Source organism: Lycium barbarum, chromosome 10, assembly GCF_019175385.1.
Source record: "Lycium barbarum isolate Lr01 chromosome 10, ASM1917538v2, whole genome shotgun sequence".
Classification (NCBI taxonomy): Eukaryota; Viridiplantae; Streptophyta; class Magnoliopsida; order Solanales; family Solanaceae; genus Lycium; species Lycium barbarum.
The window spans coordinates 2,052,418-2,116,390 of record NC_083346.1 but is presented as its reverse complement, the minus strand read 5'-3'; the positions used below and the strand labels follow the sequence as shown (position 1 = coordinate 2,116,390).

The following is a 63,973-nucleotide window of genomic DNA, read 5'->3' as shown; positions in this document are numbered from 1 at the left end:
AATTCTTGCATTTAGAGTAAGTGTGTTTCGGAAAGAGTAAACGGTTGCACTAACGAAGAAAACAACAACTATCATGAATCACGAACTTCCAAGGATAAAATAACCCATTCTTCGGGTATTCACAGAAGATATTGTTGATTCCTCCACCCTCTGGAGCTCCATGGCAACATGAAGACATACAAAGACATCCCTACTGGCAACCAAAACTATTACCCATGACCAGATTTTACCACGAGCAAGTAACCCAAGTGACCAAACTGAGTAACCCTATAGCTATGGAAGCAGTTGGGGGATCAGATCTATCCATTTTTTCACTAAAGCCTCACTCTAAATGTGTTTTTGCCGGATTTAAGCCTTACTTGAAAGTGCCTTCGGAGATTTAATAATGAGAAAGGAGACTATGGGCAAAGAAACTATTACTCCCTCCGTCCCAATTTATGTGATGTAGTTTTACTGGGCACGGAGTTTAAAAAACAAAGGAAGACTTTTGAATCTTGTGGTTTAAAACATGTCAAAGATAATTGTGTGGTTTTAAATCATCTCGTTAAGCATAAAAGGTAAAGTTTAAAGTTAAATTGTTGCCAAATAAAGAAATGTGTCATTCTTTTTGGGACTGACTAAAAAGGAAAGTGTTTCATATAAATTGGGACAGAGGGAGTAGCAAATATGGGCAGTTTAGTGGAGGATGGATTACAGATACTGAGAATAGACCATATGGATGCTCTTCGTGGAAACTGATTTAACTGGGACGGGATACCACTCAAAATGCTCTGTTTTGGGAGGTAGATGGAAGCAAAATCAGATTTTGGGAAGACAGACCGCCTGAGGACCATGAAGAAAGCTAGCCAACCATCTTTACTCCCTCCCTCCCCCCAGATTGGAGTACGTGTACTAGTATTGAGATATGGCTAATAAATGTATAAATAATATACACACATGTATTTAATACTAATATTTTGTTCTAGAAGTATATCTCATAGAATAGCAAAGTTCTCAGTATCTTGTATGACCTATAAATCCATTTGATAAGTATAGCAACAACTATGCCTCAGTCACAAACAAGTTCGGGTCGGCTATATGGATCCTTACTGACCATGTTTCTCCATTTATGCTCTCAACCCAGAATATTTAAGTTAAATTATTTCGAAATATAGAAATGTATCATTCTTTTTGGGACAACAATACTTTTTATAAACCAGAGAATAGAAGCTACAAATCAACCAATATATGCTTCTTGGCCAAAATTGTATAAGCAGTTTTATATATCAATGCACAAAGGTAGTTGTAGATAGCATATCTTAGGTGAATAACTAAATCCAATGCGTACTCACACCCAAACAATTGTGCCAGATCGACAACTCTGGCAGTTGGATTCGTATAGACGGATTGACTTTTGTAGACTGACTTATGGTCCTTTTGAATTCATCTTGGACAGTCTTCGTGCACCATCATTAATAAAAAGACTTTTCATCCTTTTTTTTTTTTTTTTTGGGAAACTGGTAAAGTATTGTATATTAATAACAGCAATCTGGTAGACTGTTACTAAGTTGGTACAGGATAAGTACAACATGGACCTCTTGATCCTTATCAAAAGAAAAAGAAAAAGAAAAAGGGAACCGAAGGAATACCAAAAATCTTACGTGGTACTACTTTCTTCATATAAGATCTTCCTTTTACTATTAGTTCCCAACTTTATTGAGAACTCTGATATCAATCTCATTTCTACCGTTGTTCCATGGATCTGGACTTGAGAAAAAGAGAGATATGGCACTATAAGAGGATCTATCATGTTTTAAGAACCGATGACAATCATGAAATAAACACAATTACGATTTTGCTTAGGTGATCAAGGAAATAGAAAAGAATGATATAGAAATGTTAGGTAAAACAACAAACATATTTTAATGCTAAGAATGTGCAAAACAAATTTTGTACCACTATAAAACTAACCTGGCGGGGAATTTGCTGTCTGCCCGTGCTTCAACACGTAGCCACCACAGCATAACTTTGCGCCCACAACTTCCGAGAGGCTCCACCATTGAAGGATCCTTCAGCAAAGACAAAGGGTTCTCAACATCCTCCCTCCCCCCAATTACATCATTCAAATCCTTAACCCATTCAGGCTTATCTTCAGCATCTTTCCATACTAACCTAGAATTCAACACAAAGCCAGCCCACTCAAGCTTCCTTGGCAACACAACTGCCCTGTCACCAATGTATCTGGCACTCTTTTCCGCGAATGGAGACGAATCAAAGGTGTGCCAACCAACAAAATGATCTGATGAATTACAAGCTGGACCTTGAACTGGCATTTGCAAATTCCTATCTTCCTCTTTCTGAACTGTTGATATCTCCTCCTCCGCACCACCCGAATGAGCAAGAATGCCCACCGACAGAGCGCCAATCCATCTCACTTTTTGGATCTCATCAAAAATCTCTAAACTATGCATATTACTATCATCACCAAATATCACCACCCCATCCAACTTCTCTTCTCTCACATATCTGTTCCATCACACAAACACAAACGACACTATCATGTTCAATTTCTAAAATCATTAAAATTCTTCTCTACCAACAACAACATCTATGCCTCAGCCCCAAACAAGTTGGGCTCGGCTATATGAATCCTCATCTCTTCATTTAAGCTCAAATCATATCATCATAATATTTAAAATAAAATAAAATAAAAGTGAAAAATACGTATATATATATATAATAATAATAATAATAATATAATGGTTCCATAAATCTTTTTCTTCCATTCTGCCCTATCTTTACCCAAGTCTGTATTGATACCAAGCACTATTCTTATCTACCACATACATAAAAAATATAATACAGGTGTCAAAGTAAATAGCTATTAGAAACAAACTTCGGTACCTCAAAGCTCGAAGTCTCATTTTTGCCTCCAGTTTATGACGATCTTCCCACAGAATAGGCATCCTCTCACGTAATCCAATGTGAATTGTTTTCAGACCCGATTTCTCTATCAGCGATGCGGTCTCATTAGTGGCTCCTCCAGCTTCCACCACAATCCACACGACATCGTAAGGCACGTTCATTAAAGAATGCATCACACCAGTAAGATGCAAAGTCTGAAAAGTTCTCACATATGTTGGAGTTACAGCAATTACAGTCCTTGGACTCTTAACACCATATTGTAATCTCTGTTCCCTTTGAACTATCTCCATTATCTTATGAGCCTGCATTACTTCACTCGCGTTCGGGTGGGGCCAGGGTCGGATTAATATCCCGTGCCGCCCTACCACCACCCGGCTACTCGACACCGTAGCCGCCGTGTTATTCCCCTGACCACCTGTTATGATTTTTGGAGAGATGCAAACACCAAGTTAGAAAAATGAATGAAAAACTGTCTCATATGAATTTTATTAATCATAAGCCTTTATATAGGCACATAAACGAAGTAGTAGACTCTCCTACAGCTAAAGTACCGTTTGGTATGAGAAGTATTCACTTTTTTCTGGAAATTTTTTCACTTTATTTGAAAATCAGCAGTTGGCCAAGAAAATTCCAAACCCAACTTGTTGTTGTATTTGGAATATGGAAAACAACTAAAACCTTGTTCACTGTTTTTTACTTTTGTTCACTTTCAGTACATTCAAACAACCAAATATTCTTTGCAAAAACTATAATCCATCCATACTAAATAACTATTAGCTCCTCCTATAACTTAACAACTGAATTATTCTAGAAAACTGTAGCAATAACAGATGCAACATCCGACATATCCACACTAAATGAACTATTAGGCGCATCCTATAACTAAACAACTAAATTATTCTACAAAAGTGTAAGCAGATGCAACATCCGACATATCCACACTAAATGAACTATTAGGCTCATCCTTTAACTAAACAACTAAATTATTCTAGAAAACTGTAAGCAGTAACAGATGCAACATCCGACATATCCACACTAAATGAACTATTAGGCTCGTCTTGTAACTAAACAACTAAATTATTCTAGAAAACTGTAAGCAGATGCAACATCCAACATATCCATACTAAATGAACTTAGCTCCTCGTATGACTTAACAACTAAATTATTCTACAAAACTATAGCAGTAACAGATGCAACATCCAACATATCTATACTAAATGGACTTAGCTACTCCTATAACTTAACAACTAAATTATTCTAGAAAACTGTAGCGGTAACAGATGCAACATCCAACATATCCACACTAAATGAACTATTACGCTCCTCCTATAGCTAAACAACTAAATTATTCTAGAAAACAGTAGCAGTAACAGATGCAACATCTAACATATCCACACTAAATGAACTATTAGGCTCGTCCTATAACTAAACAACTAAATTATTCTAGAAAACTGTAGCAGTAACAAATGCAACATTCAACACATCCATACTAAATGAACTATTAGACTATTCCTATAACTAAAGAACTAAATTATTCTAGAAAACTATAGCAACAACAAATGCAACATTCAATACATCCATACTAAATGAACTATTAGGCTCATCCTATAACTAAACAACTAAAATTATTCTAGAAAACTGTAGCAGTAACAACAGATGCAACATCCAACACATTAATCATACCCGAAAACGACATCATTTTCGTCTGAACACCTACATCAGCACCGGGATCATGAAACAACGACGACGCGGAGTAAACACCGCCATTGGGACTAAAAGTAGAGTTTGTGAACAAAAGGAAGAAAACCAATCTTGAAAATCTAAAACCAAGTACCAAACTTATCAAACAACAAACCCCATGTAACACAAGCCAGAAAATAGTCGCTGGTGACTTTACTGACCCTTCTGATGGTGAATCTAACCCTCTAAAACTATTACTCCTTCTACCTTGTTGTAAAGCCGTTAATTGCTTCATTTTACAGTATAATAATCAAAAGGGTTTCAAGATCTTCAAGTTACTAAATAATGGGGTTTCAAGATTCTTGAAAAAAAAAAAAAGATTAAAGAAAATGCTATTTTGAAGATCTTAGTATATAATCAAAAGGGTTTGAAGATCTTCAAGTTTTAAAGAGTTGGTTTCAAGAATCTTGAAAAAAAAAAAGATTGAAGAAAGAAAGAAAATGGGGTGTTACTATTAAGTATAAGAAACCAAAAGGGTATCAAGATCTTGAAGTTTTAGAGTAAATCAATTGAAAAAAAAAAAAGTGGATTGTTTGCTCATTTGTTAGTATAATTGAAAGGGTTTGAAGAGTTTTAAAGAGTGGGTTTGAAGAATCTTGAAGAAATAGTGTTAGTTGGGAAGTGTTTGGTGAGGAAGTTAGAAAGGTTTAATCAAGAAAGAAAGAAAAGGGTGTTACTTTAAGCTTAAGGAATCCAAATGGGTTGTTTACTAACTCTATATATAACTCTATGTGTATTATATATATATATTTAGAAAGAGACACCATGAAAGAACAGTGGAAGCTTCATAGAGCAAGAAGAAAACTGACTAAAATGGATTCGGGTCAGAAATAGGTCCGAATAGGGTGGGATTTTTCAGACAGTGTGGAGAAAGAAAAGGGAGAAAATCTAGGGAAAATGAGTGGGAGATTATTACTACTCCTAATTAAATTAAATTAGGAAAGTTGTTAAGATGTTTTTATTTTTACTTTTTTATTATTAATTTCTATAGTATGTCTTGTGATATTTTTTGAAAGTTAAAAGAATTTTTTTTATCGCGATTTATTTATATAGTCTTTAAATGTTTTAAATTATTAATTATTGTGATGTATAATACTTTTATGTGATTTTTAAATATGTACTCCCTCTGTCCAATTTATGTGATACAAGTTTCATTTTAGTTTGTCCCAAAAAAAAGATAAATTTATATATTTAGAAATAATATAACTTAAAATTTTCCTTTTACCCTTCATGCAATGATTTACAGCCCATAAATATATATGACTTATTTTAGACAACAAGTTGCAAAAAATTTTTTTTCTTAAACTCCGTGTCTAGTCAAATTATATCACATACATAGGGACAGAGGGAGTAGCAATTATTTTTCAAAAACTTTAAAGACTGTATGCCCGAATTCACGGTTAAAGTAAAGAAGTTTGATTCTCAAAATTCCAACGGTATCATATAAATTGGGACACATGGAGTAGATAACAAAACTAATAGTGGAATTAATGGGTGATTAAGTAAGGAATTATAAGGTTGGTACTTGGTACTAATTATGCTCAATAAAATAAGTTAGTATACTTGCTATTATGTTTAATATTAGCATAATTGGGAGTAGACACATTGCTTCTTGTTACTGCTGATTTTCTCTCTTACAGGTAACAGTCGATGATCTTACTTTATAAACTATTTCATAGTTTAGTCGATGATCTTACTTTATAAACTATTTATATAACAGTTTATTTTATTTTATATTTAAGTTGAATCCTGAAAATATATTAATTTAGTCAATTGAGATAGAAAGAGGAGATAAATTCAGGGGAAGGAGAAAGGATACTTCAGAAAAATAATTATCGAATTATTGTAAATTTTGGAGAATTGTTAAGGTAGTTCTTTTTTATTTTATTTTATAAAAATCTAATAATGGAATCAATGGGGATCTTTTTTCTCCAAATTAATGGGGTGATTAAGTAGACAAATAATGATGCTACTAATTATGCTCAACTATATAAGTTAGTGCACTTGCTACCATGTATTAATAATATGTTAATTGGGGTAGACAATGTCGATATATTAATTGAAAAACTATGCATTTTTAACGCATTACGTACGACTTGTTTTTACTTGTAAGTGTCACCATGGACGATTTTTAAAAACTATTTAAAATTTTATTTTATTTTATAACTTAAAAATTTGAATCACTATAATATATTAATTCAATCAATGAGATAGAAAGAAGAAGGGGTATTTTTTAAATTCAATATTGGATTATTGTAAATTTGGGAAGTTGTTAAGGTGATTTTCTTGTAACCAAACTAATAATGGAACTTATGGGGGATTAACAAGTAAACAATTGTGCTCCTAAATATTCTTAACAAAATAAGTAAGTACACTTGCTACTACTATAAATTAGTGTCCAGATCCATTGACTATGAGAAAGAAAATTTAACTCCTTTCCAAATTTGATAGTGACATTCATTTGTTTATTTGCGTACATCTTAATTAAAGTTTTTTCCTTAATATATCCTATTAAATAAAACACACGTTCTTTTTTTTTTTTTTTTGAAGTTAAATTTGTTCAATAATAGACATATATATAAGAATTAAGAAATTGATGGACCTATTCTATGAAAAAAGAAGGCAGTGTCTGAAATGTATTGTATCGGAAATTAATTTGATTGAACCCTATAGGTTATCATTAATATTCAGTACTAAACTATGATGTTTTATAATTTTTAATAATTTTGTTAGTCAGAATGTGCTTTACTCGTAGTCATAGTGAATAATAATGTTATGGCTACTTTATTTCAAAAAGGTAAAGCTTTGTCTTTTTTTTTTGTTTAATTGTTCCATATTCAAAATTTACTGATAATTTGAATTTGCACTGGCAAGCCATCTTTTATTATTTTTTCTATTTAATTGATCGATATTCAAAATTTACTGATAATTTGAATCGGCGTTGGCAAGGCACTTAAGGAAGCAAAACACTCTTTATCATAAAATGTTGTGGTTCAGTTAACTCGAATTCGAGACTTCTGGTTAAAATTAAAGACCTTAAGATGATAATCATCCCATCAAATTCCTCGGTGGTAGCACCCTTTTTCTTCCTACGGAGCCGAAAATAGCTTTGGTGGTAACACTTTGGTTCTTATTCACCCAACTTTTTGTTTTTGTTTTTGCATAATACTTTGGGACCCCTCTAAATTTGACACTTTTTATTCGTTGCACCTAAATTATTTTTGGTCCTAATTGTCTCCCTAAACTTGATAGTTTGATAGCCTCCACGAGCTTAACCTAAGGAAATGTGATGTACGGGGCCAAATTCAAGGGAAGCCCTGGGTATTGTACTTTTTTTTTTTTTTTTTTTTAGATGTGATTAAAATGAACTATAGAATATTTTGTAGCTAGCAACCTGGCTCACACCAACAATTTGAGGATGCAAATCATGCAATGCTTGCAAAATTGGAAGCATTTAATCATTTATGTAATAAAATCAATATGAAAATTATTAATGACATATATATAATTAGCATCAAATTGTTGTGATATGTTTGGTGTGGCCGTGTGGGCACAACAAAATAGGAAAGACAATGATATTTGAGTGATTAAGTCCATGAGAAGGACTGGTTAATCGCTAAAGAATTCGTCAGCTTTGATTCTATTAGTATTAGAGGTTGTTGGCTAGTGCTTTTTGAATAATCTGATGCCTAAAAATGGCGATTATAGTAATTTCATTTTCAAAGAAATGACATAATATCTCCACAAAATTATTTTGATTGTATTCAATAATTTATAGATAGACTTTTTTTTGTCTCCCATTCGGTATTCCGTACTCGCATAGTGGCCCGACTAAATTCGGATTCGCGCCGGGATGTCCCACATTGGGAATAAACCTCTCCCTAATAAAAGCAATTATGGGCCTATGACTTGAACCAGAGACTTCTAGTTAAGGATGAAAGAATACTTGCTCTACCGCAACTCTTATGTAAAATATTGAGATTGATAGTAGATATAAGAATATTAATCTCTTTTTTTTTTTTCATTCTTAGAGTAATTTTTAAGTGAACTCTTTGTTTCTAGATGTACTTTAAGTTCGTTTGGTCAATTTTCACTCATACTTAATTAGCAATTCAACATTATGATATAGTTATTGTTTTAAACTTAAATTCCAAGTTGTTAGCACACTAAAGGCCCCATTTCAGTTCGGTGTAAATACTTTTTTTTTTAAAAAAAAATCAATAACCACCATTATGGTGTAGCGATATGATCTTTATAATTTTAACCCAAAAGTAAAAATTTGGAGGAGGGGTACATAATTGCCTGACCTCTCTATTTACAACATGAGAGTTGAAACTTTCCGTTGACTTTTTTGTCCAGATGACACATAATTTACACAAACCAGTTTTTAGAGTAGACAGAAGAATCCAAGAATGAACGTCTTCTTAAGCACAACTTGCTAGGTTACGTTTGTGATATGACAAAGATAATCATTTTTTTGCGCGGATTGCCCTTCTTTTGGGGTGGTCTTTAAATTTTGTTCCTCATATTTGTGATCTTTAAATTTTGCCCTTCATAGTTGTGGTCTTTAAGTTTTGCCCTTCGCTTGGAAAGGTGGGCGAATACCTGAGGTCCTGAATTTGAACCCCCACTCAGGCATAAAATAAAAAAATAATTTCGCAAGGTAGGGCTGGAGGGTGTGTATGCCGGATCCGGCATACAATCCTTAAGGAAAAACTAAGATTATGCCGGAGGGGGCATAACTAATTCGCAAAGCAAGGCTGGAGGGTGTGTATGCTGAATCCAGCATATAATCCTTAAGAAAAAACTAAGATTATGCCGGAGAGGGCATAACTAAAAGTCTGCCCCATAAGACAAACTTTTCCTTAAGGCATAGTTTAGTTATGCCTTATGGGGCAGACTTTTAGTTAAGGTATAACCAAAAGTATGCCCCATAAGACAGAACTTTTCCTTAAGGCATAGACTTTGCCTTATAAGACAAACTTTTAATTATGCCTTAACGAAAAGTTCCGCCTTATGGGGCTTACTTTTAGTTATGTCTTATGGGGCACACTTTTAGTTAAGGCATAACTAAAAGTATGCTCCATAAGACTGAACTTTTTCTTAAGGCATAACTAAAAGTTTGCCTTGAAAAGTAAAAAGAATAAAATATATGCCTCAAGGCAAAGTCTGCCCCCACCGGCATAATCTTAGTTTTTCCTTAAGGACTGTATGCCGGATCCGGCATACACGCCCCCAGCCCTGCCTTGCGATTTTTTTATTTTTTATTTTATGCCTTAGCGGGGGGTCGAACCCAGAACCTCTCCTTTCCAAGCGAAGGGCAAAATTTAAAGACCACCCCAAAAGAAGTGCAATTCTGTGAATTGCCCAAAGATAATCAATAAAGTTCTAGACCATTATGAACCAATTCCAGCCCAATATCACACAACCAGTTATTGGGTCGAGAAGAAGCAATATAACTGGAAGGCCTTCACAAAGGTTGATTGGGACCGGACCCATTAATGACTGGTTAAAAGGACTACGGTTTAATAGAACGTTTTATGTGAATCATGAAGAAACTGGTTGTTCCCCCTTTTCCCTTTCTCGGAGTCTTAAACTTTTCACCCCTATTGTCTATCCTTACTTACTTGTTATTTCGGTATTCTCCATTGTAATTCAGGTGTTGCATGCAGTTGTAATTTGACCATCAATGAATATATATATTTGTATTGAGAATCTAGTTTGTTTCATAGACATTGTGATCATCATCTAAAACCTTCTAACTTGTCTTATTCTGAAATTGGGAAGTTGTGCATTCTCAGTTCTAAAATTTTCTATGGCTTCAAGAGGTAAATCTTTAGCATGTACGTATTCTTCAACATTGTATAGATTCCACCTTTTAGCCCCAGATTTTGCCAAAGCATTAGCAGTGCTATTACCTTCTATATCAATATTGCTCTATGAAGTTTATTGACTATGAATAGTTTGTCTCATCAGTTGATATCATCTTCAAGTTCTTAAGGTGGTTTATATACCTTTGAGCATATTTACCACAAAAAATGAGTCCATTTCTAATATCACATTAGAATGGGTTCAAAACTTCAAATGGACCGATATATTTATTTATTGAGAATTAAAATTAAAGTATAATTACTGCTGTTATTATTGTTCTTCTCCAGAGTTGGACGAGCCTTTTGCATAGCAAAGTTGCCACTGTTATACTACACTTGTTTTCTTACTGCATAAGCAAACTAGTTCGAGAATTTCTTTAACAAATCATGTTATAGAAGCTGACATCAGGCTATTGGCCTTTTATATGCATCTTCCCTAGTAAAATAGCATCTTCACCTTTTCTATGAGTTTCACTATTTATGTAAAAGGAGGTAGACTTGTTCAGCCCCTAGATAACATAGAAGTGTTGTTGTCTCTATAGGGAGCAAGCAAATCTATCACTAGACGAGGAAGAAAGGGCAAGAAAAATATACAAGATAAAAAGTAGATTAAAAAGCGTTGATGGGCTTATCATACCAAGAACAAAAATGCCGGAGGAATATAATAACTAAGAACATTAGAGTTTGTTTCTCATTTAATATTGTTCCAAATAATCCTCCTTTTTTCTCCGGGAAAGGGAAAAAAATAGAACAAATGATAGACCTGACACAGGTGTGATTATCTTTTTTTTCCTTCCACCAAAATGAAAAAATAACTCCCCTCACTTTTGAACAAAAATTGTTTTCCTGTATAAATATTTAATAAATATTTAATCTAATGCATACTTAGAGGACTATATTCATATTTTATGATCTTGTCTCTCATTTGATTACTACTTAGACCTCTCTATAATATAATATAATGTTATCATAGGTTTTCTTTGGAACCAATTTTTAATCATATATTATATCATATGTTCTCTATAACAATATTTTACTACGACAGTCAAAAAATGTCTCATAAGAAGTTCGATTATATATCACTAATTTTTATATCAATCAACTAAAATAAAACATTTTATCTTTTCAAGAAGAAGGCCCCAAAAAGAAGAATTATTCCATATAACAAAGTTCTCTACCATTAGAATAAACGAAACTATTCATGCACAACAACAAAAATGGCTATTCCCGCCATTTCTCTACCAATGAACATAACTGTCACAACCACCATAACAGCCACTTCAAACTTCAAAAACCTTAAGAAAAAAACACCTACGAAATCCGGAAAACACGACGAAGCTCTTCTCTTATTAGAATCAAACAAATCATCTCAACCCAATATCAAATCTTATTTGTCTCTCCTCCACGCTTTTATTATGGAGCGCTTTATCCTAATGTGAAACTTTCTGTTGTGATTCTATATTTAGTCAGGCAGGCACCAATGCTGGTGGAAACACACACACAAAAAAAAACAAAAAAAACTACCTTTTGATAGAGAGTGTTTTACCCCAAGTGTAGAACTTTCTGTGCGAATCCAACTTTAGTTGGGCCCCATATGTACCAGACAACAATAACAACATAACTAGTGTAATCCCGTAAGTGAGGTTTGGAGATGATAGAGTATGCAGACCTTACCCGTACCTTAAAAGATAAAAAGGTCGTTTTTAATAGACCCTCGGCTCAGAAAAAGTACAGACATCATGTGCAAAATAAAAACTACAGACATCATGTGCAAAATAAAAATAAAAACTACAATATAAGATTTTAGCATTTCAAGAAAAAAGACCCCAAAAAGAAGTTTATCCCATATAACAAACTTCTCTACCATTAGCATAAACTCTCTCTTCACACAACACCAAAAAAATGTCCATTCCCGCCATTTCTCTACCAACTAACATAACTGTCACAACTACCATAACCGCCACTTCAATCTTCAAAAACCTTAACAAGAAAACACCCACAAAACCCTTCAATTCAACTCTCAAATCACTCACAAAATCCGGAAAACTCGACGAAGCTCTTCTCTTTTTAGAATCCAACAAATCATCTCAATTCGATATCGAATCTTATTCTTCTCTCCTCCATACATGTATCTCAAAAAAATCAGTAGAACATGGTCATAGAATATATATTCACCTTCTTTTAAATCCAAACAAAACTTATCTGAACAACCCTTTTATATTGTCTAAGTTAATTACCCTTTTCTCTGTTTGTAACCAACTAGATGAAGCTCGAAGGATTTTCGAGCACGGGGTTGGAAATGAGGATCGACCTGAATCAGTTTGGGTCGCAATGGGAATTGGGTATTTAAAAAAAAGGTGTTTTAAGGAAGCATTATTGGTTTATTGTAGAATGTTGTTGGGGTTTATTGAACCGGGGAATTTCGCGTTTTCGATGGCTTTAAAAGCTTGTTCGGGGATATCGGATTTGAGGGTAGGTAGAGGTGTTCATGGACAAATTGTTAAAGGTAAGAAAGAACCTGATCAAGTTGTGTATAATGCTCTTATGGGTATGTATAATGAGTGTGGGAGTTTTCGCGATGTTTTGAAGGTGTTTGAGGAAATGCCTGAGAGAAATGTTGCAAGTTGGAATTCGTTTATCGGGGGGTTTGTTAAGAAAGGACAGGTTTTTGAGGCGTTTGAGATGTTTAGGAGAATGCAAAGAGAGGGTGTGGGGTATAGTTGGGTAACTTTTACGACGATTTTAGCTGTATGTTCTCAGGTTACGTATCTTTATTATGGGAGAGAGGTACATGCACAAATTGTTAAAGCAAATAAAATTCCTGATGTTGTTTTGCTTAACTCGCTTTTGGATATGTATGCGAAATGTGGAGCAATGGAGTATTGCAGAAGAGTGTTTGAGAGAATGAAGTACAAAGACATAACATCGTGGAATACTGTTATTAACGGGTATGCAATCAATGGGTTAATGGAAGAAACAATGAAGTTGTTTGATGAAATGGTCGGTAGTGGAGTTAGACCGGATGGGGTGACGTTTATCTCTTTGTTGTCTGGCTGTAGCCACGCAGGGCTTGCGGACTTAGGTGAGGAATTGTTTGATAGCATGATGGCAGATTTTGGAATTCGGCCTTCGTTGGAGCATTATGCTTGTCTTATTGATATATTAGGTAGAGCTGGGAAAATTAAAGAGGCACTGCAAGTAGTGGAGAAAATGCCTGTTAAGCCTAGTGGAAGCATTTGGGGCTCACTGCTCAATTCATGCAGACTTCACGGAAATGTTTCTCTTGCAGAACTCGTGGCAGAGCAGTTATTCGAGATGGAACCTAACAACTGCGGGAATTATGTGATGCTGTCAAATATTTATGCAAATGCAGGTAGGGGTGTCAAATGGGCAGGTTGGGCTGAATTTGGGCGGGTCAAAGTGGGCTAAGTTAATAAATGGTTGGGTTATTGGCCCATCCAAATGTTACTTGGGTTGATATTGGTTGGGCTAAAATGAGCTAAAAGGCGGATCATAGCCCAATCCGCCCAATTCTTACTAAGTTTTAATTTATTTTTTGTTCTTTTATAATTATTTAATACCTAACAACACCAATTTTTTTTCCTTATTATGGCTATAAAAAACATATCGAATATAAAAAATGACTTTCTAAAAATATTTTGACAAAATTTCTCATGGGTCAATTTGAGCTGTATATCAGCCCAATCTTTTGATGGCTGAAACGGGCTGAGCTAATAAATGGGCGGGTCAATTACCAGCCCAAACTTGGGCGGGTTTGGCAATTAATTTTTTCAAGAGCTGATTTTACCACCTCTAAATGCAGGGATGTGGGAGGGAGTTAAAAAAGTGAGGCAGATGATGGAGAATAAGGGAGTAAAAAAGGAGGCTGGATGCAGCTGGATACAGGTTAGAAATAAAGTACACACTTTTATAGCTGGTGGTGGTTTTGAATTTCGTAATTCGGATGAATACAAGGAAGTTTGGGATGAATTATCAGAAGCTATTGAGAAAATGGGGTATAAGCCTGATACAAGAGTTGTGCTTCATGATGTAAACGAGGGAACGAAAGTAGAATGGATATGTGGACACAGTGAACGGCTTGCTACAGTATTTGGTTTGATTCAAACTGGTTCCGGTATTCCAATTAGAGTGACGAAAAATATTCGTATTTGTGCGGATTGTCACTCTTGGATGAAGTTTGTGTCCAAAATAACAAGAAGAAAGATTATAGTGAGAGACACAAATCGGTTCCACCATTTTGATGAAGGGAAATGCTCTTGCAATGATTACTGGTGATTCTCATAGTTTAATTTTGTAAGTACTCCCATTAAGATTTTTTTCTGGGCTATGTACTGAACCAGAAAAATAATTGTTCTTTCAAAACACATTCTTATGAAGATTTCTGGCTGAAACGATGTAATTCTTTGTTTACTTTTTTATAAGTTGAAAGAATTGTGTGAACCTGGCATATAGCTCCATGGAAAAAGTACACAATCCACATTCAAGAGCTTCAGATGAGATTCTCAGGTCCTTCAAAAACATTTATTTTCCCTAGGAAATTAATACGAAAAAACTCTCTGATTATTTGGTCAAAGAAGGTTTTTTTTTTAATTTCACTGAGAAACTGGATAATTGTAGTGTGACCATCTCATCTAAAAGATGTTAGAGAGCAGTGCATTTACTTAATTCTGTCTACAATACGCACCCTTTACGTTAAGCCAACATATGAAATTCTTTTTGATAATGGATGGCAGATCTCTGCTTGCTCTAATATTACATTTAATTTGTGTGATCATCTCATGTAAAAGCTTAAATTGTTAGAGATGATACACTTTTTATGTTTTCAACAAATAGATCTTTTTTGTTCTCCTCTAATAGCCACAATAACTTAAGGAAATACCAAAATTCTTCAAAACAATAAAGGAGTAAATCAAATATAGATTATATATTTCAAGATGATAGATTAAAAATGGCGAGTATTCTCGGCTTAACTTTCAGCTTAGTCTTTCTGCTTCACTTTGGATGCTTTTCCAATCTATACATGAAGAGTGAATCATTTTTCTTCCAACTGATAAACATGAAGGTGCCTGCTCCAGACCAGCACAGAGTCATCATACTGCATTATTATTTGTTGTCATGTGGAAGATTGTCATATGGCTGGAATTTGAGTATTACTGTACTCAAAAGTTTTATAAGATTGCATGTTGTACATGAAGAAGGATAAGTTTTTTAATATCGTATATATTACAACCAAGAAAAACAAAAAAAGAAGAAAAAAGAAAATGAAGGGAAGAAATTGGATGCTGCGGTGCCAACATAATTTTCATATCTACAGTAAACTCTTATGTAGCTAGCAGCCAGTGATATCAGTAAAAGTGTTGGTTGCATTAGAAGCTGATGATCCAGTAGTCATGGACGAGTCCACCATTGTAATCTTATCCATGCTAACGAAAGCAGGCCTGCTAGGAGTTCTCCTGTGTGTGCTATGATCACTTAGTAGCATGACAACAACTTCGGACATGCTTGGCCTGAGATTTGGAGGTGATTGCGTACAAATTAATGCAATCTCTATGATTTTCTTCACTTCTTGCTCGTTGTATTCATTCGGGTCTAATGTCTCATCCACCAGTTTTACAGGTATGCCAGTTTCATGAAGTTTCCAGGCCTAATTTCGCCAACCCACAGGTGCATTTAGAATGGAAAAGCTTAGTTGGAAGAAAGAACTTAGTGAACATATGAATATAGGATTTGAAAATGAGAACAGACCTGTTCAAGGAGATATTCAGTCTCGATTTGCATATCATTGCTCCTCCGGCCACTGATTATTTCGAGAACAACAACACCAAAGATATAGATGTCAACCTTCTCTGTTAGATGTCCATGAATTGCATATTCTGGTGCAGCATATCCCCTGTTTCAATTAGACTCCTTGAATTGTGCATTGTTTGCATAATGCTTTTACTGATTTCAGGAAAGAAAACTCAAGCAGTTTGACTTACAATGTACCAGCAAACTTAGTGCTGAGATGACTCTGATCCCCAGGTAAAAGTCTTACAAGCCCAAAATCAGCAATTTTTGGCTGGAATTCGTCATCTAGTAAAATGTTGCTGGATTTTATATCTCTATGGATGATGCAGACATGGAATTGCTCGTGCAGGTAGGCAAGGCCACGAACTGTGCCAAAGATTATATTGAGTCATTGCTTCCAGTTGAGCATCCCTTTTTTGTCACCTGCAAAATCATGAGAGGTAGGATGTGCTTAAATTCTAATGGAACATTAAGATTTGACTTGGAGAAAATTATTAGCCGGATAGACAAAAAAATCAACCATATAAGTATCTTTCAAGGCTGCCGTTTCCCATGTATTCATAAACAAGTAGTAGCTCTACTCCTTTATTAGAACATCCCAAGAGACGAATGAGATTGCGATGATGTACATTACTGATAAGCAGAACTTCAGTCTCAAAATCCGCCTTTGCTCTACTAGAAACCATCGCTAGTTTTTTAACAGCAACTACATGTCCGTTTTTCAAAGTGCCCTGTTCAATAACATTAGAATCATCATATGTATTACATTTAGAGAATAAATGAATAGAAGTTAGTCCAGGATTATCTGGTCAATTTGATGGAGAAAAGGATCCACAACTGTTTTAGTGTTAACATACCTTGTATACATCACCAAAACCACCTTCGCCGAGTTTATTACTTTCATTGAAATCTTTGGTAACTATTTTTAGGTCCTTGAATCTGTAGTTCACAGGACCTCTCAGCTCAGTTGCTCCCAGTATATTACCTGAACATGAGCCATTATATCAGTCACTACATAAATAAACAAAAGGACAAAATAAAGACGAAAAGGAAAACCCCAGTTCTTGTCCTAAAGTTCAGAAAAAGAGAATGGAAAACATATTTAAGACTTTGAACTAAATAAGATTTTGAAGATGGGTTCAGGAAAAACAAGGTTAATTGTGATGTAACCCATGCTTGTTCTCACTTGCAGAAGTTGACTCTATTGGGTTTTCAATATAATTGTGGTCTACTTTTTTGAATTTCTGTGTCTAGCTTTCTTTATTGCTTTCAATTCTATCTTTATCTTTTGATGTATTTGGATCATATCAAATTGAGAAGGTGATCTTCCAAGTTTTACCTCTTTCTGCTGCCTGTGGTTTTCTTGATGGTCGATACAATAGGAATGCAGCCAGTACAATCAAAAGAAGTCCTACACCTCCAACTACACCCCCGATAATGGCTTTCTTCTTGTTTGAACTTCCTGCATAAAGAACCACGACCAATTTTAAGTTCATGAAAAAATGAATTGAGGTTTGGAAAAACGAGAGCTTCATGTCCTACCTTCTCCACCAAGGAATGGTGTGATATCAGTAATCTGGTCATCTGAAAAAAAGGCTCTATTTGAGTACCTCATAAAACAGGCTGCATCTACAGCCCTTCCTTCTGCATTTTTAGGCAAACAGCCTTTTATGTTTGTACATGCCACTGTCAAGCAATCTTGGCAGCCACTTTCCGTTATGGTTTCAGCACATTATGCTACTCCATAGACAGTAATGCCAGCTGCTTTCATCTTCGTGGCTGCAAAGAAGCCACTAATTCTTGGAGTTGCCATTCTAAGATCAGTCAAGAGCTCTAGTGCCACATGGTTCAGACCATGCGGCTGAGAAGCTGTTCGATTCCCACAGACCTCAGAATTTCCTTGATTTGTAATTTCTTGGTAGAAGTTGTTGCTCTCATACCTTTAAAAAAATGCATCATTTAGAGCAATGAGTTCGTGTATGTTTTTAGAAGTGTTTGACTCACCTTTTTACATTCTAACATAAGCAACCATTTTTATGAGTATGAATCTTCTTTACTATTGAAAACGTATTATTCACTGCTATATGGGCTTCAACCTTTAACAATTAGAAAATAGGCTTCTTCAGAAAGTGGTATACATATTGCACACGGTTTGGGGTAGTTACACATTATTAAGTTTCAGTGACAATTTTTCCTGTGAATCAAAGATTACCACAACTGAATATACAGGATTTCATGCCAAACGAGGATGTTTAATTGGAATAACGATTCGAAATACTGAAACTAATAGGCTAGGCCACCTTTCAGACATGCTGATTGCTTTTTCAACAAAAGTGAGTCTGTTTATAGGTTAGTTCTTAGTTGTATTCAGTGCCAATAATGACTTAAACATTGCTGTTATGATTCTCGACTGTTACCAAACTACAGCTTATGATAATCGTGATCAAGCTCAAGTCTGCTGCATATTGTTTAGTACTTAAACTTCCGTTCTTTCTTTAAATTTTGAAGAAGAGACATAATAATCTTGAAAATCTGTTGTGAACTAAGTGCAAGTCGTAAGAGATATCTAGGTAGGAAACTTATATTGGTGACTCCAACTAGTTTCAAGCCGCATAAATGACAGATTTAAAGAAGAAACTCACCTGAGGAAGCAACCATCATAGATAACATGAGCACCATTAGCACTAGCACAAGTTCTTATGTGAAAAGCAGCAGCATCGAAGCAGGAGACACAATCAGCTCTTGACATATACTTTCGACATCCAACCATAGCATACACCAACTGCTGTGTGATGGCAAATCGTTTATTATGTTTAGACAACTGGTTCCTTAAATCATCAATACTAGCATTAAGCCTTTTGAAGAAATCAGGTAAATTTGTTACATTATATTGACTACAGCCTTCGTTTAACAGGTGGGTTTGTGGGTTGGAAACAACCGGCTTCTGCATCAATAAACACCCGATAAACGCCACCGTGAACCACCAAACGTAGTTAGCCATTTCTGAGAATTTGGTCCGCAGAAATTCAGGTAATAATGCAAAGGAAAGATCATGATGTTTGAAGGTGAGATATTTATTCTATATACACAGAGATTATGACAGCATTGATGTATGTTTAGCTTTATATTATCTGCTGGAAATGGAACAAGAAATTATAATATATTTTCGGCATAATTTCAGAGACCTGCCTTGGTTTAATAAATGTAAGCACTCAAGAGTGCTGATGGAAATGAACAGTGTAGGTTGAATATTCCAACTCTAAAGTTGTATTTGTCTACTTGAAGGGGGGGATTTTGTTAAAAACTTAGTATTTTGTAAGTAAGAAAGGGCAATTTTGGAATGGTATATAAACTTTATTAGTTAAACCAATCTTGTTAGGTATAAATCCTAATGGAGGTAAGTGTAATATATCAAACCCCAAAGGAGATTAGTGTTACAAAAGTAAACCCGAGGGGAGGTATATCCGAAATTATTTCTATTTTCTTTTGTTTTTTTTCCTTTTCCTATGGAAGAAAAAGAAAACAGCCCATTGAGGCAGGGGATGATGGAAAAACCACTGAGAAAATAACATAAAGTTCTCTATATTTAGGGTAGGTCTAAAATAATCTCTTAAATATACCTCTGAGTAGTTTTGGTTCTATAGGTTTGTCAAAAGTGAGCACTTTTGGTATCCGTTAAATATTTAACAAACTCTAGTTAGATTTAACAGGAAAAATTCATCCACTCAGAGGTCTCGGGTTCAAGCTTGGCAAATGAAAAAACTTCTGCTAGGAAGATCGTCTACCCAAAATAACCCTTATGCGATGCAAATCTAGATTAATCGGATAATGTAAGTTCCTAATACCAGATAAGAAAGAGGTCAATGGTGGGGTTGGTTGCTTTAGTCTCAATAATTTTTGTTTTTGAGACTTCTTGGTAAAACTATGAAATTATATTATGCAGTTCTCATGATCATATGATGTATTTCTTACTTGAGTGTTAGTATGACGCACGTGCATGAGCAGATAGTGGTAACATTCTAACAAAGGATGACAAAATACTCTCTCTATTCAATCTTAGAATGCTAAGAAATGACATATTTCTATATTTAAAAATAGTGTAATCCTCAATAATATTATTTTATAGCCATACAAATACCATGACATGTTTAATACATAAATAATAATTGTGTCATATAGGTCGAGAAAGTTTTTTTTCTTTCTCATTGAGACTTTCTTTAAGGCTTTAATTCAAAAACTAAAAGTAGGAAATGACATTTCCAAGAAATAGGAGAATTATTCAAATTGGACAAAGAGGTCATGTTGCTTCCTTATTGCTCAAATTGGACCCATTGCCCTGTCTTCTTCTTCTGGCTGGCTAATGTAAAATCAACTCATCGTAGATACCGAACATCGAGTGGGAAGCCAATTGAATTATTGTATTGACGTGGCCCTAGTATGCTTTCCCTACAATGGAGGGTTAAATCATGTGAAAGCTTCTCTTCTGTTTGTTGTTAGAATCACTAGTATCCATGGAATATTTAGCATAAAAAAGGGCCTACACCTTAATTTGCATTTCGAACTTGTGCAAGAACCTCTTAGGAATAGGAATCTTTCATAATTACCTAAAATAATAGAAATTTCTCAACTAGTAAAAGAACCTTGATAGGATCTTCCATAATTGTGAGTTCATGTTGTACAAGGAGTTCTACTCTTGCTTGTACTTTCCATCTTTTTACTATTGTACACATGAGTATTCAAGAACCATTCTGTAAAGCCTTTTAATGGTTGTAGCTTTCTGGCAAACCATCTATCTTACAATGAGGACAAAAGGGGGTTGTTGGGGGGTGGGGGTGGGTTGTTAAAGAGATTTTAAAAAAAAAAAAAAAAAAAAAAAAAAGGAAGAAAGCGGCTTGTTAGATGCTATGGTGCCAATATAATCTTTAGACCCCAACTTATTTGGGACTGAAGCGCAGTTGTTGTTTGTTACAATAGACTCTTATGTAGCTAGCGGCCAGTGAAATCACTAAAAGTGTTGGTTGCATTAGAAGCTGATGATCCAGTAGTAATCGATGAGTCCACTGGTGTACTCTTATCCATGGTAATGATAGTAGGCCTGCTAGGAGTTCTCGTGCTTGTGCTACGATCACTTAATAGCATGACAACAACTTCCGACATGCTTGGCCTAAGATTAGCTGGTGATTGCGTACACATTAACGCGATCTCTATGATTTTCTTCACTTCTTGTTCATTGAATTCATTGGGGTCCAATGTCTCATCCACCAGTTTTTCAGTCATGCCAGTTTCGTGAAGTTTCCACGCCTATTTCACCATGCCACAGGTAAATGCATTAGAATGGTAAAGATAAGTTGGAAGAAAGTACTTAGTAAGAATGTGAAGAAAAAAAGGTATATTTGGAAATGAGAATTGACCTGTTCAAGGAGATATTCAGTGACAGGTTCAATTTTGATATCGTTGCTCCTCCGGCCACTGATTATTTCAAGAACAACGATGCCAAAGCTATAGACGTCAACCTTCTCCGTTAGATGTCCATGAATTGCATATTCTGGTGCGGTATATCCCCTGTTTCAATTGGATGTTTTTCAGTTGTTTATTTTCTCATAATGCTATTACTATAAACTCGAGCCGTTTGACTTACAAGGTACCAGCAAACTTAGTGCTAACATGACTCTGATCCTCAGGTAAAAGTCTTACAAGCCCAAAGTCAGCAATTTTTGTCTGGAATTCATCGTCTAGTAGAATGTTGCTGGATTTTATATCTCTATGGATGATGCAGACATGGAATTGCTCGTGCAGGTAGGCAAGGCCACGAGCTGTGCCACAGATTATATTGAATCGCTGCTTCCAGTTGAGCATCCCCCGTTTATCTCCTGCAAAACCATGAGAGGTAGGATGAGTTTAGATTTTTATTGAACATAAAGATCTGACTCGGAGAAAATAGTAAGCTGGATAGACAAAAAAATCAACCATATAAGTATCTTTCAAGGCTTCCATTTGCCATGTATTCATAAACAAGTAGTAGCTCTGCTCCTTTTATAGAACATCCCAAGAGACGGATGAGATTACGATGATGGACATTACTGATAAGCCGAACTTCAGTCTCAAAATCTGCCTTTGCTCTGCTCGAAAACATTGCTAGTTTTTTAACAGCAACTACATTTCCATTTTTCAAGGTGCCCTGTTCAATAACATTAGAATCATCATAATGAATTAAATTTAGCATATAAATGAAATACCAGTCATCGAAAATCCAAGATAATATAGTCCATTTTACTAATATAAGGATCTTCAACTGCTTTAGTGTTACATACCTTGTATACATCACCAAAACCACCTTCACCAAGTTTATTATTTTCACTGAAATCTTTGGTAGCAATTTTTAGGTCCTTGAATCTGTAGCTCACTGGGCCTCTCAGCTCAGTTGCTCCCAGTAAATTACCTGAACGTGAGATACTATATCAGTTACAAGATAATACACACGTAAGGACGAAAAGGAACCCCCCATTTCCCATTCTAAAGTTAAGAGAGACAGAGAAAATATATCTAGGGCTTTGAACTAAAGAAGATTTGGAAATGATCATCTAAAATTTACCTCTTTCGACTGCCTTTGGTTTTCTTGATAGTCGATACCATAGGAACGCAGCCAATATAATCAAAAGAAGTCCTACACCTCCAACCACACCTCCAATAATGGCGGCTTTCTTCTTGTTTGAACTTCCTGCATAAAGCACCGCCACCAATTATAAACTCGTCTTAAAACGAATTAATGCCTATGTTGCTCGGACTCTTTAAATCCTTGCCGTACCTATGTCGACACGACATGGGTGTGGGATCCACACCCATATTTGGTCTACTTACCTTGGGTGTTTTGACTTCATCCATGACCGAAAAGTAAAATGATGGGGTATTTGGTTTGATTTCTGGGTTTATGTATGGGAAATGTTTTGCTATTACATGAGATATCTCATGAATAAAATACATTAGGTGTTTATAAAGAATTAAATTTATTAGTTTTAGTTCAATAGCTTTAATTTCGAGATATATTCTTTATATGTAGTAATATACGTTTATTGGCCATATCCCAACACCCATATCTGCACTCGGATCCACTCCCCCGAATCCTAAAATTTATGTGATGAAGAATCCGACCTTTATATATGCACCCGTATTGGATACCTGCACTTGAGTCCGAGCAACTTAGACTAATACCAGCAAGAGTTGATAAAAAGAGAGGTTCATTTCCTACCTCCTCCACCAAGAAACTTTGTGATATCAGTTGTCATGTTATCAGCAAAAAAGGCTCTATCTGAGTACCTCATAAAACACGCTGCATCTACAGCCCTCCCTTCTGCATTTTTAGGCAAACAGCCTTCTATGTTCGTGTATGCAACTGTCAAGCAATCTTGGCAGCCCCTTTCCGTTATGGTTTCAGCACATTGAGCAACTCCATAGACAGTAACACCAGATGCTTCACTCTTCGTGGCTGCGAAGAAGCCACTAATTCTTGGAGTTGCGATGCTAAGATTCTTCAAGAGCTGTTGTGCCACAGGGTTCAAAGCATTTGGCCGAGAAGTTGTTCGATTCCCACAAATTGGTGCATTTCCTGGCTGTGTAGTGTCTTGGTAGAAGTTGTTGCTCTCATACCTTTAGAAAATAGGCACCAGTAGAGCAATGAGTTCATATAAGTTACTAGACGGACTGTACTTTCATTTTTATCTTTACATTCTAACATAATCAGCCATTATGAATCTTCTTTTTCACTTAAAAGATAACTTCCACTGATAAAAGAAGTGCTATCAGCTTCATGCTTTAACAATTGGAAATTCAATGATCAAAGTGTTTTTGTGTGTTTTCATCTGAAAAAGGAGACTCTTTCAGAAGGTGGTAAACATCTATGTTGCTCGGTTCCTCCAAAAATGCCAGGTCCTCTAAATATGAAGAACTTTTGAAGGATCTAACACACATTAGACGGTATTTTTTAAGGATCCGAGCAACATAAATTTACATATTATAGACTAAAATGTATTGGAAAAGTTGTACTTTTCACAGCGTTGAAGTTTAACGATTTTTTTTGAATCAGAGATTACCACAATGGATAAACAGGATCTCACATCAGACAAGATGGTTTACTTGGAATTATGATTCTTCAAAGAAATGAAACTATTGGGCATTATATGCAGGCCAATAATGATTTACATATTTCTGTTACCAATAATTTTGATTCTTGAATTTTGGCTACCAACACCATATGATTTATCATGATCAAGTCAAGGCTGCCGCATATCATTTGGTACTTGCTTCAGTTCCTCTCTTTTTGGAAATTTTGGAGAAGAGACATAAAGATCATGCAATTTTGATGTGAAAATACTAAGAGCAAGTGCATAGAGATTTCTAAATAAGAAGTTGGATAAAAATTTGCAGGAACAAAAAGTAGAGGCTTTGATAGTGTATTCACTGTCCTTAAGGAACTTATGCGCCTGCTACGTGTTGCTAGTTATTATGGCAGACTTCATTCCTTCAGAGAATGAAGGAATGAAGAAATCAGGTAAATTTGTTACATTATATTGACTACAGCCTTCGTTTAACAGGTGGGTTTGTGGGTTGGAAACAACCGGCTTCTGCATCAATAAACACCCGATAAACGCCACCGTGAACCACCAAACGTAGTTAGCCATTTCTGAGAATTTGGTCCGCAGAAATTCAGGTAATAATGCAAAGGAAAGATCATGATGTTTGAAGGTGAGATATTTATTCTATATACACAGAGATTATGACAGCATTGATGTATGTTTAGCTTTATATTATCTGCTGGAAATGGAACAAGAAATTATAATATATTTTCGGCATAATTTCAGAGACCTGCCTTGGTTTAATAAATGTAAGCACTCAAGAGTGCTGATGGAAATGAACAGTGTAGGTTGAATATTCCAACTCTAAAGTTGTATTTGTCTACTTGAAGGGGGGGATTTTGTTAATAACTTAGTATTTTGTAAGTAAGAAAGGGCAATTTTGGAATGGTATATAAACTTTATTAGTTAAACCAATCTTGTTAGGTATAAATCCTAATGGAGGTAAGTGTAATATATCAAACCCCAAAGGAGATTAGTGTTACAAAAGTAAACCCGAGGGGAGGTATATCCGAAATTATTTCTATTTTCTTTTGTTTTTTTTTCCTTTTCCTATGGAAGAAAAAGAAAACAGCCCATTGAGGCAGGGGATGATGGAAAAACCACTGAGAAAATAACATAAAGTTCTCTATATTTAGGGTAGGTCTAAAATAATCTCTTAAATATACCTCTGAGTAGTTTTGGTTCTATAGGTTTGTCAAAAGTGAGCACTTTTGGTATCCGTTAAATATTTAACAAACTCTAGTTAGATTTAACAGGAAAAATTCATCCACTCAGAGGTCTCGGGTTCAAGCTTGGCAAATGAAAAAACTTCTGCTAGGAAGATCGTCTACCCAAAATAACCCTTATGCGATGCAAATCTAGATTAATCGGATAATGTAAGTTCCTAATACCAGATAAGAAAGAGGTCAATGGTGGGGTTGGTTGCTTTAGTCTCAATAATTTTTGTTTTTGAGACTTCTTGGTAAAACTATGAAAATATATTATGCAGTTCTCATGATCATATGATGTATTTCTTACTTGAGTTTTAGTATGACGCACGTGCATGAGCAGATAGTAGTAACATTCTAACAAAGGATGACAAAATACTCTCTCTATTCCATCTTAGAATGCTAAGAAATGACATATTTCTATATTTAAAAATAGTGTAATCCTCAACAATATTATTTTATAGCCATACAAATACCATGACATGTTTAATACATAAATAATAATTGTGTCATATAGGTCGAGAAAGTTTTTTTTCTTTCTCATTGAGACTTTATTTAAGGCTTTAATTCAAAAACTAAAAGTAGGAAATGACATTTCCAAGAAATAGGAAAATTATTCAAATTGGACAAAGAGGTCATGTTCTTTGCTTCCTTATTGCTCAAATTGGACCCATTGCCCTGTCTTCTTCTTCTGGCTGGCTAATGTAAAATCAACTCCACGTGGCGCGCATCCGGAGTAGTTTGGTCCTCAACGTAGATACCGAACATCGAGTGGGAAGCCAATTGAATTATTGTATTGACGTGGCCCTAGTATGCTTTCCCTACAATGGAGGGTTAAATCATGTGAAAGCTTCTCTTCTGTTTGTTGTTAGAATCACTAGTATCCATGGAATATTTAGCATAAAAAAGGGCCTACACCTTAATTTGCATTTCCAACTTGTGCAAGAACCTCTTAGGAATAGGAATCTTTCATAATTAACTAAAATAATAGAAATTTCTCAACTAGTAAAAGAACCTTGATAGGATCTTCCATAATTGTGAGTTTCATGTTGTACAAGGAGTTCTACTCTTGCTTGTACTTTCCATCTTTTTACTATTGTACACATGAGTATTCAAGAACCATTCTGTAAAGCTTTTTAATGGTTGTAGCTTTCTGGCCAACCATCTATCTTACAATGAGGACAAAAGGGGGTTGTGGGCGGGAGGGGGGGGGGGGGGGGGGGGGGGGTGTTGTTAAAGAGATAAAAAAAAAAAAAAAAAAAAGGAAGAAAGCGGCTTGTTAGACGCTATGGTGCCAATATAATCTTTAGACCCCAACTTATTTGGGACTGAAGCGCAGTTGTTGTTTGTTACAATATACTCTTATGTAGCTAGCGGCCAGTGAAATCACTAAACGTGTTGGTTGCATTAGAAGCTGATGATCCAGTAGTAATCGATGAATCCACTGGTGTACTCTTATCCATGGTAATGATAGTAGGCCTGCTAGGAGTTCTCGTGCTTGTGCTACGATCACTTAATAGCATGACAACAACTTCCGACATGCTTGGCCTAAGATTAGCTGGTGATTGCGTACACATTAACGCGATCTCTATGATTTTCTTCACTTCTTGTTCGTTGTATTCATTGGGGTCCAATGTCTCATCCACCAGTTTTTCAGTCATGCCAGTTTCGTGAAGTTTCCACGCCTATTTCACCATGCCACAGGTAAATGCATTAGAATGGTAAAGATAAGTTGGAAGAAAGTACTTAGTAAGAATGTGAAGAAAAAAAGGTATATTTGGAAATGAGAATTGACCTGTTCAAGGAGATATTCAGTGACAGGTTCAATTTGCATATCGTTGCTCCTCCGGCCACTGATTATTTCAAGAACAACGATGCCAAAGCTATAGACGTCAACCTTCTCCGTTAGATGCCCATGAATTGCATATTCTGGTGCGGTATATCCCCTATTTCAATTGGATGTTTTTCAGTTGTTTATTTTCTCATAATGCTATTACTATAAACTCGAGCCGTTTGACTTACAAGGTACCAGCAAACTTAGTGCTAACATGACTCTGATCCTCAGGTAAAAGTCTTACAAGCCCAAAGTCAGCAATTTTTGTCTGGAATTCATCGTCTAGTAGAATGTTGCTGGATTTTATATCTCTATGGATGATGCAGACATGGAATTGCTCGTGCAGGTAGGCAAGGCCACGAGCTGTGCCACAGATTATATTGAATCGCTGCTTCCAGTTGAGCATCCCCCGTTTATCTCCTGCAAAACCATGAGAGGTAGGATGAGTTTAGATTTTTATTGAACATAAAGATCTGACTCGGAGAAAATAGTAAGCTGGATAGACAAAAAAATCAACCATATAAGTATCTTTCAAGGCTTCCATTTGCCATGTATTCATAAACAAGTAGTAGCTCTGCTCCTTTTATAGAACATCCCAAGAGACGGATGAGATTACGATGATGGACATTACTGATAAGCCGAACTTCAGTCTCAAAATCTGCCTTTGCTCTGCTCGAAAACATTGCTAGTTTTTTAACAGCAACTACATTTCCATTTTTCAAGGTGCCCTGTTCAATAACATTAGAATCATCATAATGAATTAAATTTAGCATATAAATGAAATACCAGTCATCGAAAATCCAAGATAATATAGTCCATTTTACTAATATAAGGATCTTCAACTGCTTTAGTGTTACATACCTTGTATACATCACCAAAACCACCTTCACCAAGTTTATTATTTTCACTGAAATCTTTGGTAGCAATTTTTAGGTCCTTGAATCTGTAGCTCACTGGGCCTCTCAGCTCAGTTGCTCCCAGTATATTACCTGAACGCGAGATACTATATCAGTTACAAGATAACACACACGTAAGGACGAAAAGGAACCCCCCATTTCCCATTCTAAAGTTAAGAGAGACAGAGAAAATATATCTAGGGCTTTGAACTAAAGAAGATTTGGAAATGATCATCTAAAATTTACCTCTTTCGGCTGCCTTTGGTTTTCTTGATAGTCGATACCATAGGAACACAGCCAATATAATCAAAAGAAGTCCTACACCTCCAACCACACCTCCAATAATGGCGGCTTTCTTCTTGTTTGAACTTCCTGCATAAAGCACCGCCACCAATTATAAACTCGTCTTAAAACGAATTAATGCCTATGTTGCTCGGACTCTTCAAATCCTTGCCGTACCCATGTCGACACGACATGGGTGTGGGATCCACACCCATATTTGGTCTACTTACCTTGGGTGTTTTGACTTCATCCATGACCGAAAAGTAAAATGATGGGGTATTTGGTTTGATTTCTGGGTTTATGTATGGGAAATGTTTTGCTATTACATGAGATATCTCATGAATAAAATACATTAGGTGTTTATAAAGAATTAAATTTATTAGTTTTAGTTCAATAGCTTTAATTTCGAGATATATTCTTTATATGTAGTAATATACGTTTATTGGCCATATCCCAACACCCATATCTGCACTCGGATCCACTCCCCCGAATCCTAAAATTTATGTGATGAAGAATCCGACCTTTATATATGCACCTGTATTGGATACCTGCACTTGAGTCCGAGCAACTTAGACTAATACCAGCAAGAGTTGAGAAAAAGAGAGGTTCATTTCCTACCTCCTCCACCAAGAAACTTTGTGATATCAGTTGTCATGTTATCAGCAAAAAAGGCTCTATCTGAGTACCTCATAAAACACGCTGCATCTACAGCCCTCCCTTCTGCATTTTTAGGCAAACAGCCTTCTATGTTCGTGTATGCAACTGTCAAGCAATCTTGGCAGCCCCTTTCCGTTATGGTTTCAGCACATTGAGCAACTCCATAGACAGTAACACCAGATGCTTCACTCTTCGTGGCTGCGAAGAAGCCACTAATTCTTGGAGTTGCGATGCTAAGATTCTTCAAGAGCTGTTGTGCCACAGGGTTCAAAGCATTTGGCCGAGAAGTTGTTCGATTCCCACAAATTGGTGCATTTCCTGGTTGTGTAGTGTCTTGGTAGAAGTTGTTGCTCTCATACCTTTAGAAAATAGGCACCAGTAGAGCAATGAGTTCATATAAGTTACTAGACGGACTGTACTTTCATTTTTATCTTTACATTCTAACATAATCAGCCATTATGAATCTTCTTTTTCACTTAAAAGATAACTTCCACTGATAAAAGAAGTGCTATCAGCTTCATGCTTTAACAATTGGAAATTCAATGATCAAAGTGTTTTTGTGTGTTTTCATCTGAAAAAGGAGACTCTTTCAGAAGGTGGTAAACATCTATGTTGCTCGGTTCCTCCAAAAATGCCAGGTCCTCTAAATATGAAGAACTTTTGAAGGATCTAACACACATTAGACGGTATTTTTTAAGGATCCGAGCAACATAAATTTACATATTATAGACTAAAATGTATTGGAAAAGTTGTACTTTTCACAGCGTTGAAGTTTAACGATTTTTTTTGAATCAGAGATTACCACAATGGATAAACAGGATCTCACATCAGACAAGATGGTTTACTTGGAATTATGATTCTTCAAAGAAATGAAACTATTGGGCATTATATGCAGGCCAATAATGATTTACATATTTCTGTTACCAATAATTTTGATTCTTGAATTTTGGCTACCAACACCATATGATTTATCATGATCAAGTCAAGGCTGCCGCATATCATTTGGTACTTGCTTCAGTTCCTCTCTTTTCGGAAATTTTGGAGAAGAGACATAAAGATCATGCAATTTTGATGTGAAAAATACTAAGAGCAAGTGCATAGAGATTTCTAAATAAGAAGTTGGATAAAAATTTGCAGGAACAAAAAGTAGAGGCTTTGATAGTGTATTCACTGTCCTTAAGGAACTTATGCGCCTGCTACGTGTTGCTAGTTATTATGGCAGACTTCATTCCTTCAGAGATTGACAAAGTCAAACGAAATTCGAGTTCAACAAAACTTGAATTTCCACAAGAACACAGAATGAATATTTCAAAGAATTGAGCAGAGAAGAACACTCGGGCGAAATTTTGATATTTCTATCAATGAGGAACAACTTGTCTTTATCTTTTCAATACTAACTCTTCTCAATCTATGTTGTCAGACTCTTCAAAAATCTCGACGAGTGTGTGTCTGATCATTTTTGGACGATCCGACACAGGTAGAGTCCAAGCAACATAGTTTTCAATCACTAACTAATACTAAGATAAGAAACTTATATAGCCGGCTCCAACTAGCTTTTTTTTTTTCAGGCAAAACTCACCTGAGGAAGCAACCATCATAGGTGACCCGAGCCCCGTTTGCACCAGAGCAAGTTCTGATGAAAGAAACAGCAGCATCATAACAGGAGACACAATCAGCTCTTGACATATACTTTCTGCATTCAACCATAGCATAAACAGCCTGTTTCGTGGTGGCGAATCGCTTATTTTGATTCGACAACTGGTTCCTTAAATCATCAAAACTAGCATTAAGCCCTCTGAAGAAATCAGGTTTTGTTGCATTGTATTGACTACAGCCTTTGCCTAACAGGTTGGTTTGTGGCTCGGAAAAAACCGGCTTCTGTATCGATATACAGCCGATAATCACCACCATCAACCGCCACCAGACATAGCTAGCCATGTCTTAGAATTTGGTCCAAAGAATGGGAAAAGATAAGATGTTTGAAGATGAAAAGTTAGTTTTTATTATATCTACACAGCAGGACATAGTCAACAATATGCTGTACTATTGACAACATTAATGCATGGTCAACTGTTTGATTATCTGTTGGAAATGAGCTAGAAGATTAGAATATCTTCTGTCTTTCTCTTTTTGTCTTGTTTTTCCCAGTGGATTTGATAAGAGTTTTTTAACACAAATAGTCCCTGAAATTTGAGGGTAAGGCAGCTTTAGTCTCTATTGTTTTATTTTGAGTGTATATGGGCTTTCAGTTTGCAAAAAAAGTCGAGCACTTTTAGTCCAACTGACGAAATATCCAACGAGCCATTGAAGTTTGAAATTAAAGAAAATTTCAGGTGACTAGAGGAAAATTTATCCTGATAGAGATCTTTTTTCTGCCAATTTTAGCACTAATCATAGAAAAATCGAAAAGTCTGACAAGAACATATCAACATAACTTAAAAGAAATCTATCAATATTGAATATAAATCGTGATCGGGGAAAACTGAAATTAGGCGAGTAGACCCCAATCGCGATCGTTATGTAACTTGGGAGCTTCAAAAACACATGACATTTGTTTCGTCAGTTGGACTAAAAGTGCTTAACCTTGTGCAAACTTAAAGGATTATATGTACTCAAAGCAATACAATATGGATGAATAGAGACTAATCCCAGACTTAGTGGACCATTTGGGTTAAAAACTCGATTTAGCAAAGAAACAAGAAAAAGAGCCCATTAATGCAATGGATATGATGGCTAAGAGGCTAACCACTCATTGCCTCAAAATTCTTTTTCGACATACTATATTAAATGTACATTGTACCAATAATAAAAAAGAAAAAAAGGTAAATGTACATTCTGTTGGCTCATGGAGGGTTGACCTAATCACATGAAAGCTTTAGACAATTTACAATAGGTTTTGGGTGTGAAAAAGTAAGAAAAACTGTCGTTTATAGAATTAAAAAAGCCAATTAATAATTATGTTGCGTAAGTGGAAAGTTAGCTCCCCATATTTGACTCGACTCAAGATTTAATTGATAAAACTATTCAAGCAAGTGTTGTTTGTTAAATGATTAAGTAGGCTCAACTTAAACTATAGTAAATAAGAATAATAATTTGTGATATTTTTTATCAGGAGTGGAGCTAAAGGGGCAAGAGGGTTGAAATTACATTATATATATAATTTATTTATTTTTATATATATATATATAATAGATATTGAATCTCTTGATAAAATTCTCGCTTCCGTCACTGCCTATGAGGTTATAAGTTTGAATCTTTGTCTAGGAAGTTACAATCGAATTCTTTGTTTTTCTTTGAATCAATTCTCTTGTACAACTTGAGGAAAAAAATGAAGTGCTGATCACTCTATACGTGATGTAATGAAGACCAAGTATGATACTACCTTCGAACATTTTTAATTATAGTTTAAGGTTTTGATATATCATTAAAAAGCTATTTAGTAGTACTAGTCATGATATTAGACTAGCTTACCTGATCTCTTCCTTAGGGGGAATTTTACAAAGAAATTAAAGCTTTTTTATTTTTTTAAAGTGATAAATATTTTGGACCTAATTTGTTTTGGCTAAAATGACAGATTAAAATCATTGGATGGATTATATAATTTTTTTCTTGTGATTTGTATGATTGTATCAACGAATTCGCTTTTTACCAGAAAATTACTCCCTCCGGATAAAAAAAGAATCCACTTAGCCTTTTTTTTTTTTGGAATAAAAAAAGAGTTCACTTAGCAAATTAAGAAAGAATTAACCTTGTTTTTTCATATTTGCCCCTATTGAGTATTATATGATCAAATCTCAATGCCTATTTAATTAGGAGTAGTTTAGTCAAATTACCTATTTTTGTCTAGGAGTTAGTATTTTCTTAAGGGGTGTGTAAATGGCTAAGCGGACTTTTTTTTTTTTATCCTGAGGAAGTAGTCAACTTGAATCATCACATGGCATGATGGTGATATCGACAAATTTAGTACATTGAATTAGTTGCAAGTTCCTATCAGTTGACTGAAAAAATGACGACCATAGAATCATATGCAGAATTTTTGGCTCATATATTTGCTGCCTTTTTAAAAAAAAAAATGGAATATGAGCTAAATGAGTTTAAGACATACTATATAAGTCTGAACATTATGGTTATACTATATTTTTCACCTTTTATGCATTACTGTATGTCATTTAAATTATACCTAACTTAAAACTGAAATTATAATATACCTAGCACCTTATTATTCTCAAGTGGCTTAGATTTTGTTCAATTGCCAGTTTTTCTGTTATTTACAATTTAATAGCCGGCACAATTCCTTATGCACAATTTAACTAAATGAAATAGACGTGCCATAAATGTCTGTCATCATTAATTGCCAAAAATAAGTGTGAAGACGTGTATCGTCTTAGCATCACAGATTATTTTCTCAGTAATTAAGTTATGTTTTCTATAATACTTAGCCGTCACAATTTATATAATGCTGTATCTATTTTAGAATTTTCTATATTTTTATAGTACAACCTTTTTTTTCTATAATTTTGAGAAGTTCCGAAAATTAGAATCTTTTTAACTGGTTGAATATAAGTTTGGATTAGGGCCGGGCATAAATACCGAAAACCGAAAAACCGAACCGAAACTTGAACAAACCGAACCGAACCGAACTAGTTTGGTTCGGTGTTTGGTGTCCACCTTCAAAAAACCGAAACCGAAATAGCCTAACCGAAGTTTGGTAAAACCGAACCAAAAAAACCGAACACACACTGAAATTTAATACATTACCCAAAAAAATTAAAATAGTCTAGACCCATTAAGTTTAAAACAAAAAAACTCAATTGTAACAAGCCCTCTTTTGCATTTGTATCCCTAATTTTCTACTTCAGTTGAGAAAATCAAATATGTTAAGGAAGGCAACTAGGATGTGTCTTTAGGATTAATGTATGTCCTTTATGTGTTTTCTTAATTATTCTTACGGTATGTATATAACACCTAATAATCCTATATCATGGTTATAGTTTTCTATTCTTGTATATCCTGTTTGTTTGATTTTGATTTCAATTTATCAATTTTATGTTTTATTGCTTTTGAGAATATGAATTAGTGTTAAGGGAATCGCTTCTAATATCATATCAAAAAAACCGAATTGAAAAAACCGAAACCGAACTTTAAAAAACCGAAACCGAAAGAACCGAACCGAACTAGTTTGATTCGGTGTCCACCTTCAAAAAACCGAACCCGAAATAGCCAAATCGAAGTTTGATAAAACCGAACCGAAAAAACGAATGCCCACCCCTAATTTGGATATTATATTTTTGTCCGTATTCAAGTTAAATCTATGTTCCACTTGACAAGTGTGTATATTATATTCTTTTCTATTTCTACTATATTAGAAGCACCGGTTGGTGCTCCTTTCGTCGTCCGTTGTGGACCCCCCCCCAATGTCCCCCCATAAAAAAAAAATTTAGGCCCCATATTAAACACCATCCAGTATTAAAAAAAGTGAAACCCACCACATCCAAACTCACGGGAAAAAAAAGTGGACCCCATATTAACAAAATCAAGTAATATTGAAAAAAAAAAGTGAATCTCATATTTAAAAAACAAACAATGTTAAAAAAAATGTGGGCCCCATATTAAACACCATGCGTATTCGTAGCAAATATTAATATAATAAAGTTTTAAATACGGAGTACAAACTACAATGTTATATTAATCGTGTTTTGAACATAGTATCCCATATTTTACTACTATATTAGAAGCACCGGTTGGTGCTCCTTTTTCGTCGTCCGTTGTGGACCCCCCCATAAAAAAAAAAAATTGGGTCCCATATTAAACAGGCCTATAAAAAAAAATTGGGTCCCATATTAAACATCATCCAGTATTAAAAAAAGAAAAGAAAAAAAGTGAAACCCACCACATCCAAACTCACGGGAAAAAAAAATAAACCTCATATTAACAAAATCAAGCAATATTAAAAAAAAAAAAGTGAATCTCATATTTAAAAAACAAACAATGTTAAAAAAAAAATGTGGGCCCCATATTAAACACCATGCGTATTCGTAGCAAACACTAATATAATAAAGTTTTAAATACGGAGCACAAACTACAATGTTATATTAATCGTGTTTTGAACATAGTATCCCATATTTTACTACTATATTAGAAGCACCGGTTGGTGCTCCTTTTTTGTCGTCCGTGGACCCCCCCATAAAAAAAAAAAATTGGGCCCCATATTAAACAGGCCCATAAAAAATAAAAAATAAAAATTTTTGGGCCCCATATTAAACAGGCCCATAAAAAAAATTGTAAAAAAAAAATTGTGGGACCCATATTAAACACCATCCAGTATTAAAAAAAGAAAAGAAAAAAAGTGGAACCCACCACATCCAAACTCACGGAAAAAAAAAGTGGACCCCATAAAAAGTGGACCCCATATTAACAAAATCAAGCAATATTGAAAAAAAAAAGTGAATCTCATATTTAAAAAACAAACAATGTTAAAAGAAAAATATGGGCCCCATATTAAACACCATGCGCATTCGTAGCAAACACTAATATAATAAAGTTTTAAATACGGAGCACAAACTACAATGTTATTTTAATCGTGTTTTAAACATAGTATCCCATATTAACAAAATCAAGCAATATATATATATAAAAAATGAATCCCATATTAAAAAAAATAAACAATGTCAAAAAAAAAATGCAGACTTTGTATTCTTAGCAAACACTAATATAATAAAGTTTTAGATACGGAGCACAAATTACAATGTTATATCAATCGTGTTTTGAACATAGTATATATATAAAAATAAAAATAAAAATAAAAATTGGGCCTCATATTAAACAGGCACATAAAAAAAAATTGTAAAAAAAAAATTGTGGGCCCCATATTAAACACCATCCAGTTTTTAAAAAAGAAAAAAGAAAAAAAGTGGAACCCACCACATCCAAACTCACGGGAAAAAAAAATAAACCTCATATTAACAAAATCAAGCAATATTAAAAAAAAAAAAAGTGAATTCCATATTAAAAAAACAAACAATGTTAAAAAAAAAAATTGTGGGCCCCATATTAAACACCGTGCGTATTCGTAACAAACACTAATATAATAAAGTTTTAAATACGGAGCACAAACTACAATGTTATATTAATCTTGTTTTGAACATATTATCCCATATTGACAAAATCAAGCAATATATATATAAAAAAAATGAATCCCATATTAAAAAAATAAACAATGTCAAAAAAAAAGTGCAGACTTTGTATTCTTAGCAAACACTAATATAATAAAGTTTATATATATATATAAACATATATATATTATATGCATAAAAATAGTACAAACTAATAATGTCCAAAAGGGTGGGCCACATACTAAACAACACCAAGCAATATAAAAAATAAAAAATAAACAATGTCAAAAAAAAAAAAGTGCAGACTTTGTATTCTTAGCAAACACTAATATAATAAAGTTTTAGATACGAAGCATAAATTACAATGTTATATTAATCGTGTTTTGAACATAATATATATATATATATATATATATATATATATATATATATATATATATATTATATGAATAAAAATAGTGCAAACTAATAATGTCCTAAAGGGTGGGCCCCATACTTAAAAAACACCAAGCAATATAAAAAAAAAAACTATATAAAGTATGGGTTTAGACCCATGCTTCGTCGTCCATTGTCCCTTAAAAAAAAGGGTGGGCCCCATACTAAATAACACCGAACAATAAAAAAAAGTGGAACTCACCACATCCAAACTCACGGAAAAAAAAAGTGGACCCCATATTAACAGAATCAAGCAATATTAAAAAAAATGTCAATCCCATATTAATAAAACAAACAATGTTAAAAAACAAATCGTAAAAAAAAAAAAAACAAATAATGAATAAGGTAAATTAGTCAAATTATAATTCTAATCGACGTTTTCTTAAAAACCATCCAAAAGACAACATGACAAGTAAAATGAGCTAAACCGAGAATATTTACCAAAAATTAAAAAATAGTATTTCTTCGTTTAAATAGAAAATCAATTTAGAAAATCAGTTTCTACTTTGTTTCATTTTAAACATGTAAAATTAATTTAATAATTTGAATTAGAATTATCTAAATCAAAATTTGATAAAAAATAATAAGTATTTTACACCTTTAAATTAATCGAATTAAAATTGAAAGTATCAACTGATGCTTAAATATTGCTATTATTTTATCTCAAACAGAGGAAAATAGTTTCCTTTTAAACAAGTCTTCTCTTTTAAAAAGTATTAATAAAATTTCGTAGCAAACACGAATAAAATAAAGTTCTAGATACGGAGCACAAACGACAATGTTATATTAATCGTATTTTGAATATAGTATATATATATATATATATATATATATATATATATATTATCATTATCTAAACACAACTACATATACATACATACACTATAATCCGAAGTGTTGGGCCCGTGCGCTGCACGGGCATAGGCCATCTAGTATTCTAACTATTTAGAAGAGTGAGTTCAACTCACTTTTTCGTCATCCGTTTTCAATTTAGTAAAAAAAAAATTGTGAGCCCCACCCATATATATTAAAAACAACAATTAATATAAAAAAAAAATGCGGGCCCCATAATTCTATGGCATATATATATCCGTTCCAATTTTTTTTTTTTAAAAAGTTGTGAGCCCCATATATATTAAACAACAACTAATATTAAAAAAAAATAGTGTAAATTAATAATGCAAAAAAAAAGTGCATTCCGTATTAAAAAATTAAACAATATTCATGTAATTTTCAAAGTATCTCATTAAGTCAATAATGATGGATTCATTGTCATGTGCGTATTTGTAGCAAACACTAATATAATAAATTTTTAAATACGGGGCACAAACTACAATATTATATTAATCGTGTTTTGAACATAGTATCTCATATTGACAAAATCAAACAATATATATAAAAAAAAGTGAATCCCATATTAAAAAAAAAAACAATGTCAAAAAAAAGTGCACACTTTGTATTCGTAGCAAACACTAATATAATAAAGTTTTAGATACGGAGCACAAATTATTTTAACATAATATATATATATATATTATATGCATAAAAATAGTGCAAACTAATAATGTCCAAAAGGGTGGACCCTATACTAAACAACACCAAGCAATATATAAAAAAAAAAAAACTATATAAAGGATGGGTTTAGACCCATGCTTCGTCGTCCGTTGTCCCTTAAAAAAAAGGTGGGCCCCATACTAAATAACACCGAGCAATAAAAAAAAAGGAAGAAAAAAAGGTGAAACTCGCCATCTCCAAACTCATGGGAAAAAAAGTGGACCCTATATTATCAAAATCAAGCAATATCAAAAAAAAAAAAAAGTGAACCCCATATTAAAAAAATATAATGTTAAAAACAAAAAGTGATGGCTTTGTATTCGTAGCAAACACTAATATAATAAAGTTTTAGATACAGAGCACAAACTACAATGTTATATTAATCGTGTTTTGAACATAGTATATGTAGATATATTATATGCATAAAAATAGTACAAACTAATAATGTCAAAAAAAAAAAAAAAGGTGCACCCATAAAGGGTGGACCTCATACTAAACAACATCAAACAATATAAAAATAAAAATAAAAAGTGGAACCCACCATCTCCAAACTCACTGTAAAAAAAAGTGGATCCCATATTAACAAAATCAAACAATATCAAAAAAAAAAAAAAGTGAACCCTATATTAAAAAAAATAATGTAAAAAAAAGTGCAGACTTTGTATTCATAGTAAACACTAATATACTAAAGTTTTAGATACGGAGTACAAACTACAATGTTATAGTAATTGTGTTTTGAACATAGTGTGTGTGTATATATATATGTGTGTGTGTGTGCGCGCGCGCCTAAAAATAATGCAAATTAATAATTTCCAAAAAACAAAAGTGCACTCCATATCAAAAAATCAAACAATATTCATGTAATTTCCAAAGTATCTCATTAAGTCAATAATGATGGATTCATTGCCACGTGCGTATCAATCCATTAGTGGGAGCAAATCAAATTGCTTTTCTTCAAAAAGTTAAGTAGTCAAACCATACAGTTTTTTTATTTTATTTTATATTAGCCTGAGATCTAATCTAGATATTAAACTGTTGTATTTACTATTCCGCCATGTCATTTATTTGTTATGTTCACTAAAATAAATATACTTAAAATATTTATATTTTAAAATAAGATAGAATTTAATTACTTTTTTATTTTTATTTTTACTCTAATAAATGTGAAAAGAGATTAATGTTGTAAAAAAAATATATCAAATGGAGATCAAATAATGAATAAGGTGAATAAGTCAAACTATAATTCTAAACGACGTTTCCTTAAAAAATCATGCAAAAGACAACATGACAAGTAAAATGAGCTAAACCGAGAATATTTACCAAAATTAAAAAATAGTATTTCTTCATTTAAATAGAAAATCAATTTCTACTTTGTTTCGTTTTAAACATGTAAATTAATTTAATAATTTGAATTAGAATTATTCAAATCAAAATTTGATAAAAAATAATAAGTATTTTACACCTTTAAATTAATCGAATTAAAATTGAAAGTATCAATTGATGCTTGAATATTGCTATTGTTTTATCTCAAAGAGAGGAAAATAGTTTCCTTTTAAACAAATCTTCTCTTTTAAAAAATATTAATAAATTTGCCGATTTTGTATTCGTAGCAAACATTAATATAATAAAATTTTAGATACGGAGGACAACTATAATGTTATATCAATTGTGTTTTGAACATAATATATATATATATATATATATATATATATATATATATAATCACTATTCAAAAACAACTATATACACATAGATACACTATAATCTAAAGTGTTGAGCCCGTGCGCAGCACGGGCATAGGCCGTCTAGTATATGTATAAGAGTTGGTTTCAACGTGTCAGTTTTTGAACATAAATGAAAATTTTAAGGCTATTTTTGTCTTTGAGACATATTTGCAAGATTAACCTGCTTAAGCACGGGCATAGGCCGTCTAGTATATGTATAAGAGTTGGTTTCAACGTGTCAGTTTTTGAACATAAATGAAAATTTTAAGGCTATTTTAGTCTTTGAGACATATTTGCAAGATTAACCAGCTTAAGATGGGTGTCTTCTCTGCTTTATGATTTGGACCTTATTACTCTAGAAAAAAGTCCATGCTTTTCTGTTAAATTACAGATCATGCCCTGGTGGCTCCATTGGAAGATAGGCCATTATGTTAAGGGATTTGATAAGGTGATAATTGATACTAATTAATCATGAATAAATACTAAAATTTTATGTATAAATACATGTTACATACTCCCTCTCTTCTTTTTTACTTGGTCTGTATATTAAAAGTAGAAGATCTTTTATTTGTCTATTTTAGCAATTCGGGTAAGATTTATTATTTTCTTTCAATATTATCCTTATCATTAAGTAACTACATACATAAAATATTAATAGTCGAACTTAGATTTTCAAAGCATAATTAATGAGATTAATTTAGTAAAATAATTTCCTAATAAATTTCTTTTCAAGGGGAGTATCGAGTCAATTGAGCCACGTAAAAAAGGAACGAATGGAGTATTTATTCAAGTAAACGTCGAACACAGATAAAATTTTACTTTTGTGAAGGATAAACATAATTCACTTCTAAATAATGTGTAATACTCGCTATTCTTTTATATGCAAAACAAACCAACCGGTATTTGATCAAGTCTAATATTCCTATGAGCTATTGATTATGACATATACTAAAGCTTAATATTGAACAGAGCAGATTTTCATTGAAAAATATTATTGGATCTTTCTTTCTTGCACACACACGTTAATAGATTCCATATATCCTTGAACACATACATGATAACGGTGACATCCTTTATGAAGAAGCTAAAATAGGTCATACCATTTATTTAGAGGCAAACAGCCTAACACAAAGACCAAAGTCTATGCACCGTGTGAATAATGTTCTACTTTACCTCCTGATCTTATATGTATTATCTCTATAGTATTGGATTGGTTCAATTAGACATGTCATATATATTTGTGTGGCATCTTATTAAGGATAAAATGAAAATTTTAAAGTCAAACGGTTACTCACTATATAAAAAATGTCATTCTTTTTTAGACTGACTAAAAAAGTCACATAAATCACGACAAAAAGATTAATAAATCATCGGTTCAATTTTCACAGCATTGGACTCGTGCTGGCACGGGCCATAGGCACCTAATATATATATATGTAAGTAAATGCCTGATCAGAATATAGCCTCCCCTAGTAGTACACTAAGCTAATATGAGTACTTTCATTTTCTTCTTTCATAGTTTCGTTAAACTATAATATTCGACGTTTGGTCATCCGAATTTCATTCGCTGAAAAATTACACAGTATAAACGTCAATTTTTTTTTTTTTTTTTTTATGTATATCGAATAAATGTTGAATCTGTTTTGCTTCTCTTTATGTTTACTTCTTTATATTTAAACCTTTTTAGTAAAAACTCACAACGGCAAAAACGTTTTGTATAATTCTATTCAAATTCGAAGGAGAAAAACAAGTCAAAACTACCTTAAGGTATATGAATGAGTCTTAATGCAGCAGTCACGTTGTTTTAATATTTTTTATAAAAATTGTTACATGGAAGGATGAGAAATGATCAAAGAAGAACGTGAAAGTGAAAATCGAACTCACGTTTGTAACTTGAAAGACTAAACTATAAGTCTGATGGTATGCAATACTCAAGTTGATTCATTCTATCAATGAGTCCTTTTTTTAATAATCATCTGATGTATTTGAAATTTAATGATTTGACTAATTAATTCAGATTCGCGTCGTAAGGTCATTTAAGATGAAAATGCTTCTGAATTTTTTCATTCCTGATGCTCCAACCTGAAACCTCTAGCTAAAGGTGGAGGGTCCGTCCATCCCACGACACCCTATGTGGTGAAATATTCTATCTATCTGGATTAAGTATTATTTTCTCCAATTGGAGGAAAAAAAATAAAATTGAACCACCTGGAGGAGGGACTTTTGCTAGAAGGTCGTTTGATGGGGGCGGCTGATTTTGTTTTAACAGAATAAAAATATATTGCACGTTCTGATCATAATGTATTTTTTTTTTTGTTGCTCATACTACTAAATTTATATTTTAAGAAAAACATGAAAATGGTAGCTTCCAAACATATTGTATATTTCAGTGACGTAACCTATTAAGTCCTTACCTTGGTGTAAACACCTAGTACATGTAGATTTTTATCCTTACCGTATGTCGTATTCAAATTTACAAGCGGTCATGTTCTTGCTTCCTTAACTAGTTTCTCAAAATTGGACCATTGGCCTGTCTTTTTAAACGTTACATCATTGGGTTATAAGATTTTTTGCATTTTTTCCTCGTTTTTTGTAGTGAACATTAAAGATTCTTTGTTCATTTTCTTTTTCTCTAACAAAGAGTAGACAGTCCAATTAAACAATAATTTATGTGGAATTATTGAAATTTGAACTCGTGACGGCTCAGTTACGGCTCAGTTATTGTAATAGTTTGTAGCCATTACTGGTGTATAATCAGTGTTAATCAGGCGTATACGCTAATTATCCACAAATTATACAGTAGTACAGTATTACACTATACATGGACTAAAATTTGAAATAAATAAAGATTAGAAAATATTTTTTGGTGTGACTTTGTTGAGCTTATGTATAATGTAAAATCCCCTAAATTTACTATTGTAGCTGGCCCAAATTATCATTTTGCTTGCACATTATGGTCGTGCAATAAGACCACTCTATAACAGTTTGTAACAGTCATGTTTTGTGCAGAACCTTTTTTTTTATGTTATGATATATCATATATTCTTTATAAAAGCATTTTGCTATAGCAATCAAAAAGTATCGGGACAAAAAATGCCGTCATAGAAAAGTTTCACTGTATGATATACACAATTTTCAGTCGTAGGACTGGGTCAAATATGCCATATTTCCTTTCAACATTCCAATCGTGTCAGTTTTCTAAAACACCGTATTTTTGGCCTACTTGACTTTTTCATAGACTCAGGGCATTCTCGCAGCTACTTAGTATGATAGTAGCTAGAAGCACTATGAGTATGTGATAGATGACAAATTGGGAATGAGTATACAGTCTGGAAAGCCCAAAAAGAAGTCCAAATTGGCTTAGTGAGACAGTCATTATTAGTAGTACAATTTTTCCTAGCCAACCGTTGACAACCACTAATGGAATAATTACATCAATTTCGAGTAACAAATTTTCTTGGTGCTGCACCAAGAACAATATCCCATTTTGGTGCATCCAATAGAGTTCAGATAAATGTGGTTCGGCCCTTTTCAGGATCCTTCACCATAGCGCATCGAACTATCTTTTAATATATTCCTATTAGTGTAGTCATGAGTAGGGTTAATAATTCCTCTAATGCAGAGTAGTTGAACCATACATGAGATTTTCACCTCATACCGAAGGTCCTTGTTCAACGTAACTCTTCAAGTTCATTGCAGTTCTTTTACGCTTTCAAGAATCTAACCTTTCAATTCATCCCGAAGAGTAATTACGACCAATTTATCATGTTTTCATGTTCCAATCAAACAGTTCATTTCTAAAGTGGTCCTAATATGCTTCAAAACTATTGGAAGGTTAAATCATGTGGAGGTTTCTATTCTGTTTGTTGTCAAAATCACTAGTTCTACGTACAGAATATTCAGCATTAAAAGGGCCTACCACTTATGCAAGAACTTGCCTAGGAATCTTTCATAACACTCTGTTCACACCTCTGATAATAAAGTTTTTATCACGAAATATTCCGGTGGAGTGGTAAGTACTTTTCCGTACTTAACTAGAAATCTCAGTTTCAAGCCCTAGGCATGAAGTCGCCTTTGGTAGAAAGCACTTTACCTCTATGTGGACTTTCCGGTGCAAATACAGATTTTAGTCGAACCCAATGCGGGTACCAAACATCAGACCGGAAACCAAAAAAGAGTGATAAGAATGTCCTAACTAGTACAGGTACAAGAATGTCCTAACTAGTCCAGGTACAAGAACCTTCCTACGACCTTCCAAACTGAGAGTTAATGTTGTACTAGGATTTCTAGTCTGTCGTGTAATTCCATTTTCACAAGTTGCACAACAACAACAGTAATGTATTCTGAGAATTCGTAGTAAATTTACTAGTTTTACACTGGCTGGTACCCTACCACAACCCTCCTCTTTCAGACATCCTTGGGACTGCAATATGAGCATACTCACACAGGCGGAGTACAACATGTAATATACATATTCACAAGTGACACATGTATTATACATACAAACACAAACTCTCTGATACACTTTGATCTTCAACTACTGAAAATATGACCGATCAATGCTCTTCTTTTTCTGGAGTTCTCAATCCAAGTAACCCTTCAACATGATTTTGCTTTCTCCGTGCTTAACATGTAACGGCTACAAAGACTATTCCCTAGCGATGAAACATATTGTTCTATGCATGACTTTCCATAACTCAATGTTGTATGTGCTTGAGGCTGTCTTCATGTAAATAAGCAGATACTCGAAAGTATCCTATTTGCAATTAACATAAACTTACCTAGTCATTAACACCCTCACGCACACACATAGTTATATCGTCGATACTTAAAAGTAATGCAATCTTATAAGAAGCGAATACCAAGTCAGATAACCATTACAAGTCATAACTAATACATTCAAATTGTTACAAGTCATAACTAATACATTCAAATTGTAAAACAATCTTCTAATGTCCTAATCACACTAGCCTGAGCAGGCATTGTGGCATTGGAAAAGTTCTATTTCTCAGTATCCACACTTAGGACAATATATTTTACTGTACAGATAAAACAAGAAAACTAAATGAACTTCTCAAAGCCTCAGGGTGAGATCTGGTGCAATTGGTTCATCTTTTTCAACATATGGAGTCAATGTGACATTTGAACATCCAGCAAGAGCAAAATTAGCATGAGAGATACCGGGATTTGTCACTTGACGAAAACTGCCAGGCCATAGTAATTGATCAGCCTCATCATTTTCCATGTACAATGGTGGACTCTGGCGATTACCATACTCAAATCTCGAGCTTGTTTTAAAATCGAGTGGCCTCATCGGCCCCTGGTGTAGTGAAGAATGGGCTTTGATCCCTAAAGACCTTATTGTAGATCCGTGCAACGGCAAAGACGCCAAATTAGTATACCTTTCTGAGAAAACGCTCATTCTCATAGCACGTTTCGCTAGTGTTCGTTCTCTTTTATGTGCATTCTGGTGTCCACCAAGTGCCTGTGAACTATAGAATTTTCTGTGACAGAAATTGCAATTAAAAACTCGTTGAAATCCCGGTCCTGACACCGTAGTTTGTGTAGTTGGAAGTTCATTGCTGCTTTCACTTGTGCTTGATACTGAAAAACCGCCTATCGAATCCTGGCTAAGAGACAAGTCAAGTGACACAGGTTCTGAACTTAACTGAGTGAAATCTATAACTCTGTTCTTGGAAGTATCGGTGAACGTTTCATCGGTACATATGTTTGAAGCTACTTGGCTAGTAATATCAGAATCATCTTCAAACAAGGCCTCAACTTCAAGATTGAACCTTGGTGTTTGCATCTTTGGTTAAGTATTAGGAATTTAGGAACTTACACTGTCTTATGATCAATTGAAACAATTTAACATTGTCCTGCATATGACAAGTAAAAGGGGTTAGTTAAGTAAACATATACTATAAGTTTAATGCAAGTAAAATTCTTTTTTGCCATTTTGTAATATCTTCAACAAGGGATAAAGGGAAGAACTTTTAATGGAAAAATGAAGGCAGATAAAAACATAGAAGTGTTTTATTGTGTGGGATAAATCTCTTACATATAATTCAGTTGTCTCTTTTGCCTTCAATTTTAATGCATTGATCTCACTTCACTTCCTCAGTAAAATGTGATCAACTATCTATTTTGTTCACTTTGTTGTTTAAGTTGCAACATATTAGAACTCAATGAAACAGCAAGAAGTACAACTCAAACCATCAGAAAATACAAAATATTATGAAATCTTAGTATAACAAAGAACAAGGGATTATGACACGCACACATATAAGTGAGACTTAACACTAAGATGTACCAATTTAGGATCACTTTCCAAAGGTCTAATAACACCATGTATAAGCTAACATAGTCATTGAGAGACTGAGGTAAGTATTTAACAAATCCAACTTAACAACACCATGTATAAGCTAACATAGTCATTGAGAGCCTGAGATAAGTATTTAACAAATCCAACTTTCACAAGAGTTGGTCGCAAAGTAAAGAATTATTTTTCTACCATCCATAACTCTATCAACTTAAGTCTACTGACTAAATATGAGTTATTTTATACTACAACAACAACTACTAGTTAGTGGCAAAGTGAAGAATTTCTCTAAGGGTGTTCAAGGTTTAATATATATGTGTATAAAAATAAATTTTGGCCTACATACACAGTATATTTCTATATACCACCCTTCACTTTATGTGGTTACGCAACTGACTACTACTACACCTGAATTCCAAGCAATTTGGAATCAGCTATATGAGTCCTCACTGTCCATGTCACTCTGTTTAAACTCATCTCTACCATATTTGACTTGTTATCTAAATTCAAAAATATTATCAAAACATGATAAGCTGATTGAGGAAAGATATACAACAAAACACAGCTCTTGTTGATACTAGATCTTTGTTCCACAAAGGCTAAAAAGGCTAAAGAAATTCTTAGTATAACTAACTTCCACAAAAGTATATAACTCCAATAATCAAGAGACATCCAATTTTTTATATTTCCAGCTGCAAGAAAATTGCATAGGATAATGAAACATTTTCCTTTTTATGAACTTAATTAACCTCCATACAAGAGGAAACAATTTTATTTCAAGATTTGAAACAAAGGATTAATGAAGAATACATAAGGTGATTAACACAACGCTAGTTTATTAGTAAAACTAAGCCACAAAAACCTATGTTGCCAGAACTCTCCAAAAGCATTGCTGCAACCATGTTGAATCCTCAAAAAATTCTACTTTTGGAGGATCTAACACACACCTGTTGACATTTCTGAATAATCCGAGCAACACAAACACAAATTAGAAGAACAGCACAAGAAATCAAACTAACCAGCTTCTTGTTGTTGTTGACTTGTAGTGGTAATAAAACTAGCTAGTGATAGGACTTCATCAAGGACAAAATATGGTGCTGTTTAATTTCTAAGGGCCACTTCAAAGTATACATGGAAAAGGGGAACTTTGGGGAATTGAAGAGTGGAGTTGTAGGTGTCTTCTTTTTTATTGTTTATACTAATTTAAATTATGGGAAAGCTAAGGACAATGGTGGGACATCAGAGAGTCAGAGTAAAGATGGTTATAGTGGGTGTAGAGTTTAGTAAAGAATAAGAAAAAAAAAGTACAACATTTGCTTATAGTATATGAAACATGACAGAACAGAAAAAAAAAGTACAACATTTGGTTATAGTATATGAAACATGACAGAACTCGGATTGTATGTTTGTTAACATTTTGGATCTGTTTCTAGAAAGGATTTATATTTATATATACTGACAGTATAAAAAAACGAAGAGGAGCCTCCCTAGAATTAACCGAATGAATTCACGGATAATGATCTCAACCAATATATGCAAAGATTATGACACACAAGATGACTCCGGTGAAGACGCATGCAAAGCTGGAATTCGGATGTTTATATTTCATCAAAAAAAAAAAAACATTGGTAAGAAGGCTGTTCGAACGTGCATAAATTAAACTCATCAAAAGAAAATAGAAATAAGTTTGAAGGAAGCAAAAGAGTTTATGAGATTTTATATTACAAGTCCATTCATGTTGTTAGTCCCACAAAGATTCTCAATCTGTCTTCCACTTTTCTCTCTCAATCTGTGCCCACTTTTAAGGGTTTCACAAAAAGAGATGTAACTCAGGTTACCAGTCTTCATGTCCCCCATGTCTCTAATTACCGTAACATATCTAATTTCATTCATTCACAGATTTTCTTAAGACAGTTATACGTAGTATCTACAATTTAATGTGGTGTAGCAGATTGTCTACTTTATTTTCAAGATTTTTAATTTCACTTAGATTAGTTACATGTAAGTTATTTTTATTTGATTTAATGAAATAAAAATTATTTTGTAATTTCAGTACCCTTTGAACTTGATAAACTTCTTTGATTGGGGAACACGATGAAGATAAAAAAGAAAAAGGAGAGATTCTTGGCATGCAACAAAAGTACCTTTAGAATATTTCATTTTAAAAATGCTTACTATAATATTTTTATCATTACAAAATGTGTATCATTAAGAATAGAATATAAAGTTAAAGAATTCTTAGATATATAAAATTTTGGGACCGACTATAAAAGAAAGAGCATCTTATAAAATGTGACAATTTTTCTTCAGTAAAATGTGACAACTTTGTGTATCACTTGATTTTTCTCTTCAAATTGTTTGTCTTTATTCAAGGAACGAACTAAAGTGTTTCTTAAATGAAAGATGTTGTAACCTTCATATCAAAAAGTCGGGCAACACCTCGAGTTGATCTTGAACAAGTTTGGTCCAACTTAATTTTGTATAAATTTGATTGAATGAAATTTTCATGTCTACAATATCAGATAATATATAATATACATATAGTATCTTTTGCCAATTTTTCCAATTCATTATTCTGATCTTTGAGCAAACCCATGATCTGATCCAGTGCAATTTTCACCAATCTCCATGACTTGATATCCCCAAGAACACTTTTAATATTTAGCCTAACCTCAAACCCCAAATCCTAGGTTAATTTTTAAACTTTTTAATGTGAAAATCATTTTTTTATAAAAAATTATTTGTTCCCTAAGTCTATCACAAGACTTACACGTGACTCCGTAACACCCAACACACTAATCACAGATTAAAAATAGAGTTTAGCCTTAATCCCAAAAATTACCGACAGCTGGACGTTGCCCGCCGCTTGGCACGTGGCTCGAAGCAGTTTCTTTTGGTGAGAATAAAATAAAATAAAATATCTCGTTGAGCTTGCTTCTCGTGAGATTAGTTAAATAAATGAATTTAAGGAAAAAAAAAAAATCGAACTAAACTTCGATTAAGTGGCCACTTTGAGGTACTAAAGCTGATTAAGATTTATTAATGTACTCACTCATCTGTTGCCCACCACCTCGAAAAGCAAATCCACTTAAGTAAATTATTCTGGTTTCTTTGTTCTTTAATTTTTTTTAAATAGATGGTACTGATCCAAAACTTATTATACTAAGTTAAATACAGGTTTTGCTTTGATGAAGATAAGTTATTGTAAGGCAAGGCTCTTAATTAACTTTTTTTAATTAAATAATAATTAGGTATAAATTCTTCCACTAAGTTCTGGTAGTGCTTGCTTTTGTACATTCACATGCTTTGCTTTTAATACTTTAGGCTAATGAACTATAAACATATGGAACCAAAAAAAGGTTGGGTGAAGTGGCAAGTACTCATCATTATTAGCCAGGAATCTTGGGTTTGAATTTTGGGAGTGCATTCGCCTATGACTCTGGTAGAGAGCGTTTTACCTCCAAATGAAACTTTTCAACGTAAATTTGAATTATTAGCCCCAAAGTGAGGTACTGAACACCGGAGTAAAATATATATATATATATATATGGCATGTTTAAAAAAAAATGGGAGTTTGCCTTTAAGTGTATATATTTCACAAGAAGAACTTGTTGGATCCCAAATAGATATTAGATCCTCCAATTTGTTGGGATGGGGTGGGGTGGTAAAAACTCATCCACATGAGTTTTTACACCAAATCAATAGATTTATTCCTCTGCTTGTAAATCTTCGCAAATTTAAAGAATTATCAGTCACTACATTATTTAAGTATTCATGTGTTATGTTAAGTTTGTCTTGTTTCTCTATATATGAAGGTGATTTAGTTCTTAAAACAATCTAAATTTAACACATTTTGAATGTAATGAGATAAAAAAAATACACATTTTAACTAATTGGAGGTTAAATGTGCTTAGTCATGAAACACGATGATCAAGATTATAATTTACCGATAATTAGGACACCAAATATTATAATTCCGATCTATAATAAAATAGCAGCACCGCACGTTTAAAAAATCGTTACATATATTCCTCAACAATTATTTGAGTAGTAACTCTTGGTTATTTTTGTTTGTTTGTAAAAAGGTTGTTATTAAATGAACTGTTAAAGAAATTATATGTGAGGCCCTAACAAATTCATAAACTCGCCAGGAGCATTTTTAGTAATGACGATTTGTATGTTGATGAAGTAATAAGTAAAAGATTTAATTTAAAGAATGTCTAGTCTAAAAATCCCAAATTTAATTTAATTTATCTTAGAAGAGAAAATATTTAAGCATTGAAATGAAATAGGGTCGAATAAGGCGGAGCAAATATAGAGAATAATCATGTCATATAATTAAACTTCATTGTTTTATAAATACCACAAGCCAATGGATAACGTCCTCTAAAAACTTATTTGTGCTCGGTATTTACATTAAATTATGCTAATTTATTACGGTTAAGGGATAAATTGCGAATTAAGGTAAAAATGTCTATTAATTCACTATGATTTAGTGACAACAATGTACATGAAGACGAGCGTGACATGTAGTTATTGTGTAAACACAAGGTACATATTAGGTTTTACCCGTATATAATCGGATGTATCAACTGGTCCATTTGTATGCTAATGAATTACATAACTTAAAATGTTGAATCACAATTATTTTGTCGAAAAATGAAGAAATTAACACCATGTGCAGCTAAGCTTTTACCATTAATAATTTCAGGTATCAACCTGTCCGCTTGTATGCTAAAGTATTAATGACATTCTTAAAATGCTACATATTTAATCTTGTCAAAAAGGTAAAGAGAAAAAAAAGAAGTATACAAATAAGTTTTTTACCTATGTATAATTGCATGGTTTTCAATTAGTGTCTTGCCTGTTTCTCTAGTTATAAATCATCTAATTAAGCTGCTCACGTTTTAGCTAGGACGACTGTTTCCATGTCTGGAATTCGATGGAATGGGGGTCTGTTCCACCATCCTTTATTTCCGATGTACTCGCTTTTGAATTTGAGTAATAATTGAGAAGGCAATTTTATTTATTTTATTTTATTTTTAAAAAAGGCAAATCTTTTTGACCTATGTAAAATTGCATATATCAACTTGTCCATTTGTGTGCTAATGAATTAAGGACATTCTTAAAATGCGGAATATTTTATTAAACGTTCAATCACAATTATATTTTCACAAAAGCAAAGAAATTAAATATGCTAGGAACGAAGTATTGTATTTTAACAAAAAAGAAAACCAATTTAAAGAATGTGAAAAAAAAAATGATTGCTCATGCATAGAGATGGCAATAGGGCGAGGTGGGGCGGGTTAAGTCTTCCCCTCTTCCCCTACTAAGGTTTTGCCTTACCCTGCCCCGTTTAACTATCTGTCTCATTTAGATTTAGCCCTGTCCTGCCTCATTTAGGCTTTGTTTAGCTCCACCCGGTTTAGCCTCTATTTATATGTTCTTTATTTTTGTTACCAAAATTAGATGTTTGTTTCAATTTAATCCTTTAAAAATCATCTTCAGTTTTTTTTTTTCTTTTGTTGGCAATTTTCTAATTTATTAGTAGTTGCTTATTATTTGGTAATGGTACTTATATAATATTAAACAGTTTGATTTCGTAACCATTCTCACATGAATTATTTTACTAAACCCAATTTATTTAATTTTTAGCTCACAATTTAAAGTGTGATATAGAAAATTATATTGCTCAATCTAAATTATAAATATCCAAGTAGATTATAGTTTTTGTACCACATAAAGTCTAAACTTTTATAAAAATCCAAGTAGACTACTACTCTTCCTGCTTCCGATGCATTTAGCGTTATTGTTAATTAAGTTTCAAACTTAGATTTAGCGGGGAAGAATATGTGAGCAACGGTTATTCTCCATTGAGATAAATTACTACAATAAAGATACGACAGGATCTCTGTTATTTAACTAAAATATTTTTTTGCTTAATCAAATTATATTCTACCAAGATTAAAGAGACAGAGAATAAAAGTATAACATAATTAAATACTCCAAAGATTTGGAGATCAAGACATCCTATACCAAAACAAACCTTAATCTTCAAAGGCCAAACCTATAATCCTTGACGACCATTCTAAATGTTCATTACCGATATCATCGGCCGTTCTCACATTTAGCTTATGGTAGAATCCGAACCGGACAAGCAGGGGCGGCTCAACATATTTAGTGGCCTAAAGCCATATTATATTAAGAGGCCTTAAGCTTCTTTCTATAAAATTTAAAAAATCTTTGACATTTCTTAAATTAACTTTTTGAAAAACAAAGTTATTAGGTAATATTGTTTAATAATCAGTTTCCTCTAATAATTCTTTTCCAATTAACAATATCACCTATTCATTTAATCTTTCTTGAGATATAAGATAAAGAGCTCCTTTTTGAGATTGTATACAAATTTCATTTTTTCACATTCTTCATTTTTGAGTTTTGAGTGACTTGATTGATATTTTCTAGTTGCTATATTTGAATTTTAGCATGTAATAAAAAAAATACACTTATGGAGGAAAGTATAAAAAAAGACAGCAATTGTGAAATTAAAAAAAAAAAAAAAAAAGGCAATAGAAAGCTCGATCAATAGGGCATGATTTTAGAAGTTGGTAATTTAGTATAACAATAAACTTTTATAACTTCAATTTGCTATATTTTAAGCAGGTTTATTTATAAATATTCTTTGGATATTTTTATGATAAAAATATTTAGTATAAAAACTTAAACTCTTTGAGATAACAGATAGCTTAGTAGGAAGAAAAAGAAAAATAAAAATTATGAGAAAGTAAATCAGAGAAAGAAGATTATTCATGTGAGAATGTAATAAATTGTCTAACCGTGATTACATGTTACATTGCTAAACAGTTTTATTTCCTTTATGAAGAGCTTGTATATCATTTTATTTTACAATATTCAATATTTTTCTTAAGAACTTAACCTTAAAACTTAGTACCACTAATAAAAAAAATGGGGCCTCCAAAATGTGGAGGCCTAAAGCCTTTGCTTCAGCAGCTTGGCCCTTTAGCCAGCCTTGCGGACAAGAATAACATCATCGAGACAGAACATTCGTCGTCTCCGACAAGGAAAATCCAACTCCTCCTCAAGATGCCGACATCAAACCTGGGCGTCGCCTTATGGCAGCGGCGGAGCTAGAATTTTCATTTAGGAGTTCAAAAATATTAAGAAGTAAATACACGAAGAAGCCAACGGGGTTCAACATCTACTATATATACATAAAAAATAAAAAAAAAATTAATCTTATATATACATTGTAATTTTTCGCCGAGAGGGTTTAAATGAACCTCTTGGAGCCTACCTAGCTCTGCCCCTGCTTAGGGTGGACATTACGAATAGTGCTCAAAGGGTAAAAGAGAGAATTCATGAGATGGAAAGCGTACAAGTGAGTAAATTAGTCATGCATGCGAATGCAATCAAATTGAACGATTTCAAATAATTCTGAAATCGATATTAGTATCAAGCCTAGTATTATTGTGCCTGCAACGATAACAACTACTTCTTCGGGAGGGCAATTTGCAGGATTGCCCTTCGCTGGGGTGGTTTTTAATTTTTACCCCTCAAAATGGTAGTCTTTAAATTTTGCCCTTCAGGCAGAAATTCTGCCTTGTAATTTTTATTTTTTTACTGAGCTGGGGTTCGAACCCACAATCTCCGGGTATTAAACGAAGGGCAAAACTTAAAGATCGTCAATTTAAAGGGCAAAAATTAAAGAGCACCCCAAATGAAGGGCAATCCACGCAAAAAAAAAAAAAAAAGTCTTTTGGGGATCGTCGGTGAATGACGGGAATGGACCGAAGAAATTAAAGATAAGTTTTTGTTGAATGACAGGAATGGACCACAAGCCAATGGATAGTGTCATCACATTCACCTGTAAAAACCTATTATACGCACCCGATAACTATATTATACTTAATGTTGATTCACTAAAATTAGTGGTCTAAAGCTGGATTTTAGTAAGAGGCTTTTTATCATACTTGTTCTTTTTAGTACTGTAGTATTATTAAAAGAAATAAAGTATTTAACTTCACATAATACTATAATTATTATTATTTATATTGTAAGAATTAATTTAAGTTGATAAGATGTTAGTCATGTGTTGAAATACATTATAATGTTAACAAGTATTAAGTCTTTTTTTCTTTCTATTTTAAATAATGATTTTTTTACTTATTCATTTTAATTTGTCTAAAAACTTCAACATTATCAAAGCGAACATAAAATCATATATTATTGATAAATTTTGGAGGCCTAAAGCAAAGGCTTTACTAGCCTCCCCTTGAGTCACCCCTAGTTATATCATACTAATTTATCATGATTAAGTGATAAATTTGGATGGCGTGTATTAGTTAACTACTCCTTTTGTCCCAATTTATGTGTCATAGTTTTAATTTTCGAGAGTCAATTCTATATTTAGATCGTGAATTCGAACATAGAATCTTTAGATTTTTGCAAAAAAATCTATACGTAAAAAGTAATATAAGTTACATTAGTTAACAATTCAAAATATTTGAAAGGCATGAGAATAAATCGATGTCAAAGAAAAACTTGTTTTTCGAAATCCAAACACTGCCACATGAATTGGGATGAAGGGAGTATGATTTAGTAATAACAAGGGATATAAGACATGTGTTGTGTATTCATTAGGTTGGTGTAAATATCGGGTACATATATTATCCATGAGTAATCAATTCCATATAGCAACTTGTCCATGTGTATGCTAATGAATTAATGACATTCTTAAAATGCTGAATATTTTATTAAATGTTGAATCACAACTATCTTGTCGAAAAATTAAAGAAATTAAATAGGAGATTACACAACTGATCTTGTAAAAAGAAAAAAGAAATTAAAGAATGTGAAAAAAAACAAATGACTGCTCATGCAATATCGGATATTGTTGTAACTATCCATAGATTTAGTAGCAAAACCAAATCTTCTTGAATCTTCCTTCACCTATATTTAGGGTAACCTATTTGTATTAATTTAAACTGTGAAAGTTTTATTTTTGACTAAATTTAGACTGAAGAAGTTATACTAAACGTGTAAATGGATGTGTTCTTTCAACCAACAAAAGGAAGGCCATTTGCAATTGAAGTTGGCTATTTTGACACTATTTTAGAGATCAAAGACAAAATCCAAAGAGATCAAGGTATTCCTATTCCAAAACAAACCTTAATCTTCAAAGGTAATGTCCTAGACGACCACCTGAATGTTCATTATTCTGACATCCTCGACCGTTCTCATATTCAACTCGTCGTAGAATCCGAACCTGACAAGAATAATGGGATCAAGGCGGAACAGGCATTGTCTCCTACGAGGAAAATTCAACTCCTCCTCAAAATGCCAACATCCAAAATAAGTGTCACCTTAGAGGTAGACGTTACGGATAGTGTTAGAAGGGTAAAAGAGAGAATTCACGAGATGGAAGGTGTGCATGTGAGTAAATTAGTCATGCATGCAAATGGAATCGAATTGATTGATCATCAGAGCCTTCAAGATTATGGACTTTCAGATAATTCTGAAATTAATGTTAGTGTTAGGCCTAGTATTATTGCATCTGCAGCAGCAACAACAACAACAACTTCTTCGGGATCATCAGTGAATAATAATGGGAACGGACCGAAGAAATTAAGGATTATGGTTTTGTCGAAATGTGGTACTAAGAAAATTCCGATCGAAGTTAATCCGTCAGACAATGTGGGATACTTGAAGAAAGAGTTGCAAAAATTGAACCAAAAATTGGAATTAGAGCTTCCACAAGAAGGGTATTTTTTTATTTATAAACAAAATGTGATGGATGATGATCGTTCATTTAGATGGCATCATGTTTGTCAAGGTGACACTATTGAGATTTTTAATGGTAGTGTCACAGGTGGAACTTAATTTTCTTTTCTTTTTTTTCTTGTATTTTTTCTATTGGTTTAAAGTTTAATAAAAATATAAACAAAAGAAAGATAAATCTTGTATGTGTTGATTGTGCTAAAAATTGCTTATATAATCAGGTCACTTGTTAGAAAATTACAGATAAATCTCGTATTACTATAATTGGTAATATGATAAAAATGATAACTAACCTGTCATCACATAATAAAAATCAAATACAAAAATATTTTTATTATTGGCCTAGGAGTAACTTTAATTGTCCCCGGTGGTGTCTCTAGTGAAGAGGTTCTTGAGAATTTACTAGCCCAAAATAAGAAATTTTGGAGTTACAAAAGATAGTTATCACTTATTAGAGACTCCAATGGGGAATGGAAAGAGGGGTTTGCCTGCCACATTTTATCGAATTCGGTATTTTATGCTGAACTGATTGCACTATTCAAGAATTAGAAGTGATTTTCACTACGAATTTGTATACGTTGATGATGAAAATATACTCTCAGGTATTGAAAAATTTAATCGTCTCACCTTCACAAAATGTATTTTATTCATACATGTTGAATGATTAGGGGTTTCTTCTTGAGGTGATGAACGCTCACTGATAACTACACTTGTAGGGAAGCTAACAAAGTGACACATTCTAGCAAATTATGGAACGATCTAGGATTCACTTAGTTTACCTGGATTGGATATTATATTTTGGAACTCCCCTCTCATTCATGCTTTATTTACTTTTCGTCAAAAATATTATGGGATTTAGTCATCATGATCAGTCCCTTTGTGAAGTGAATTATCTTAAATTAAATTGCATTTCATTAGCGGAAAAAACATTATGATCATATCTGCCATAAAATAGGCCAAACAATAGATGCACAAGCCACTTGTTTACATGTCTTTTGGCCCCATTTTCAAAATTCTCACTCTAGGATATTTAACCATCTGCTTCACCGTAAAATATTCTTTATCCTTAATACAGAATCGCAATCTCTTGAGTGATTGCATTGTTGTATGAACAAAGTAAAAAAAAGAAGAAAAATGGCATAGAACAAAGTATTAAGTGGTGTATGAAGTAGGGCTTCATCCCTAGACCTCTAGGTATATAACTCAACCTTCAACCAAGTGCACCATTTAGTTTTTTTAAGCATGTGTTCCAGCATATAGTATTATACTAATTTTAAAAAATATATACATAAAATACCCAGTGTTACAGCAAGACCATGTGTTCACGTGCTTCATTTTTTGCACCTAAAATCGCCCCTGCACAAATCATACTTTGGCCAAAAAATGTTTAAATCCGCTGGTAACTGCGTTTGCGAATTTCCCCAAATGCTTAATACCTTCCTCGGAAAATCATCAGAACCCTTACCCTTTCTTTGGTACTAAAATAAAGGTTTTTTTGTAAAAATACCTTTTTTTCGAAATGGTTTCCTAATTTCGTAAAACTTAGGTGGCGATTCTATTTTCAAAGAAAGAGCCACGTTATTGGTACGCTTTTATACACAAGTGTAAAAGTGTATCGTAATAGTTCCTGTCAAGTTTGGTAAACCCATAGAAGATGTGTAACGGGGGGAGGGGGTTGTGGTTTGTCATCGTCAACTTTGAAATTGGAGTTCGTCGGAGCACCAGCAGTAGTCTGGTAGGAGTGGGGTAGGTTTTAATCAAGAATTTCAGCACAAATACACGACTACCTTCATTTTAATTAAAAATTAGCCGACAAAATTAAATGCTAAATCTGGATTTTTACACCAATCTTCAAAGTATTTGGATAGTGATTCTCCGACGAGGTTCCGACAAAGATAGACCGGAATTTTCTCTCCTTTTCATTCAATTTTTCCTGTTTTATTCTTTGGTATGGCTCTCCAAAATTAGTGTTGTGGTCATGGGCTGGTGGATGGTGATGAAAGGTGCTGTAACATCTCGTAAATCCGAGTTAGGTGTGAATGTGTAAAAATTTAGTGTTAACATGATATTATATCTATATGAATCCATTCTTGATGGATTCGGGTGGAAGATGGTCGTTTTGAAGTCAAACCAACAATTGAAGTTCTTAAGAGCTCTTAACTTCGCCTAAGTTTTGGTAGGTCTGTCTTCTGGGCGATTTTCATGAAAATGTGTTGCGAATTTGGAAAATCTTCCTTGATGAAAGCTGTAGATCTTTGAAATATATTTCCAACGATAGGTCACCCAGCCCGATAAAAGCTATGTACAAAAAGTTATGTCCATTTTACTGAAGGGCACAAAAGCTGGAGAATTCGCCCAAAGTACGCCCGGAAAGTACGGGCCGTACTTTAAAGTACGGGACGTCCTTTTGGACGTACTTCTTCCGTTCTTCACTGGTCTTGGCAGCCTAAATACGGGCTACAAGTACGGGACGTACTTTGTAGGCCGTATTTTCTCCGTTTCTGGCAGAAAATTAGGTTTAAAATGGGTATGGTCTTATTTTGTTCCCATTCTTTTTCATCCTTCCGAACCCTAAGCACGAAAATCATCTCTCCAAGTCTTCAAATTAAAGGTAAGAACACCCTTAATATTACTAATTTATTCTAACATCAAACCTATGATTCTTGCCATGATTCTTGTGATCAAAATCTAGGGTTTGCAGCATAATTCTTCCTAAAGTGATTCAAGCTAGGGTTTGGGTGTTCTTCATTAGGAAAGTGAATTGTTAAACTGTGTTTAACATAATAAGGTATGTCTCTTTTTAAAATTATTTTTTGACTATAAAGGTGATTTATATGTCTCTCTTTTTTGGAAACTTATTTTGAATGAAAATCACTTTTGAACCTATTGTTGGAAGTATAAATTTTATTCAAGATTCTTTGATGAATTAAAGGAAAAGTAATCTTTTCATGTTTCTTGAAACCTAATTCATGTCTAAATAGTGGTTAATGCGTGTGAGGGGACAAACCCACATTAAACCTAGATTGTAACAAACCCTATATATGTATAAGATATTATGAATGTTTTCCTTTATGAGAGATGCTTAATAATGATGGTTAAGAGTTGGTAATGACATTCTTATTTGTCACACCCCAATTCCGATAGGGCATGATGGGCACCCAACTCTTACTTAGAGCTGAGCGAACCCTCTGGCATTCACATAATGAAACTGGACATATAAATTTTCTTGGAAATATAATAAAGTACTTCCAGTCAAACCATAGAAATTTGCGAACGATACTCAATTAGTCAAAAATTGAATAAGTCAAACTGACACATCGACCTACTTGGTCATTTTACTCAACGCATGACATCTCAACATACTAACCACAGGACACTGTCTGCAAAGTCTCTAGGAGTAAACATTTGAATCATATGAATCGGGACAGGGCCCCGACATACCCGTACACACATATGATAACTATAATGACTCGGCACTGCTCCAGGAAGAAAATGGAGTTTGCCAATCCCAGTTGATAGCCAACCATCCTAGCTGAATACTTTTACCTGCAAAACAATATGGGACTGTGTGGCATGAACACAGCGCCCCAGGCAAAGGGACGTCAGTACGAACAATGTACCGAGTATGTAAGGCAGCAGTGATCATAAAGAATAAGACATAAGCCATAATGAATGTATGAGAAACCACCTATAATATGGATAGCCCCGAAGGTAATGACTAAAAATGTAAATATATGCCATGCCCAGCCCTTTAGTAAGGGACTCGGTGAAATATAAATATATACCGTACCCGACCCTCTAGTTAGGGGCTCAGTGAGTGAAGTCATCATATACCATACCCGGACCATCATGGGACTCGGTGCCATAATCATATCATATATATATATATATATATATATATATATATATATATATATACCGTACCCGGCCCTCTAGTGAGGGACTCGGTGAACAATGCAGTGAAACTGTGCACGAATACATTCCCGGCTCGGGACTCGATGAATGATATATTAACGGCATGCACGAGCAGAATAATGAGCAACCATATGCAAACTAAATCATCATCTGAGACTCAATAGAATAATTAGAATGAACTAACACTTGAGAATCAAAGACAACAGTCATGTCAAGTACCCCTCGCATGTCACTGTGGATTATATTAAATAGGACTTCAGGAACCTTAGACATGTATCAGGACATAATGAAATAAATTCTTGAAATCAAGAACATTAGCCATTCTAGTATCTCTAAGAATAGGAGCTTCTTTGGAGTTTATACGTTCGTCGGCTGTTTGTTTCATATAGACCATGCCAAAAAAGAAAGAAGGGATAGCCTTAACATACCTTGTCGCTTCTCAAGTTAACCATAACATAGGTCTCAGGCTTCACCAATCTACAAACAATACCAAATATGCCAATAATCAAATTAGGATACTCTTTCAAACCAATCCTTAATTACTTAGAAATCTAACGATATTCGGGCAGCATCTTCCCTAAAAACACAATAATCCTCGTGATTTCAACTTGGCCAAAATATCAATCACCATACCAACAACAATATCAATAAATACATATCCAAATAGAATCAAAACCATTCTTAAATCACCTCCAAAACAGCCCAACATACATTCCTATACCGATACTTGTATACACTTCTTTATTTTCGTATATACATAGTATAACAACAAACACAATAACAACAACTACAGCCAATCCCACGATATTCCAGCACACCAAAAAATTTATAACAACCACCAAACAGTCCACATGATAACAATAACAATTTATCCGATTTCCTGCAATTAATTTTGTAGTTCCCATCTCTCAATTTAACTATGACCTAGACGAATTTAAATATATCTAGTAGAGGAGAATTCTTACCTTATATTCCAAGAAATACTCTTCTTTAGCCTTACTTCACTTCGAAGAAACTCTGGATCCAACAACACGACAAAAACAAAAAAATGAGATCTAAGCGGTGAGCGAAACTCGTAACAAAAATGAATAACATCGCTTGCTAAAAGGGAATATCACGTTGTTGCATCTATTTCTCATGAAATGAAGTTTCTGGACGTTTTAAACTTTCCCACTTGGTTTACACGAAATGGTCTCATAGAATACATTTTTGTTGATTCTTGAAAATGTACTAATTCCTTTGTAAAGGATAATTGTCAAGGTGGAATCTTGACACCTTGTCTCTCTCCCATGTGTCACCCATGCAATCCAAGTATTTTTGACTCCTTAATTCCTTTATAAATCTTAATTCCATCCTTATACTACCTACTGCCGCGTGGAAGAAAGGTGTGACACTCTACACTTGTCCACTAACATTATTTAATTCATTATCTCCGCTATAATATCACATTTAACCAATCACACACATAATTAATTTCTTGATCTCAATTCCCTTAAATAGTAACTATTTTTAACACACTTCATATACTCATTATCATACTCATGTGATATAGCACTAGTCCATAGCCTCCTTTTCCAACCAAAAAAAATATTATTTGCAATCATCGTTGCCACACTTTTCCGTCTTAAATCTTTTTGAGACTTCATCCTTTTTATACACCGAGCTCTTAATTTTCACGACTGAATGTGACCAAATCTTCTGAGCTCGAGTAAGTTTGCTCATACTGGATGGTTCAATTTCCTAGTCCATAAATATGGGATATTATAGCTTGGATTGTATTTCACTAAAATAAATTTTGAACCTCGACGAAACTTATTGTCTTCGATTTGTTTAACTTCTAATCCTTACGATACATCTGTACTATCACTCTAACCACCTATAAACTTGGGGATAACCTCCTTTCTGTTACTAATGTTATTTAATTGGCACGCTTTCCAACGCATGAAAACATGGGATGTAACATTATTGATGAATTGAGACATGGAAATCTTTTGTAAAGGAGTTATACGTTTTCAAAACATTGACTGGAATGACTTATTCTTTCGATATGGCATAATTAACTTTAAGGTTATTGATGGTGTGACTACTTTGAGATAAATTGTGAATCGGCTTCTATGCCATGGACCTTGTTGTTGTGTTTGCCTTGCTATTCAGGAGGAAGAGTAGCCACTATGGATCATAGTATATTAATTGCCTTGCCATTTGGGAGGAAGAGTGGCCACTTCCTGGTTCGCTACCAGGGGTGTATTAACGGCCTTGCCATTCAGAAGGAAGAGTAGTCACCGTGAATCCATATTTCGGTGTATTGCGCAGTGTTTAGGGAACCTCTACGGTCATCCCTTTGATGTGATTGATTCTTGGGCCTGTATTGGCATATGTGATATTCTTATTCTCTCATGGAACTGTTGTTGACAATCATGATCAATTTGGAAAGCATAATTGAAAGGAATTGGGATTTTGAATGACATGTAAACTGTTTAACAAATGATATTAAGAATCACAAAGTGGAATAACTGTTTTTATACTATCTTTTCTGGACTGATTTCTTTATGTATTACTATAATTTATGTTCATATTACTTGTTGTCCCCGAGACACTCACTGAGTACGAAGTACTCATGCATACCGTTGTTGTTTTTGATAGTATGTTAGGTAACAGAAAAGAGCAGGTTCTTGATACTTCAGGCGCTTAGGAAGGACTTGTTGCTACTGCTGATTTGGTAAGTCCACACGTTCATTCGTGGGACACTCTATTATTTTGTTCATTTATTATTAGTTTTTGGGTTGCGTCCCGATGAGTCAAACTATTACCTTTTTATCCTAGAAGCTCTATAGTATACATTCTTGTGGGTAGTTATTGTGTTTTGTTTAACTCTTGGGTGTTTGTCACATTTTGATTAACTTTTATGATATTAAAGACTTCCGCTGATTTAGTTCATATATGCATGATTTGTTTGCCTTTATTTTATAAACTGTTGGAGGCGAATGTTGAACCTGGCGGGTTCAAGTGTTATTTTTGTATAGTTTAGGTTCTTCCGATGTTGTTCATGACTTCGGATGCCGGTCACGTCTAGGGTGGATTTTGGGGCGTGACAAGCTTGGTATCATAGCCTAGGTTTATATGTATCCTAGGATGTTTCTGTGTCTATGGAGCTATGTCTAGTGGAGTCTTCCTTATGCTGCCTAATCACCTGCATGATCGAAATACAACCAAGACATTTATAGGTGTTTCCTATTATTCTTGATTCTATATTGTGCTGTAGAGCTTAAAGTCCTTTTTAGGATGGTTCTAATTCGCTCGTTAATTTGTGTCTTGCAGAAATGACTCTGACGCGATCCAAAAATGGTAAACGAGGACGTCCCGCGAAAGTTAACCGAAATCTTGGGGGCGCGAATGCTGGTAATGGAAATGATGCTGGAAATCAAGCACCACCCCCGACACCGGCTGCTCCTACTGTTCCTGTTGCGGGTGTACCTGAGATTGGTACTATGCAAACGACTATTCAAATGTTGACTGCATTGGTTGCTGCTCAGCAGAAGCGTGGAGGTGTGGGACCTCACGGTGGAGGCAGACTTAAGCAATTCCTCGACTTGAAGTCACCAGAGTTCTTTGGGTCACGAGAGATGGATGACCCCCAACACTTTTTAGATGAGACCTTCAAGGCATTGAGGGCAATGGATGCCCGAGATTCCGAGGCTGTGAGGCTTCCTTCTTATCAGCTGAAGGATGTTGCTCACATATGGTTTGAGATATGGGAATCTGAGAGGGGTGACGCTGCTTTAGCT

The 63,973-nt window shown here is 33.8% G+C and overlaps 6 protein-coding genes and 1 pseudogene across 7 annotated transcripts in view; 2 read left to right on the top strand and 5 right to left on the bottom strand.

Moving 5' to 3' along the window:
• LOC132614853 (beta-1,4-xylosyltransferase IRX14-like) overlaps positions 1-5,529 on the bottom strand; it is a 7,212-nt gene extending 1,683 nt beyond the window's left edge. Inside the window, exons 1-3 of the mRNA XM_060329405.1 lie at positions 4,588-5,529; positions 2,884-3,319; positions 1,951-2,505 (exon numbers count right to left, since the gene is read on the bottom strand). Coding sequence (XP_060185388.1) covers positions 1,951-2,505; positions 2,884-3,319; positions 4,588-4,879 — 1,283 coding nt within the window. The 5' untranslated portion in view covers positions 4,880-5,529. The remainder of the gene's footprint in view (positions 1-1,950; positions 2,506-2,883; positions 3,320-4,587) is intronic.
• Positions 5,530-12,318: 6,789 nt separating this feature from the next.
• LOC132616169 (pentatricopeptide repeat-containing protein At3g14330) lies at positions 12,319-15,027 on the top strand. The gene is made up of 2 exons (XM_060330778.1): positions 12,319-13,887; positions 14,338-15,027. Exons 1-2 carry the CDS (start codon positions 12,417-12,419, stop codon positions 14,808-14,810), a joined length of 1,944 nt encoding a protein of 647 aa, XP_060186761.1. The 5' UTR covers positions 12,319-12,416; the 3' UTR covers positions 14,811-15,027.
• A 423-nt stretch (positions 15,028-15,450) lies between these two features.
• LOC132616171 (cold-responsive protein kinase 1-like) lies at positions 15,451-21,153 on the bottom strand (annotated as a pseudogene).
• A 74-nt stretch (positions 21,154-21,227) lies between these two features.
• Positions 21,228-24,997, bottom strand: LOC132615264 (cold-responsive protein kinase 1-like). Its single transcript, XM_060329835.1, has 8 exons — positions 24,831-24,997; positions 23,569-23,966; positions 22,915-23,040; positions 22,634-22,761; positions 22,290-22,500; positions 21,961-22,192; positions 21,734-21,884; positions 21,228-21,623 (listed from the first exon to the last, which is right to left on the bottom strand). Exons 1-8 carry the CDS (start codon positions 24,995-24,997, stop codon positions 21,309-21,311), a joined length of 1,728 nt encoding a protein of 575 aa, XP_060185818.1. The 3' UTR covers positions 21,228-21,308.
• A 1,612-nt stretch (positions 24,998-26,609) lies between these two features.
• Positions 26,610-31,416, bottom strand: LOC132616170 (cold-responsive protein kinase 1-like). Its single transcript, XM_060330779.1, has 8 exons — positions 30,908-31,416; positions 29,290-29,687; positions 28,636-28,761; positions 28,355-28,482; positions 28,011-28,221; positions 27,682-27,913; positions 27,455-27,605; positions 26,610-27,344 (listed from the first exon to the last, which is right to left on the bottom strand). The coding sequence occupies exons 1-8, from the start codon at positions 31,264-31,266 to the stop codon at positions 27,030-27,032; spliced, it is 1,920 nt and encodes a 639-aa protein (XP_060186762.1). The 5' UTR covers positions 31,267-31,416; the 3' UTR covers positions 26,610-27,029.
• A 13,571-nt stretch (positions 31,417-44,987) lies between these two features.
• LOC132615983 (zinc finger protein 4-like) lies at positions 44,988-48,150 on the bottom strand. Of its 2 annotated transcripts, none has more exons than XM_060330583.1 (2): positions 47,423-48,150; positions 44,988-46,032 (listed from the first exon to the last, which is right to left on the bottom strand). In XM_060330583.1, the coding sequence occupies exon 2, from the start codon at positions 45,960-45,962 to the stop codon at positions 45,228-45,230; it is 735 nt and encodes a 244-aa protein (XP_060186566.1). In that variant the 5' UTR covers positions 45,963-46,032; positions 47,423-48,150; the 3' UTR covers positions 44,988-45,227. The 2 variants fall into 2 exon arrangements, with proteins under 2 accessions (XP_060186566.1, XP_060186565.1); XM_060330582.1 differs by having other exon boundaries at positions 47,495-48,149.
• Positions 48,151-55,538: 7,388 nt separating this feature from the next.
• On the top strand, positions 55,539-56,399 carry LOC132616154 (ubiquitin domain-containing protein 7SL RNA2-like). The gene has a single exon (XM_060330764.1). The coding sequence runs from the start codon at positions 55,539-55,541 to the stop codon at positions 56,373-56,375; it is 837 nt and encodes a 278-aa protein (XP_060186747.1). The 3' UTR covers positions 56,376-56,399.
• The last annotated feature ends 7,574 nt before the right edge of the window (positions 56,400-63,973 follow it).

Excerpts from the sequence above, each read along its gene's own strand:
- LOC132616169 (XM_060330778.1), top strand. The coding sequence starts at position 12,417 with ATGTCCATTCCCGCCATTTCTCTACCAACTAACATAACTGTCACAACT. Across the intron at positions 13,888-14,337 it reads AAATATTTATGCAAATGCAG|GGATGTGGGAGGGAGTTAAA; the intron begins GTAGGGGTGTCA and ends CTCTAAATGCAG.
- LOC132615983 (XM_060330583.1), bottom strand. The coding sequence starts at position 45,962 with ATGCAAACACCAAGGTTCAATCTTGAAGTTGAGGCCTTGTTTGAAGAT.
- LOC132616170 (XM_060330779.1), bottom strand. The coding sequence starts at position 31,266 with ATGGCTAGCTATGTCTGGTGGCGGTTGATGGTGGTGATTATCGGCTGT. Across the intron at positions 28,483-28,635 it reads ACCAAAGGCAGCCGAAAGAG|GTAATATACTGGGAGCAACT; the intron begins GTAAATTTTAGA and ends TCTCGCGTTCAG. Across the intron at positions 27,914-28,010 it reads CCTTGAAAGATACTTATATG|GAGATAAACGGGGGATGCTC; the intron begins GTTGATTTTTTT and ends ATGGTTTTGCAG.
- LOC132615264 (XM_060329835.1), bottom strand. The coding sequence starts at position 24,997 with ATGGCTAACTACGTTTGGTGGTTCACGGTGGCGTTTATCGGGTGTTTA. Across the intron at positions 23,041-23,568 it reads AAAGTTTCTTGGTGGAGGAG|GAAGTTCAAACAAGAAGAAA; the intron begins GTAGGAAATGAA and ends TGCTTTATGCAG. Across the intron at positions 22,193-22,289 it reads CCTTGAAAGATACTTATATG|GAGATAAACGGGGGATGCTC; the intron begins GTTGATTTTTTT and ends ATGGTTTTGCAG.
- LOC132616154 (XM_060330764.1), top strand. The coding sequence starts at position 55,539 with ATGGATGTGTTCTTTCAACCAACAAAAGGAAGGCCATTTGCAATTGAA.